The 60,948-nt window shown below is 45.6% G+C and overlaps 1 pseudogene; it reads left to right on the top strand.

Moving 5' to 3' along the window:
• The first annotated feature begins 10,312 nt into the window (after positions 1-10,312).
• Positions 10,313-48,158, top strand: LOC131483183 (TBC1 domain family member 12-like; annotated as a pseudogene).
• The last annotated feature ends 12,790 nt before the right edge of the window (positions 48,159-60,948 follow it).

Genomic DNA, 60,948 nt, shown 5'->3' with positions numbered 1-60,948 from the left:
GTAGACATGTTTATTAACAAACTTCACTTATTGACCATCAAAAAAAAAAAAAAAAAAAAAAAAGAAAGGAAAACCTGTGAGTCAATCTCAAATTTTTTGCAAAACATGAATTTAACTTTTTAAAGATTTATTTTTAATTAGAAAGTCAGATATATAGAGAGGAGTAAAAACAGAGACAAAGATCTTCTGTCCGGAGAGGTAAGGAAAGATGGCAGACCGTGAAGAGCTGGTATAAGGTGGAGTACAGAGAGAGAAGGACTGATCCAGGAGAAGAACAAACCAGGAGACACAGAATTGCAGGGAGAGGAGTGGGAAGGTCACTGGACTTCACTGAAGTAAGAAGATCCACACAGCTTGGAGGAACAGCCAGAAAAAGAAAAAACAGGAAAGGCAACACGTTACGTGAAACTTGGTGAGTTGCGACCCGAGGCACGGGGAAGGCCGGCGGAGTCTCAGCCGATACAGGCAAGACAAAGTCAGCTAGAAAAATAAGTACCCATACCAGCGGGAGCCACAGACCACTGGAGTGCTGGAGACCTTAGAGGTGGCTGCAGGATTGAACATAAGGCCATCAACTCGTGCAGAGGTAGAGGACAAGCAGGAGGTTCCCAGCAGCGTGCCTCCCAACAGGACAGCACCTTTGAGAAAGTGCAGAGGCGACTGGAGCCCCACTCCAGGGCGGGGCCACAGAACTTCCAAACCCAGCTCAGGGCTATGAGACTCAGGCGCAACTCCCTGTTGTGCTCAGCAAAAGCCCCAGAGGCGGGGAGCCACTCGACAGATGTTGCCAACTTAGGCAGAGGTGCAGGCAAGCAGAGACACAGCAGCGCACCTCCCAACAGGGGAACACCTTTGTGAAAGGGTAACAGGAAGAGGAACCGGACACTGAGGCCAGGCTGCAGAACTTCCCTACCCAGCCCGGGGCTGTGGATTCCGAGCAGCAAGTGGCTGGAGACTCAGGCGGAATTCCCCGCTGTGCTCAGCTCCAGTCCCAGAGGCAGGCGCCATTCAGAAGAGTCTGCTGACCTGGGTGGAGGCATAGGCAAGCAAGGCATAGCAGTGTGTTTCCCCACAAGGGAGCACATTTGTGAGAGTGTATTAGGGAGTGGAACTGCACGCTCTACATCTACCCAGAGCAAAGTCAAGAAGCCCAACTTTACAAAGTCTCTTATCTATACTCTATCCCCATGGGCACATGCAAGACAACACCTAACCAACTAGCTGCAATGGAACCAGATTGCAAACACATAAACCCAGTGGCAAACGAAACAACCCAACCCCCACCACACCATCGCCTGCTGTCCCCAATAGAGCAAGAAGAATTACGCTTCTGCCAACGTTCCATGCAGCAGTAGCTGGATTACACATGCTTTAGGCTACAGCACTGAAGGCAGCAGCTGTGGACAAGCAAGTCAGAGGCTAAAATCTCAAAATGATAAGAAATAACAACACAATGAGAAGAACTATCAGAAAAAGTAATGACTCAGAAGAAAGATCAAGCACTCCCTCCCAATACAACCAAAAACTAATCTCAATCTCTGAGATGCAACATGAAAACATGGAGGAATTACCAGATAAGGAATTTAAGAAAATAATGATAAAATTCATCAGAGATAGCAAGAAGCATTGGGAAGAGTCCAAGGAATTAAAAAACCATGTCACTGCAGAAATAACTCAAGTCAAAAAGGGAATCCTTGATCTAGAGCACAAAATTGAGAGCCTAACCAACAGAATAAACACAGCAGAGAGCAGAATATCAGAAATGGAAGACAACCAGAATGAAAGGCAGCAGCTCATCAAACAGTTGGAGGCAAACCTGAACAAAGCCAACAGGTCCATACAGGAAATGAAAGACAACCTCAAAAAGTCAAATATTAGAATAATGGGCCTTCCCGAAGGAGTGGAAAAAGAGATAGGCTTGCAACGGGAGCTCAATGAGATAATACAGGAGAACTTCACTGGAAATATAAGTCCAGCACAAATCCAGGAAGGACAAAGAACCCCCAGAAGATTCAACCCAAAGAGATCATCACCCAGACATGTGGTCCTCAAGCTCCCCTCAAGCTAATACAAGGAAACTATTCTAAGACAAGTAAGAAGAAAGGATAAGATTTCTTTCAGAGGAAGGCAAATCAGAATCATGGCCGACCTCTCTGTAGGAACACTCCAAGCAAGGAGAGAATGGGGTAAAACATTTCAAATTCTGAAACAAAACAACTGCCAACCAAGAATAATGTACCCAGTGAAGCTTTCATTTGAGAATGAAATTAAATTCTTCAACAGTAAAGAGAAACTCGAGCCATACGCCAGCACGAAACCAGCTCTAGAAAATCTCCTTAGGAAGACGATAAACCCAGAAAAAATGGGAAGGTCTCCCCACTAAAATCCATACGAGGAAAGTCAACAAATCAGAGATACTAACAGACGCAAAAGCCCACTTGCACGCATACACACGCTCATGGCAGCTCAAAATCACAACCTCTTAATATTATCCCTAAACACAAATGGCCTAAATTCATCAATCAAAAGACACAGACTAGCATAATGGATCAACAAACAGAACCCAAGCATATGTCACCTACAAGAGAAACATCTAACCAAAAAAGATGCTAAGAAACTGAAAGGGAAGGGATGGAAAAAGATATTTCACGCCAATAGATGAGAAAAAAAAAGGCTGGAGGAGCTGTTCTAATCTCAGATGACTTAGACTTCAACGTGACAAACATCAAAAGAGACAGAGATAGACACTTCATATTGCTGAAGGAAACCTTCCAGCAAGAAATGATTGCCACTATACACATCTACGCATCAAACACAGGTGCTCCCAGCTACGTGAAGCAATTGCTGATGGACTTAAGAGGGGACATAGACACACACACAATAATCGTGGGAGACCTCAACACCTCTTTAACACCAATAGGCACTTTAACGAAACAGAAACTTAACAGAGAAACAATAGAACTCACACAGACTATAGAATTAATGGACTTGGTAGACATTTAAAGAATCCTCCACCCCACGGACACAGATATACATTTTTTTCAGCAGTGCATGGCACCTTTTCCAGAATCGACCACATGATAGGGCAAAAAGCAAGCCTCACTAACTTCAAAAAACTCAGAATCATACCATGCAACTTCTCAGACCACAAAGGAGTAAAACTGGAAATCAATATATCAAAATGCTACAGGAAGTACGTAAATAATTGGAGGCTGAACATTATGGTACTAAAGGAACAATGGGTCAGAGAAGAAATAAAGGACGAGATAAAAAAAATCATGCAAACCAACGAAAACTCAAATACAACATTCCAAAACGTATGGAACACCGCCAAGCAGTGTTGCATGGTAAATTCATAGCAACCGGCGCCTAAGAAAGATACCAATTACAAGAGTTAAACACGCTCCTCCAGATACTAGAGGAACAGCAACAAAATGACTCTACAACCAAAAGGAAACAAGAAATCATCAAAACAAGGGAGAAGATAAACCAAACTGAAATTAAAAAAAAAACTATTGACAAAATCAATGACTCAAAAAAGCTGTTTTTTTTTTTTTTTGAGAAAATAACCAAAATAGACACCCCGCTGGCTCAACTGACAAAGGAAAAACAAGACAAAACAAGAATTAATAGCATTAAGGACGAAAAAGGCAACATAGCAACTGACACTGCAACCATTAAGAACATAATTAGAAATTACTACAAACAACTGTACTCCAACAAATCAGAAAACCACCAGGAAATGGAAAGGTTCTTAGACTCCCACCACTTACCAAGACTTAGCCTAGAGGAAACAAAAGACCTGAACAAACCTATAACTGAGGCAGAGATCGAATCAGTGATTAAAGATCTCCCAACAAAGAAAAGCTCAGGTCCAGACAGTTTCACTATAGAATTCTACAAAACATTCCAAGGAGAGCTGACCCCAATCCTCCACAAACTCTTCAAAACAACAGAAAAGGAAGCAACCCTTCCAAACTTATTCCATGAAGCTAACATATCCTTAATCCCAAAACCAGATGGAAAACCAACAAAGAAAAAAACTACAGACCTATCTCTTTGATGAACATTGATGCTAAGATTCTCAACAAAATCATAGCCAATAGAATCGAAAAAAAAACACATCAGACACATCATTCATCCGGACCAAATAGGATTCATCCCTGGAATGCAGGGATGGTTCAACAGTCAGAAACAAATAAATGTAATACACTACATCCAAAAACTGAACAACAAAAATCAAATAATACTATCAATTGATGCAGAAAAAGCCTTCGACAAAATCCAACACCACTTCATATTAAAAACCCTAACCAGGGTAGGTATAGAAGGAATAATACACAACATAATCAAAGCAATATATGAAAAACCCAACGTCAGCATTACACTGAATGGAGAAAAAATGGAATCTTTCCTACTGAGATCTGGAACAGGACAAGGATGTCTGCTGTCACCACTGCTATTCAACATAGTCCTAGAGGTACTTGCTGAGGCCATAAGACAAGACAAAGAAATCAAAGGAATCCAAATTGGAAATGAAGAAGTCAAGCTTTCACTATATGCAGATGACATGATCCCATACATAGAAGAACCAAGAGACTCAATACAGAGACTTCTTGAACATAAGTGAGAGTTTGGTAGAGTGGCAGGATACAAAATTAATGAACGAAAATCAACAGCCATAGTGTATGCAAATAGCCACAAGATGGAAAAAGATCGAACCAGCAAGATACCATTCAAAATAAAAGAGAAAAGTATCAAGTATCTAGGAATAAACCTCACCAAAAATGTAGGAGACCTTTTTGAAGAAAATGACAAAATACTTTAAAAAGAAATTGAACATGATCTCAAAAGATGGAGTAACATTCCATGCTCCTGGATAGGTAAAATCAAAATTGTCAAGATATCCATACTACCAAAAGCAACATACACATTCAACGCAATCCCAGTAAAAGTACCCAAAACATTCTTCATGGAACTGGAAACAATGATCCAAAGGTTCATCTGGAAACACAAAAAACCATGAATAGCTAGAACCATCCTGAAAAATAGGAAGTTAACAGGGGGGATCACAGTCTCGGACCTCTGGACATACTATAGAACGGTGGTTATCAAAACAGCCTGGACCTGGCCCAAAGATAGTGAGGAGGATCAATGGAACAGAATAGAAACAGCAGATGGGAACCCACGCAGCTACAGCCAAATAGTCTTTGACAAAAAGACAGATGACAATCCAAGCAAATGGGAAGGTCTGTTCAATAAATGCTGTTGGGACAACTGGTTGATAGCCTGCAGAAATTGGAAGATAGACCCATATCTCTCACCATACACTAAGATCAAATCTAAATGGATAAAAGACCTCAACCTACATCCAGAAACTTTCAAACGTTTGGAAGAAAATGTAGGAAACACCCTGTAAGAGCTAGATGTAGGCCCTGACTTTCTAAATAGAACACCAAATCAATAGCATCAAGACCAAAATAAACAAATAGGACCTCATCAAACTTAGAAGCCTCTGTACAGCAAGGGAAGCAATCAACAAAGTAAAAAAGCAACCCACAGAATGGAAGAAGATCTTTGCACACTATATAGGTGATGGGGGCTAATCTCCAGAATATACAAAGATCTCCAGAGAAGCCAAAACACGAAAAGAAACAAACCACTCAAGAAAATAGGCATGGGAAATGGGCAGACATTTCACAAAGGAACAAACCCAAATGGTTCAGGCATGATCGAGAGTAAGGGAAACCTGGTCAGGCTTTGCACAAGGTCGGTTGGCTAGTGCTGAGACAGAATAAGTTGGTCATCCATTTCTGTGAAGCTTCACAGTGAATTTCCTGGTGAATGGAGACTCTGAGGTAGACTATGTCTGAAAATAAACCTTGCAAGGATTTCCTCATTCTTGGATCTGTGAGATAAACAGCATGTCAGAATTATACAGGCACTTGAGCAGAACCCTCAAAATATGCTCCATATCAAGGACCCTGGGATGACCTTGAGTGTTCCCCATCACTGGGGCAGTTGGGAGGCTAGATGCGGTATCTCCCTTTGTCTCTTCCCTTCTCCCAGATAGAAGAAGAGAAAAAGAAGGTGTAAAAACAATGGTCTTACCACCTTCGCCTAATCCTCGACCCTTTCCTGATCAACAATGTAAGTATCATCAAAAATAAAATTAAATTTAAAAAGTTCGGACTGGGGAGTCTGTCTGGCAGGACACAGTTCAAATTCCCTATTATGGCGGGTGGGGGGCGCTCATGGTAGGCTGGGCTATGGCACTAACTAGCACACAAAAAATCAGGTCTGTCTGCAGTTCATGTGAGGAATTTATGGATCAGTTGGCTACCAATTTTCTCAAGGGCTGTGGGTGGTGATTGGCCAAGCTAGGTATGATCACAGAACTAACCCACACTTAAGGGTTGGGAATAGGCTAGGCTGGTCCACACTGCAGTACCCACAGATGATCCAAGAATAGAGTGTAGGATGGACAGGAACACAACATTCACTAGCAAACACAAAGGACGAGATGAAGAGGGGCAGACTATTCTGTTTAGTGGCTTAGAATCTGATGACATGCATGAGGTCTGGGAAAGGACCTGGTGGGGGATCAGGGGCACTCTATCCTGGATTGAAACACATACTGGTGAGCACATACCTGCACTTGTTGAAAGGTATGTGGGCTGACTTAGGTGGTGAACTTAGCAGGGCCTGGCTAAGCCATAGCACATTGGAAGGTGCCTGAGCCAGGATGTGGTGTGGGCCAGGTTGCACTAGGCTACCACACTCTCCAGTTTGACTGGGAGCCAGGGATGAGGGCAGGCTGGGCAGACATATGCTGCAGTACCCACTACCAGGAGTTGAGGATGTTAGTGGGGTGGGCAGGCCGGGCTTCAGAATCCAATGACAATGATGAGAACAAATCTTGGTATGCATAAGATTTGTGGCTGGGAGCAGGTCTGGCAGAGGAGATGAGGGGTCTCCAAGCTAGGCTGCAGTTCCCACTGGTCCTTGCAAGAGCTAGGAATAGGGGTGAATGAGGCTGAACCACAGCTACAAAATCCCTCGTCATGTGTGTAGGTTGGGTCTGGGAGTGTGCCAGACTAAGCTAGGCTCCAACACCTGCTGGGGTTTATGAGTGCCAGTGTGTGGGATGGGCTGAGCTAGTTTGTGGCACCCCTGATCCACATAAGAGCCAGGTCTAGGGGTGGGCCAGGCAGTGTTGGCTGTATTCACATGAGAGCCAGAACAAGTGTATGTGGCAAGGCTGCAGTGAATCTTTTGACTTGAAGTGGCCCAAATTTGGCTAAGCCAAATGCCCATTGGTATGCTCGAGAACCCAGCCTGGGAGCTGGTCTGACAGGAGGTTGGGGAACTCCCCTGTTATGACAGAGTTCTAGCTGGTAAGCACCAGAACCAAAGCTGTAGGCAGTCCATGCGAGGCTGAGTTGCATTACCCACCAACATACAAGTGGGTCAGGTTTATGGGGGGGGGCAGTTTGGGGGTCTGTAACACCCACTGGCAAGAGTGAGGGTCAGGATGAGGTGCTTGCCAGACTGGGTTGCAATGCAACACGTAAGTGCTAGGACTGGTGCTGTCTGGGCTGGACTAGGCTGCAGCACCACCCAGTATGGATTGGGACTAGGGCAGAGAGGACAAAACCAGGCTGCAACACCTGCCACTGAATGACCAGAGGACATGGGCCATGCTAGTTTGGGTTGCAGTACCCATCAACACACACAAGACCCTAGACCAGGAGCAAACCTGCTGGAAATGCTGGGAGATCTAGGACTGGGGTGAAGCAGACTGGGCAAGGCTGTGAAAACCATCAGCCTGCCTGTGAGCTGGGGTTGGGGGAGGCCCAGGCTAGTCACCACCATGCATCCGATGGTGCTTGCAAGGGCCAGAGTAAGCGCCAACACACTGGTCTTTGTCACAGCATCCAATAGCAACTGCCAGTACTGGATACAAGTCATGTCAGACTGGATCACAGAACTCCCTGAAATGTATAAGATTTGGATTGAGTTCCCTTTTCCCCACAGCCCACTCCACCCTACTCCACTGCTGGTGGGGTTGCAGGTTGGTACAGCCTCTATGGAAATCAGTATGGAGAGCACTCAAACAACAAAATCTGCATACCATATGATCCAGCAATAGCACTCCTAGGAATATATCCAAAACACCCATTTCATGGGAAACCAACATGCACCTCTATGTTCATAGCAGCACAATCAGTAATTGCAAAAACATAGAAGCAACCGAAATGCTCATCAACAGAAGACTGGATAAGAAAGTTATGATTCATTTACTCCATGAAATACTACTCAGGTATTAAAAAAAAAACGCATTTCTTTGTGGCCAAATGGGCCCAAATGGAAACCATAATGCTAAGGGAAATGAACCAATCCCAAAGGGTTAAATACCACATGTTTGCTTTAATATAAGATGATATGATATCAATATGGAAAACAGTACCTGTAAAATGCAATATTATCTCAACCTCAAACAGCCTATTTCACATGCAATAAGATATTGTGATGTAACCAATGAACCAACAATCAATGTGAGCCAGACTGCTTATGAACTGCATCAAAGAACTGTAAAATCTAATATACTTTTAACACCCTATGTTATTCTGTAATGGGGTGGGAGATCAGAGAAATCTTCCATCTTCTTAGACTGTGTAAGGAAGACGTGAAATATAACCTACCAGGATCATAACTGGTAACTGATAGACAACAGACTCGAATCAGTATTAGACAATAGTTAAACTACAAAGACATATAGGGGGAATTGAGAGCAATCCTGACAACCTCTTAACCGGAGATCATATGCACAGAGCAGTGGGGGACCCGAGAGCGGAGCAGGTGGACAAGAGAAGGCTTGTATCCCAACCCTGAAGACTCCCGGATTCTCACCAAGGAGTATCAGTATGAGCACCAAAGACTACATCCCAACTGCCAAGGAGACCATGGGGAATTGGAATGCCTTCGGAAGCCAATAACTCCGAGGTCATCCACTCACACTTGGATCTACCACACGGGATGAAGGAAGTCCAAATCCTTCCTTGCAGGATCCAAGGTCCTCAGAACAACATCCAGGAGTCCTGAGCTGTCTGCAGATACAGAAGAACAGTAAACTTACTTGGGGACTAGGGAGGGGAGTTTTCTCGGGTCCTTGTTTGGTTCCTACTTTGGATAGGCATGGAGGGAAATGACAGCCAGCTCATTTGGGTCTGCAGGGGATGTCAAGTTCTATGTAAGAAGATGAGAGTAGAACATGTTGGACAACTCTCACAGGAAGCTGTCTGGGTGAGTGGATGCACTAGAGTGGACTCTGTCAACCAACAGACCTTGGAAGGATTTCCTCAACCTTGGAGCAGTGAAGCCAAAAACAGCATTGTGGAACTATCAAAATCACCCCAGCAACACCATTGGAACATTCTTTTCCACACTGATAACAGACCATTGTGCCTTTACTTTCGCATGATCACTTGGAAATGAAGACATAAAGTGAAAACAAAAAGTGGAGTAAGTTAATTTTATTTTAAGATGCTTGCTCCATCACACACAAAAAAAGCATTAAACGTAGCAAGACCCTCTTCTTTAACTGCATGCTTAATGCACATAGGCCACGTTGGCTTTCAACCAACGTGATGACCCGATTTTTGAAGGGAGAGAGGCAAGATCCGGCTTCAGCTCGAATCTGGAAATCTGATACTTAGGGTTTACAGGTTTTTGTCCATCCTGGAAATGCTGCAAGTCCCCAGTTTGTGGGTGTGGGGCGGCCGTTTTCTCCTACTGACCTGGGGTTGGTGATGTCCTTTCTAAATTCACCCTAAAGCGGCCACTAGACAGCGTCCACCAGATGGCGCTGCTCGGGCCCCAAAGGCCCAGGAGGCCAAGGTCCTTACCCATGCTCCTCAGATCCTAGCCCAGGAAACTAGCCTAGAAAGCCTGCGAAAACCAGGACATGATCTCTCAGTGTGAGCACCTCGTTGTGAGGAATGTACAGAGCCGTCAAGCGGCCCACCCTGCCTGAGTTCAAGTTCCAGGTGAGATGCTGGTACCCCAAAACCTGTCGAGAAGCACCCAGGGAGAGGCAGAGCAGGGCTTGGGTGCTGACACATGACAGGCTTCTCCTACCTGTTGTTTTACTAAGGAACAAGGCTCTCCCATTGTCATGCAGTCTGAAGGAAGGTCAAACTCCTTGGGGGACACTTTTGATCCACCCCGGTATGTGTCCAGGGAACCTCGAGTGCCACGGGGGCCAGCAGCCCGCCATGGCCCACAACACTTTACTCTCATGGTTACCACGATGGGGCAGGGAGAGGAGGCATTGCGGCCACCCCCGCAGCGCAGCTCTTTTGCCCAGGGCACCCTGGAATACAGCAGCACACTCAGCGCCCACTGCCCGCTGATCCCGCACCTGGCCAGTGAGGGGCAGGCGAGGACCCAACGCACAGTTTTTGGCAAGAAAACATCAGCAGCACCAGGGGCAACATGCCCTGAGTGCTGTGGATGCCTCTGTGCTTGGCGAGGCTCCTGCCAGACATCCGGTCTGTGTGCACTGCTGGGGACTCCACAGCCAGGAAGCCCCGTAGCCCATTCCTGCCACCACCCGCACCCATAGTCTGTTCGGCATCCAAAGAATGGAGGCAGTGCAGACTCTCTCATCCCAAAGCACACAAGAGCATCTGCAGTGGCGCCCTCGCCCTCAGTGCAGCCGTGTTCCTGCTGCCCACGGCCATAACCAAGTGCGTTAGTCACTCTGCAGGACAGTGACAGTGGCCTGCCCGCCTCCACTCCTCCTCACCAAGGGCAGCTTCACGAATTGCAGACCCCACGCTGAATGCAGTGATGATCACCACGGAGTCGTCAGGCATGTGCTGCCATGCCTGTGGAACACCCCGGCTGGTGTGCCCCGCTGCTATGTGGCCGGAACAGGGCAGGAACTAACCCAGAAAAAAGCATTATGATGGGCAACTCAAAGCCCAAGGCCATCTCCCCTTGTGCCTGAAGTTCGATGCCCGCAGCCAGAGCCCCACCAGCTGTCTCTCTTACAGCCGCCTATCTGAGCCGGTGCCCTGTGGTTATGGGGCAGGTGCCGCTCCTTGGCTGGGCACTTGTGCAATGGAGATGCCAAGGGCCGAGGGTCAAGATGTGGTGGCCGTTGGTGTCGTTGGCCATGGTGGAGTCTCTGTGGTGGTTCCGTCTTGACGGCCTGGAAAGTGCTAGTGAGTTTATCCTTGTGATGCCAGGGGAGGCCAGAGGCCTACAACAAAGCAACAGGGTGGCCTTGTGGGCCTGCAGTGGACCTGCCTCCTGTTCCCGGGCCTGCTGCAATAGCAGGGCTGGTGGCTTGTCAATGAGGAGGCAGGGAAGCAGGGATTCAGGCACCAGGCCTGGAGGGCAGGGTTGTGGATCTGCACCTGGAGCTGACAACAATCAGCTGCCCAGGACCACCGCCAAGCCTCCTCTAGTCCCTGACTCAACCCGGTGGGTCTCCCCTTTGTGATGGACAGAATTCACCAAAGGCTTAAACTACTGTGCCACAGCACTAGTGCCTGAGTCAGATCCCACATGTTCCTGAGTTCTGTCATCACCGCTAGTCTGAAAACATTGGTTCTGGTGAGCAAATACTACACTGAAATTGCTTATGCTACCAATGTCATCCTTTTACATCTGAATAACCATCTTTCCCCTACATCCCGCTGAGTGAAGAAATTATCCACCCCCCCTTATTGTATGTTTTTGGCACCTTTGTTGAAGATGAGTTAGCAATGCATGTGTTGTCTTGAGTCTGGCCTTTCTCTTCAGTTCTGGTGGTTTATGTGTCTGTGTATTGGCTGATATCATACTGTATTATTAACTGTTGCTCTGTAATACTTTTTTTTTTCTTTTTTAGCCACATTTTATTTTAATGGAATAAAAACACATGATATCTGTAATGAATGTGTCAGCTCTAGGAAGAACAATGATAGGGATGATCAGTATATAACTTTTCTTATCTACACAAATCAAGTTTGATTTGTCAAAGACTATGTATGACTTAAGTTAGATAGCTCTGGCATCAGGTAATACATTGTAAAGTCAGAGTGTAATGACTCCTGTATTGTCCTTGCTTCAGGTTCCTTTGGGTGTTCAAGGCATTTTTGCCTTCCATATGAGTTTAGAGGCTGTTTCCCCGGTTATAATGCTACCAGCCATTATGGAATCTGTTAGCACTGACAGCATCTCTGATCTCTTACTTACTGCCCTCAAATTTTCTGCCCTTGACTCCGTTGCCTAGCTCATCCCACAGTGAACAGCAAGGATGTCCACGGGAGGAAACCACAACTGACCAATTCTAGAAGGTCTCAAAGAGATCGGTGAAGGCTGGGGAGATGGCAAATGGAGAATTACACACTTCTTTATTGTTTTTTGTAACACAAATAAGAAGTGTCAGAATTTCGTGCAACGGTATCCGTGGGGTTGTACTACAGAAACAAATATCATCTATCATGCTGGAAGTCAGAAAATGGCATTTGGAATTCTGGTCTATGAGGCTGACTCGCAGGGTAGAAATGTGGGTAACAGAAATATTTTATCTGCTAGCATCAAGTATAACGAGATACTTTCAATTTTATGCTTGCTAGGCACAAGTTTACTAGTGTTGAATCGTCTGTCTTTGGGCGAGGGAATGGAATCCATTTCTGGTTCCTTACCTGTCCTGTGCTCAGTACTTAGGCTTCATTGTGAATGAATGAGAAGTAAATTTTCAGCTACCTTGAATATTCTAAGTATGCCCTCATGTGAGTGATACCCAATTCAGAGGTATAATGTTAGGTATGATACTGATTATGTAAAATTCAAAGTTAAAGAACTTAATATCATTATCAGAGAGTGATGTTGTTTGCACCTTGATTAAGGAGGGGTAGGAGAATATAGTTACTAAGACACATCACATTCACTGTACCAAAGAAAGGAAAGAGTATTAGACAGAGATTAGTCTCCATATGCTGATGGAGATGGGGGTGGAATGCAATCCTCTCTAAACTTGGCTGAAAGTGGTCTACTCGCCTGCCACTGTCCCACTAAAAAATACTAGAAAGTGAAGAAACCAAGACCCAGGGTCCGGTTTCGTTCCATGGTGGTCAGGAGTTATACACGGTGTGATATCTTTTTTTTTCCCCTGAAGCTGTTTTATGGCCTAGTATATGGTCTATCCTAGAATAAGCTTCATGCAATAATGACAAGAATGCGTGTCCTGCAACTGTGCGGAGAGACATCATGTAGGTATTCGTTAGGCCCACTTTGCCCATTGTGTGGATCAGGTGTGTTGCTTCTTTGTAAATTGTCTGTCTAGTCAGGCTGTCCACTGATGAAGATGGAGTGTTGAATTCCTGCAAAGTTAATCTATTGGAGTCTGTGTCTTCCCTTTAGATCAACTAAAATTGTTTTAAATACCCAGATGTCCTGACACCAGGTTCATATACACTTTCTCTAGTCATTTATTTTTTCAAAGTATCTATTTTATTTCTTCTTATTATCTATTATTTATTTTCCATAATAAACTTTTTTTGGTATAAGGTTCCTCCCTTCCTTTCACTTTGCTCTCTTTCTGCCATTTTCCCCAAAATTATCACAGTAGTACAGTTCCTTAGTAAGGGCTACAAGTTTGACTTCATGTATTTAATTGTGTCATGGCATGCTAGGTATAGACAAAGGAGTAAATCAAATACCAAATATACTGTAAAGGTATATTTTAATGTTTCATTGGGAGTCCTACTTTTATTTGTGATTGAGAAGTAGAATATATCTTTACTTGCTGGTATGCTGGTCTCCATTATGCAAATCACTGAAGAGGATATCTGTATGCACTGGTTACTCATATTTATATATTTTGTTTAGCCAAATTGTTCATATTATTTGCATGAAGGAGAATATATGGTACATACCCTTTTGTACTTATTTCACTAGGCATAATTCTGTCCAGTTGTGACCATTTTGTTACAAATGGTAGGATTTGATTTCGTTTATGGCTGTGTAGTATTCCACAGAGCAGGTACACTAGTTTTTTATCCATTCATTTGTTGACAGGCATCTTGGTTGTTTCCTTATCTTTGTTATTGTGAACTGTTCTGCTCTAACAAAAGGGTTGTAGGTTGCGTTCCCATATGCAGATTACATTTCTTTTGGATATATTTCTGGAAGTGGGATAACTTGGCTGTATGGTCAATTCTCTATTATCCCCATTATCTGCATCACACTCTCCATAGTGATTCTGAAGAGGCTGCACTAGTCAGCACTCACACCAACAGGGAATCAGGTGCCTTGTTTCTCGCATCCTCGGCAGCAATTACTGTTAGTAGATGTCTGCATACAGGCAGTACTCAATGGAGTTAGTTGGAACCTCAATGTGGATTTAATTTACATTTTCTCTAAAATCTATAAAGACTGAACATTTTTTCATATCTCTAACAACCATTTTAAATTTTCTCCTTATGGAAAATATCTGCTCATGTCTTTTTTCCCTTGCTCATATTGTTTGTTTTGTTATTATTGAGGTTCTGAAGCATTTTTATATCACAGGTATTAGTCTCCTGTTACTAATAGCTTTTAAACATTTTTCCATTCTCTTGTTTGTCTCCTTCCATCCTTGACCATTTCCTTTGCAGCACAGAATGTTGTCCCATTCATTAGTTTGTGCTTTTGGTGTATTTTCTGAAAGTCATTTTCCTGGACCTGACATGATAGCCTAGCTGCTAAAATCCTCACCCTGCATAAGCCAGCATGCCAGAGGAGCACCAGGTCATGTCCCAGCTGTTCCACTTCCGTTACAGCTCCCAGCTGGAGGGCTTGGAAAAGAGAGGAGGACGGCCGAAAGCTTTGGGTCCCTGCATGAGAGACCCAGAAGGGGCCCCTTGTTCCTGGCTTTTGACCAGTTCAGCTCTGGCTGTTGAGGCCATTTGGGTAGAAGGACTTTCTTTCTGTCTCTCCTTGTCTCTATAAATCTGACTTTCCATAACAATAAATACATTTTATTAAAAAATAATTTTCCTACACTATATATTGTTGAGTGTACCCTCTGTTTCCTCTAATAAATGAATGGTTTCTGGGTATAGATTTTGCTCTTTGATCCCTTCAGAGCCCATTTTTCCATAAAATGAAATGTGGAGATCTTGCCTCTTACTTTTATGAAGTGTATATTCAATCATCCCAACATATTTGTAGAAGAGATGAACCTTTCTCCCTTGATTACTCTCAGTTCTCATGTGGGCTGTATGTTTGTGGTCTCACTTCTTAGGTTGGTGTTCATCCTCACTGATCTCTGTATATGTACCAGCATCAAAATCATTTGACTGCTGCTCCCCTATATTACATGTTGAAATGTGGAATCATGATTCCTCCATTTCTGATTCTATTGTGTAATACATCTTCAGAGAAACAGTGCAATGTCTCAGTGACTAATTCCTAGCTATATATGCTCTATGATTCCAAATGGAGATCAATCATGCCACAGCAACTCTACTTCCCAATCAGTTCTCTGGATGAGGCCTGGGAAAGTAAGAGGGTGATGCTAGCCTTGGAACTTGACAGATGGACAAAACAAAAGAAGACCAGGGATACTGGCTTAGAATTAAATAAGATGCACAGAGGAGCACTAGTTAGAGGTGGAAAATGGAGCACAGAAGCCTGCTGGCCGCTGGGGCCTCCTGCTGGGACTCATTTAAGGGAACTGGTCTCTTAGCATCCAAGACAGCTGCGCTCACCAGACAGAGGTGATTGGGGGCAAGAGAGGCATCCTTGGCTCAGTTGGCATGGAACGGCCTCACCTGGAAGTGTCCAATGCAGCCAGCTCCAAGGTAGACATGCAGGGCATAGCAAGAGGCCCCAGCGTTGGGTTCCCTGGCCAACCCTGTCCACAGCTCTGAACAGCACCAGGGCTACAAGGCACACAGGAAGAGGCATCTGGGGCTGCGGGTGGTCCTGCATGTGGGCATGTGCACATGCATGTGCCATGTCACTGAGAGTTTCTCCGAGGAGAAGGAGGCTTGCAAGGCAATGAGGCAAGCCACTTCCCAGCCATGCTGTGGGGAGTTGCTTTCTGATCTGTCCCCACCCCAATGTCTGTGTGTAGAATCAGGGATGTGGAGGTGTGGCATGGGGGAGGAATGGGAGTAGTGCGATCATTTTTCTAACTGATGGGCACCAAGTTTTGCCTTAGATGGAGCAGGTACCCTAGGGGCCATGATCTCCAATAGGGCTCTGGCACTTACAGGTGCCTGGTTTTGGATGGGCGCTGTAGACACCAGCAGCCAGCAGGAACGTTTGCCCAAGCTTATCTTTCCTCACTTCAAGTTGCATGGATTCCCTCAAGCTCTTCCGTTAGTTCTGCAAACTGGGGACTTCTTCAACATTTTCTCCTTTCTCTCTTCTTCCTCTTCTTCTACTCCTTCTTTTCCTTTTAAAAACAATTTTGTTATGTTTTTGAAGGGCAGATTCACAGAGGAGAAAGAGAATCAAACAGGATCTTCTGTCTGCTGGTTCAGTACCCCAGTGTCTGGAGTTGAGCCAATCTGAAGCCAGGAGCCAGGGGCTTCTCTGAGTGCCCCATGTGCGTGCAGGGTCCCATGAGCCTTGGCCGTGCTCAACTGCTTTCCCAGGCAAACAAGCAGGGAGCCTGATGTCATGTGGAGCAGCCAGGACTCGAACCAGAACTCTGGCTCCATAGGATCCCAGGATTCTGGCAGGGGCATAGAAGGTGAGGATTGAGCCACCAGGCTATAGCCCTGGGCCCACCTCTTCCATCTTTGGCATGCCCCACCTATTTTGGGTCATCCCTATGGAGCTTCTAACCAGTGAGGAAGGCCTTCTGCGAAGGAGTGGGCTTTCACTTGTCTAGTTCCTTGGTCTAGTGTGTGTCATGACTCAGGGGAACTGGCAGATCCTGAGGAGTTGCGGGTATCAAGCCTTTTGGGACACGTGAGAATTAAAGTGAGTTTTTAAAATGTTTCTTGAAGGTTGGCCTGGAGGAAAATAGCAAATTGCAGAGACCCGGAAATTGTAGTAGTGACCTTTCCAAGAGGATGGCTTAAAGATCAAGGGAGCTCCCAATATAGTTTCCTTTCACAAGGAGCTTTAATGACTGGGGCTTGACTGGGGCAAGCTCCATGAGCCAGGAACACAATTGAGGTCTTGCCGAAGAGCAGTAGGAAGCCAATTTTAAGAGCCTCCCAGGCTCTGTTGGTGGGAAGCCGGCTAGCTTCAGGAGGCAGAACTGGGCAACTCAGCCAGGAATGCTGATGGAGGGATGCAGGTATCTCAAGAAGCAGCCTGAAGGCCTTCTCCGGAATGGAGAGAGGTCTTTTTCTATAAGATGTCTCTGGCTGAATTGAAAGGAAAAGCTAGAGAAAGAGAGAGACATGGAAAAAGAGAGAGATCTTCCACCTGCTGGCTGTTTCACTCCCTAGAGGGCCACAACAGCCAGAGCTGAGACTATCTGAAGCCAGGCACCTCTGCTGGGTCTCCCCCATTGGTACAGAGTTCCAAGGGTTTGTGTCAACCTCCACTGTTTTTCCAGGCAATCAGCAGGCTACTGCATCATAAGTGGTGCACCCAGGAGAAAACTTGATGTCCAGAAGGGCCCCCTCTGCTTGCCATTAAAGTAAGAGCTGGCTGAATCACTGCACTCAGCCATCTTTTCTCTCTAAATTCCCAGTACTGCTCTGTGGCCAGCTCCAAGGCAAGCCATGGAGGGGCAAACCTGTGGGACAGCAGTCAAGTTGCAGCTTGGAACACCTTGAACCCCGTTCGGTAGGCTTGGGCTTCCACTCTTTGCTGCCCTTCTGAAGTCACTTTTCAGCTCATGCACACCATGGTGGGCAGCCTGTAATGACTCAAGAATCTGGGTTCTTGACAACCCCAGTGCAAACCTAGATGGATTTTGGACTCCTGGATTCCACATATGTCAGCACTGGAGGCATGAATCAGTGTAGAGAAGGTAGTCTGTGTCTTTCTGTGTCTGCCTCACAAAGCAAAATACATTTGACCATTCAATCTTCTTCTGTGTTTTATTTCCAACTCAAGTGAAGGGCCTGGCATGATGACTCCATTGACTAATCCTTCCCTTGCAAGCACTGCAATCCTATATGGGTATCATTTTATGACCTGGTTGCTCCACCAACTCTCTGCTTGCAGCTTGGAAAGGAAGCAGGGATAGTTCCAAGTCCTAGGCAGCCTGTAACCATGTGGGTGAATTGGAACAAGCTCCTGGCTCCTGAGTTTGGATCAGTTCAGATCTTGCCATTGTGGTTATTTGGGGAGTGAACCAGCAGATTTAAGATTTCATTACCTCTCCATCTCTGTAAATATGTTGTAAAATAACAGTTGATAAATCCTACCAAATAAGTGCCTTTAACCACCTTGTAATTTTTAAATCAATCAACAAAGTAAAATTTAGGAGAGCTGGCCATGTGTCTGGCATGCCATATGGATAGACGATTGAGTTCCCAGCTGTCCCACTTCCCATCAAGCTCTCAGGTCATGTTCTGGGAAAACCTGGAAATGATTCAAGTCCTTGGGTTCCTGTACCCACATGGGGAACAAGGAAGAAGCACCTGGATTCAGTGTGGCTCAGCCCTGGCCCCGCAGCCATCTAGTGAGTGAACTAACAGATGGAAGGTGTCTTGGTAATCCTGATTTTCAAATAAAGCAATCTTTAAAAATAAATAAATGAATAAGTGTAAAACCAATGATCTAGAAATTGCTTGCTGTTAGGGAGTCTCTGTTTTGATCATTGGGAGCTGGTCAAAGTCTGAGAGCAAGTAGTTGATCTGTGCTATAGACAAATGTTCTCATAAGAATTTGTCAAGAGGGGCTGCACAAAGTGGAATACTGAGCTCATGGTCCACCTGCAGGTGTTGGCATTTCCTATGGAAAGCAAGTCTTGTCCTAGCTGTTCCACTTGCGTTCCAGACCTCTGGTTGTGGCCATGGAAGGCAGTCGAGGATCACCCCAAATCTAAGGATGCTGCACCTGTGTGAGAGAGCTGGAAGAAGTCCGTCTTCAGATGAGCTCATCTGAAGTGAAGCTCATTTGGGAAGTGAACCAGTGCACAGAAGATCTTTCTGCCTCTGTTTCTGTCTCTGTCCATGCTCTGGAAATCTGCCTCACAAAAAGATTATAGTCTGTCCAAACCCAAACCTTCAACTGCAGGTGCAGGGCTCTGTGTCCAGGCGGGGAGAGCTTGCAGACAAGAGTGAATGATGCCCATGAAGGATCAGGACCTGCATCTCCCATGGGGAGGTGGCTGAAGATGTATCAAGTCTGTAAGGGTCATGACTCAAAACTCTGCAGTGAACAGGAGAGGCAGCCAAGCTGACTGACCCCTTCGGATGCACATGTCCTCTGAGGTATGTAAATGGGTTCACAAAGATGTCCTGGAGCCAATGCTGTGGTGAAGCCTCTGGAGGCCAGGATGCCATCCCCTAGGGGCTACAGAGTCAATCCTCAGCTGTGCCACTTGCTATACAGCTAGCTCCCTGCTGTCCCCCCCACCCCCGGTAAAGCAGCAGTGTGCAGTGCTGAGCCTAGGGCCAGAGGGCCAGAGGGCCAGAGGGCCAGAGAGCAGGGCTTGAACCCCAGCTAGGGGTGGGGTGGAAAAGTGAGCAGGGGGACTTGCTGGGCATTGGGGCCTCCTGTTGGGACCCATCCAAGGCCACAGGATGCTTGGTGTTCATGATAGACCTGCTGGCCAGACACAGCATAATCCAGGCCCCACTGCCAGAGTTCTAGGTGGGCTAGGGTCTTGGAAGGTCCTTAGCAGCACATGCCCCATGCAGGCTGCGTGGACAATGGTGACAAGGCAGTTGGGAGCCCGAAAATCAGCTTTGGTCTGACAGGGGCCAGAGCTCCACACCCACCAGGAGGAGGCAGCAGCTGCAGGTGTCCATGCATACAGCAAACACACATGTGCCGCATCACTGAAGTCATCTCCCAGAAGGAGGTGCGCCAGGCACCGGTTGCCATGTAATGAGGCCAGCCACTTCCCTGCCCTGATGGGTGAAGCCTCCTTGTGGTCCACGGGGTAGGTCCCCTTCTCCAAGTGTCTGTGTAGGTAGGTTAGCGGATGTGGAGGGGGTGCCACCGTGGACAGACAGGGGAGGCGCCATGATTTTCTTCCCTAGGCGGCACTGTACCAGGTTTTGGATGGGCCCTGCAGGGACACTGCTGCTGGCTGGAAGCCTTGCCCAAAGCTTTCTTCCCTCACCTCACCTGTATTCCCTTCAACTCTTCCATGAGCTCTGCCAGCTTCTGTCTCCTTTATCTTTGATTTGATTCTCTCTGTCTTTCTCCAGGATTGATTTCTTTTCATTGAAGGGCTGATTGACAGAGATGGAGATACAGAGATGATCTTGTGTCTGCTGGTTCACTACCTGAGGGGCCACAATGGCTGGAGTTGAGCTGATCTGAAGCCAGGATCTAAGAGCTGCACTGGAGTGTCCAATGTGGCTGCAGGCTCCCAAGTACCTGGACCACCCTCAACTGTGTTCCCAGGCCACAAGCAGGGAGCTGGATGGGAAGTGAAACAGTTATATTCAAACTAGCATGTTTGAGAACCTATGGGATCCCAGGGTCCTGGCATGTGTACAGGGCCAGGATTGAGCCACTCGGCCATGGTGCCGGGCCCCACCTCCTTTGTCTTTGGCCTGTGTGAATCCTGAGGGCAAAATCTGGGGGAAGCTGGCCCTGAATCTTTCTCAGGTCTTCCCACTGAGGAAAGCCCTCTGCAAAGAAGGAGTGGGGCTTCACTTGTGCAGTTCCTTCCCCTTGGCTGTGTCATGACTCAGGGGGGACTGATCTCTACGGAGGCGTTGGGGGATCAGGCCTTTCCAGCCTGGTCAGAATTGGTTGGAGTTTTCCTGATGGACCTTGAAGGTTGGTTCTAGAGTAAAAAGAGGTCATTCAGGAGACCTGGAGCACATAGTAGTTCATTCCACAAGGAGCTCAAAATGATGGCTGGTGTTGTTGTCAGTAGATGCTACAGTCCACTCCAATCTGGCCCATCCCTTTTTCCCAAATTGCGTGCACCAGTGGGTGGTGTTTCCTAGTCTATCTGACTCTGAAGACCCCACGCTTGAGCACAGGCCTGACAATTTTCTATATTGGCTGGTGTTCAGCCTAGTTGTGAAGAGTAATGGGGTTTACCCTTCCAGGACTGCCACCTGACCTTGCTCTTGTATTTGCCAATGGGTGCTGCCATCACATGTGGTTTGCTACCTCCCTATCCTTAGCAGCAGCCATAACCCGATTAGGGATTCCCCATCCTTGCACACACCCAGCTCCATCCCCTTTGTATGCCATTGGATGATGCAGCCAAGCCCCAACAAATGCACACCTATCCCCCATGCTCTTGTAGCAATGCTAGTGTCCAGGGTGGCACAACAGGCACTTGCTCCAAGTTTCTCCAGGTCTTTATAGAAACAATTATAAGAATTGAAAAGATAACTATGCTGACATGCTGGTATAGTAAACACACTTGGCATTAATCAGGCCAAGAATGCTCTTCTGCCTATAGCTGCTTTGGTCCCAAAAGCATTATACTTGTGTAGATACAATGCAACCTAGGTTGTTACATACAGCTGGGCTTTTCTGTTTTTTAAAAGGTTATATTTAAAAATTATTTGAGAAGGAGAGACAGAAGAATAGTGCATTTTTTTTACTATGTAGGAAGGAATCTTTAAGAAATTCAATTGTTGATATCTTTTTTTTCTTCTTTTTTTATTAATTATTTTGCATTATGTGACAGTTTCATAGGCTCTGGGGTTCCTCCCCACCCCTCCCCATGCCCCTCCCCCACGGTGGACCCCCCCACCCCGTTGCAGCATTACAGTTCAAATTCAATCAAGATTTTTCCCTTGCAAACAGATGCTAAGCACATAGTCCAGCTGCTCATTGTCCAGATGGAATGTACAGCTTCTTGGGGAGACTATTTAGCTGTGATCAACCCCTAGTGATTTTAATATTTCTCTAGATATGAATCACTGCCAGTCTCGCCACTCCCGTTTTGATGATGTCGTTGTAGAGTTCACTGGCTGACACTGTCCATCATAGAGTCTTCATTCGCCCGGTTTTCGCTGCCAACATATATCTGAGGTGGTTGATTGGCCCATTCTGTCATCTGTCTTTTCTTGGCTAGGGTTCTGAGTCCAGCTGTTCATTGCCACAATCAGCTTGTAGGTGCAATTCCTGTGCTGGTTTGTTTTCGGACTGGAGTTGCTCTGGAACCCGTGGGTGCTGCAGACTAGGTTGGTTCTGCCCAGCACTTACTCGGCACTTGCGTCAGCCAGTGAGGGCTGTGGCCTAGTCGGGGCGACCCACAACAACCCCCAACAGGCCCGCCCCCAATCCTGGTCCGCCTGTGTATATAGCAGACTAGTCCAGTCTTTCCCACATCCCATCTAGCTCTTGCACTTGTCCCTGTGTTTCAAAGCTTAGTTCTGACTAAGCAGCTCGGCCATCCAGCCCCCCACAGATGCTGTTGAGTTCCTCTCTGTCTAGCCACCCCAGCCCCCCTCCAAGTTATCATGTCCTCCCGCGGTAGCAGTGACCCAGGAGGGGGGAACGCATTGTTTCCCTCCTGGGTCATTCACTGTCCCGGTTTATGCATTTTTCGGGTGGTTCCAAGATTTGACTTGACAGAATCAGTCCCCCGAGCCAGCTTCCGCCAGCCAGTGCAGAGGCCAAGTCCTTACACCCCTCATCCATTCTAATCTATGCTTGTCCCAGTATGGGATAATTTGCTCAGTCTGACTTTTCCCTGGTCTAGTTCCCATGCGGCACACAGGTGTTGCAGCTCTACCTAGTGTGGTCTGTCCCCAAACCAGCCCACACTCTCCAGTGGGAGCAGCTGCCCGGTGAGGGGACCAGCCCCTAAATTCCGATGCCGGCTCTGCCCCTCCTGGTTCTCACGTGTGCTGGTTGGGCGCTGCAGTCAAATCCAGTACCGGTAAACTCGCCCTGACATTCCACATTGTACGCTGGTTTTGTCGCAACCAAACCTGGCCCAACCCACACTCCGTTTGGTGTCTGGATATGCCAGTGGACAACATGCACCGATTCAGCCTGGTCTGCCCCTGTCCCGTGCCAAATGTATGCCCATGGGAAATTTTCCATGGCCTATTCTGGGCTGTTTCCTATTGTGCTTCTTGCGCTGACCTGGAGGGTCTGTATCTTGCCAGAGGAGTTGCCCAGCCACCTTCCTCTGAGCCTCTCCCTTTGCCAAGTTATGCACATACCAGGGGGGTTTTGAGCCAGCTCTTCTCAGTTTACCTCCTGTCCAAGCAGGAACAGTGGCTTAACCTGGCTGGCTTTCACCCCATTCAGGTTCTTGTTATGGATGCTTCAGCCCAGCTGTGGTTCGTCTATACCCACGTACAGTTCACAAGTGGCTCAGTGGGGGGTCGAGACCTAGCCTAGCCAGTCTCATGTTTATCCTGGTTATCCAGGACACCAGACGGTGTCGGGGTCCGGCACAGTCAGGTGCATCCAATCCCAGCCCACACTAGTGCCTTGGGAGACTACAACTAGGTTAGGACACAGCCCCCATTCCCGCACACGTTCCCCTTGGAGGGAGCCTCAACCTAGTCAGGGTATCTGCTTGGCTCCCAGACTGGGCCTGTTACTAGCCATAGATCATATGCCTGCCAGTGGTTGCTCTGACTCAGCTTGTGGCAGTCCCTCATTTGTGCTATCCTCAGCCTTATACATTGTGGCTTCGCATCCTGGATTCAAGCAGAGTAGCAAATTGGCCTGACCTGTATTCTATTACCATCCAACGAGGGTGGTGGGTGTGTTGTCCTAGAGATTCAAGCCTCTGTTCCTGGGCACTGCGAGGAATCCTGTCTACCCTATACCAAAGTTGGGCCTATTGATGGGTGTCCCCAAAAAGCTTTCCATATCGAAAAAATCTCTGAGCTCGCCACTGGGCGGCCAGCACCCTTGGCGCACTGGCCGCCCAGAACAGAGGACTTGCCCTCAGCCTCTCTGCTGTGGGTTTGGCGAATGGAATTCACCCGAGGTACCCACTCCCAACTAGCGGGAGCAGGGCGGAGCTCGGACTTCAGTCCAGCTCTGAGGCGGCCCCCATGGCTGCTAACCTGGGGGCTCCGTTGCCCCTTATGGGTCCAAGGGGGTGGATATCTTTTTAAATGAAGGAACTACATTCAGGTTTTCCCAGCTTGTCACTTCAAGCTATTACTGAATATACCAAGAAAAATTCTTAACCTAAGCAAATAATAGTTTGAACACACGTTTAAAAGATGTGTATTTTGCATAGCATAATACAGTATACCTGTGTTTTAATTTATTTATGAGAGCTTTCACGATATGTATGTAAGGACAAGTTAATCATAAAATATCAAATATGGTATAAACTAACATTACCTGATAGAGAGAAGTGGTACATGGAAATGTAGTTACCCATTGGATGTCTGTTACAACTAAAATAAATCCCAGTGAGTTACTCACAATGTCAGCATCTAAAACCATGGCAAAATCAGATGAACACGTGTTTTTAAAAATTAATTTACTCCTTTGGTAATTTGAAGAATAGTTTGCATCTTCTGTATCATTCTTCCAAAGTCTAAATTTCTGAAAGTGTCATACAAATCCCCTGTGGTTGGTATGGACAGTGGTACTTTCACTAACAAAGTGTATGTTAGGGCCTGGTGCACTATGGTAGTGGCTAAAGTCCTCACCTTGCATGTGCTGGGATCGCATATGGGGACCGGTTCTAATGCTGGCAACCCTGCTTCCTATTCAGCTCTCTGCTTGTGGCCTAGGAGAGCAGTAGAGGGTGGTTCAAAGCCTCGGAACCCTGCACTTGTGTTGGACACCACAAAGAGGCTTTGGGTTCCTGGCTTCAGATCAGCTCAGCAACAATAACTGCAGCCACCTGGGAAGTGAATCAGCGGATGGAACATCTTCCTCTCTGTTTCTCCTCCTGTCTGTATATCTGACGTTCTAATAAATAACAAAACAAGCCTTATAAAAAAGTGTATGATAACAGGGATTTGGGTTAAAAGTAGAGCCAGCACTGGAACCATGGTACTCCAGTATGGGATCCTGGCATCCCAGGTGGCATTATAACTGCTGTGGCAAACTCTTGCCCCTGGCAACCTCATTAACCACACAAAAAACAAACAAACAAACAACAACAATAAAACTGGACCCAACAGAGTCGCTCAATTAGCTAATCCTCCCACTTAAGCACTGAGATCCCATATGGGTGCTGCTTCATTTCCCAGCTGCTCCACTTCCCATCCAGCTCTGTGACTGTGGCCTGGGAAAGCAGTAAAGGATGGCCCAAAGCCTTTGGACACTGCACACATGTGGAAGACTCATAAGAAGCTAATGGCTCATGGCTTTAGATTGGTTTAGCTCTAGCTATTGCAGCCAGCTAGGAGTAATCCAGTTGCTGGAAGATTTTCCTCTGTTTCTCTCCTTCTCCTTCTGTAAATCTACCTTTCCAGTAAAAATAAATAAAATGCTATAATTACAGTGGAGAAACATATTCAGTTGACCAGCTTTAATATTTCATTCAAGCATTGTTCTTTAAAAGAATTTATTTCAAAGGCAATTAGTTGGAGAAGGAATGAAAAAGATTTCTTTGTGTGTGTAACTATATCTAAACTGATGGCTTTTAATATCTTGTACCAACAAAGAGGTCCTTTGTGAATGTGGGTAAGAAAGTCTCACTTTTTGCAGATACAAGAGGGTGATGTTGTCGCATCACTGAAATGTGTAATGCTGGACTCTGAATCGTAATGTGAAGCCACACCTGGGGTCTTGCCTGTGTCATGCAACAGGAGGCCCTGTGGCCTCAAGTTTGTCTCTCTGTTTCATTCTGCTGAAGGATTGGAATATCTTTCTGCATCAGTTCAATGATTTTGATTTCTGTGTGTCAGAAAATTAAACACTGAAGCCTATCACCAACAACACCACAACTCCAGAAAGCACAATGACCAGCAGGCAGACCAGGGTGCTTTTCCAATTTCCCTAGACTCTCTGTCCTGTCACTGCCAGTACTAGCCTATGAGTCAGTACAGGCCTTCGGTATGACAGACATAGTACTGAGATTATTGAGAACTCGAGGAGCCCTTAATTTCCATCTTCCTGTCTTTGCTCTGTCTTCAGCAGCAGAACAGGATGCTACCAATGTGCTATGGCACCTCGCTGCTTCCTCTTCCTTGTTCCTGTGTGTGGTGGTTCATCTCTATCAAACTCCTATAGAATGCCCCACAGGTACATGATGGCAGAGCCCAAGAGGCACTGTGTTTGTATCTTGACAGTCCCCAATCAAAAGACTGGTCTGACACAATGCCATAGGTTCCAACATGCAATCCTCATGCAAGGACACTCAGAGACCAAGGCACCATCTCTGAATGGTCATCAGATGGAGTGTACATGGATGGAAATACGCATAGAACCTTATATACATGCAGTGTATCCTATACCTAATCAAATGTGAGTGAAATGGAAGAAGAAATATAGGAGCATAAAAAGCCTTGGCAATCTGTGATATTGTCCTTAGTCAGGATCTCAAGCCCCAGAAAGGATTCAGGGCAAGGTTCATGAACTCAGAAGAATCATGCATTGCACATTGTGTCCTGCGGAATTTGCCTCCTTTTTTTACCTGACCTGTGTGGTTAGGGTAAAACACATGACAATGACCTCTAGGGTCAGATTTATTTTCAGCAATTAATTCCAGGAGTGTTTTTCATGCACTTGTGCCTGCTGTGGGGTTAGTTTAAAGCTAGACCATGTTCAGCCTGAGCCCCTAACACTGTCCCATTAAGACCTGTTATAACCTGATGGGCTGGGAAGTGTGCACCATGGGAGGAGCACCCAGCAGGGTGAATGTGCTCCCCTATGTGGCTGGCACCTATCCTGCCCTCAGTCCCAGGGAGAGCAGTTACAGCCATCTGCATAAAACGTAGGTGAAGCTATCACCTTCTGACACCATCCTCTATGACATCATCCTGTGTATTGCTAACAGGGAGGGTCATGTCAAGGATAAAGGCAGAGCAGGGAGAGCTCCTGGGTAGAGATCATATCCTGTTGGGAGAAGACCTGGGGAAGGGTTTACAAGGGAACACTGGATTCAGATGAGGGAATTCCAGAGCACAGCAGATGCAGATGAGGGAATTTACAGGGGTGCAAAGAGTGAAATGGTGTCTGTGGGAGGAAGTAAGGCTACTTAGGGCAGAGGATGGAGCAAGGGTGGGTCGAGCAAGGGCAATTGTGCGTTGATGTTCTGCAGAAGGTGAGAGTGGGCCAAAGGTGGGTGCAGGCAGGCAGAGGAGAGTATAGACAGGCTTAGGGTGGGCTGTGGGTCCTGTCCAACCAGGACATGATCACAACCACAGGGCGAGAGTGGACAGAGGGCATGCTCAGGGTGGGCTGAGGGAAGGTGAGAGAAAGTAAGGTCAGAAGAGGTTCTGTTGAATTGAGTACGGGTGAGCAAAAGTGAACTGATGGTTGGATGAGGATGTGCTAGGGAGGGTTAGGGTGAACAAGTATGGGTCAAGGACTGCCATGGGTGATGAAATGGGGATAACAGGATTGATGGTGGTGAGGCTGGCATGGAACAAGAGGTGGTGTCTCCCAGGTGCATGGGGAGATTGGTAAAGCCAGGGTCTGGTGGGTTACATTGTAAGCCATCTTAGTCAGTCTGGGACATTGGGGCTGGACAGTGAGAGTGTTGTAGGTTTTCCTTCACTACTTGGTGAGAATTTCGGCTCATTGAAGTATGTTCCTTCAAGGGTTAGTGAATGTACTTTTGCCATTCAGCAACTTGTGTACAACCTTTTGTTTATTCTTTGGTTCTCAAATTTTCCAGGACATTGTTCATGTTCCATTTCATGTCCTGACATTTTGCTGTTTCAATAGGATAATCTTGATTTTCTTCCTAGCATAGCTTCATTATTGAGTCTTATGATATTACAATTTTTCCATTTCAGAATCTTCACAGAGAAAGTTTGTAGGCTGATTCAAGGCAACATATTTCCACATTTCAGGAGAGTGCTCAACAGATGTTTTGCTATTGGAGGACTCTGATGCTGCTGTGAGGTGTCTTAAGATAGCCTTTGTCACCTCTTAAGACTGTCCTATGAAAGACAGACTGACCTTTGCATTGTAGGAAACAAATGTTGACTGCTCTCGGTACCCATGTTATGGTAAATTTTATATCATATTGTAAAATTTCTACAGGGAAGCAAAGTCATGTGCACACACTACATTATAAATACACACACAGAGACACACACAAATACATATACTCACACATACTGAAGCCTCAACCTCCAGTATTCCATTGCTGGGTGGGGCAGTAAGTGCTGCCTGCCTTGTCATAATATTGAGCAGAATCTGGTCTTCCAGTGAGTTTTTTGACATGTTTGTGAGTTTTGTTAAATCAAACTGCATTGTTTTTGTTATTGTTACTGAGTTTTCCGCCCATCTATGCTGACTGTTTTTTTTTTTTATTAAATAAAGCAAACATTTATTAAATTGTGATAAAAACATTCCATCAAATTACAAAACCTGAGTAAGAAAAACAAATGGCACATGCTCAACTGTAGTTGACATTCAAATAAAATTTGCATTCCCAAAATATTATACAGTAAGTAGAAAATACCAGCCAAAGTAATATTAGGATACTTTTACGTGCGGTCTCAACAAATTTGAACAGAAGCAAATTTTAACAAAGGTAAATTTTACAGTGAAACAAAGCAGTAGATTAAGGATCTTAACACGTTTATTTTACTGCTATTTGACACTATGATACAAAAATAAGAGGATTTACTTGACATTTTTAATAAATATCTCATGGGCTGTTGAGTGCCTTACTGGTGAAAAGATTTAACTGGCTAATCTCATCAATCCATTTTGTACATTTAGTAAGCATCAACTCTGCCCTACATAACTTTTAATACAATTCACAGCACACGAATGGTTATCATATTAAATACAGAATCAACTCGGACTTCTCAACAACGAGGAAATTAGTAAACCATCAAATGGACTGCTTACCATACACTTTGCTCATAACTAAATAACACACACAAAAAAAGATGGTTGATGTTACTGTTAAAATTATTGTACTTCTTTATAATTAGTTCTGATCTAAATATAGATTGCTGCAAGTCAGGTCCCATGGCAAGAGATGGTGAAAATTCTCTGTTATAGGCATGTAGGCATTTCATGGATGAACTGACTGGTTTTGGACCATTGCCTAAGTTGAGGCATAGAGAACATTCAATTGGAAAGGCAAAGCAGGGCCAGTGTAAGGTAAGCCACTGCCAATGACACTAACATCCAAAAGGAGCACTTGTTTGAGTCCTGGTTCCTCCACTTCTGACCCACCACCCTGCTAATGCACTTGGGAAAGCACCATAGGAGGTGAAGTTCTTGAGATCCTTCACCCTTGTGGGAGGCCCAGATGGAGTTTCTGGTTCCTGTTTCCAGGCAGACTCAACCACAGCTGGTGAGCCCATTTGGGAACTGCACCAGTGGGTAGAGTATCTCTCTCTCATTCTCTTTGTCTTTCTTTTTCTCTCTCTCTCGCTTGCTCTCTCTCCCCATCACCCCAAATATTTAAATAAATAAATAACTTTTTAAAAGAAAAGCAAACAACAAAACAACCTCAAATATGCAATTGGTTAAACACGACATTTTCCAGCCACTTGTGGAAACCATGGTCTGATTAACTCTCACCACGGACCTTGCATAAGAAATCTATGGAGTTCTTCTTGGAAAGAGACCATTGCCACTCAACCTGACCCAGGTGCCCAAGGAGCCGATGGCAGAAGCACACTAAGCGGTAATTCACAAAGCTCTAACATCAGGTCAATTAAGTCATCCCTCTTTACCCAGCCAAGCCTCCTGATCCACATGGAGGAAACATGGGAATGCAAACTTGGACTCATCCAGTACAGCCAGGTCACACATAAGAGTTCAGGAAAGGGTCCTTAACATTCCATATGGACTCTTGAATGACAGCTCCCTCAGACACATCAACAAGGGAACACTGGTAGATGGGCATCTCCAACAACACTGCAGCTCTCTGGGTTTGTTTTTAGAATCAGCACTAAGCTCCTCTTGCCCATCTTTAATGAAATGGAAGGCCTTTTTCTGAAGGGTTTGCTATGGTTTTTGTGGTGTAAGAAAGAAATACAGACCAAATCCTCCATCAAAGGTTATAAACTTTTGTTCATGGCAATCATGACAAGATCAGAGACCTAAGAATATGGGGTTTTTTTTGCTTTATATATTTTTATTGGACAGTTAGAAATACAGAGAGGAGGAGAGACAGACAGGAAGATCTTCCATCTGATAGTTCACCCAAAAGCAACCGCAATGGCTAGAACTGAGCCAATCCGAAGCCAACAGCCTCTTTCAGGTCTCCCATGCAGGTGCAGAGTCCTAAAGCTTTGGGCCTTCCTCAACTGCTTTTGCAGGCAGGAAGCTGGATGTGAAACAGGCCCAGCAGCACTAGAAACAGTGCCCATATGGGATCCTGGCATTTTCAAGGTGAGGACTTTAACCACTACATTATTGCTTCATGCCAAAGACTGTGCTTTTCCCCCCAATCCTTTGATGATATACCAGTTTCATCCAAAAACGCGAGTTGATACAGCAATGTGAGGAGTGGATGCTGCAATTAGATAAAATCATTATATTAACTATGACACCTGGTCTTTTGTCAATGCTGCATCTGTGGTCCTCAAATACAGCAAAGATCCATCAACTTGCAATTTGCAATTCTTTAGTTAGAACTCTGTACAGGCATTCAGAGACTTGGTAGTACAAATGAAATGGTGGTGTACATTAGGATATTTAAAGTTGGCTACTCACACAGCACTCAGCTCCTCACATGGAGTCATCCTGCGTGCTTCTGGATAATCAAGGTAGTCTTGATTATCTAAATGTTTAGGTTTATTGATTGATTTACAAATAAATTGCTGATTAAATGCTTCAAAAATTAAAAATTCCTTCTGAAAGAAAGAATACATCCACAGAGTGAAATATGCTGTGAAAGGGGTAAGAACGACATGTCTTGCCCAGTTAGCTCCCTTGTGAAACTTTCAACAACCTTTCTGATTACTTGGCATGTACCCTTACAGTAAACGTAGGTATTTGGCTAAGGTGTGTCCCAATACTCTGCTGAGTATATGCTGAGTATAATATCCAATTCCTTCCTTGAGTTTCAATGGGAAACATCTTGTTTTGTTTTTACATCAGTAACACTATCTTCCTATCGTAAGTGAAGTGGTTCCACCCTCACATGGATCTGTTCACAGATTTCAATGGTGGTAGCATCATATTTCTTCTCCACTCCTTTCAAACTAAAACAAAGTCCCCCAAAATTTAAAAAAATGCGTCCACTATTCAGACTTTCTGTATCAGTTTGAAAATGATGAAAGCCACAACACAACTTTATGTTTATGAAAGAAGAAAACAATTATGCAAACTTAGAGAAATTATTTCCCAGGAGGTCTTCTTTTTAAAGATTTATTTTATATTTTTATTGGGAGGTTAGATCTACAGAGAGGAAGAGAGAAAGATTTTCTGATAATTGATTACTTTCCAAGTAGCTGCAATGGCCAGAGTTATGACAATCCAAAGACAGGTGCCCGGATCCTCTTCCTGTCTCCCACATGGGTGCAGGACTCCAAGACTTCAACCCACCCTGAACTCTTTTCCCAGCCCACAAGCAGAGAGAGAAATGGCAAAAAGGCTTGTCAAAATAGGAACACTTGCCCATATGGATTTCTGGCACATGCAAGGTGAAGACTTGAGCTGCTAGACTACTGCACAGGAATTAGGGGTCTTCGTTGCTGTTTTTTTTTTGATTATTTATTATTTTTAATTCATTAATTACATTGTATTATGTGACACAGTTTCATAGGTACTTGGGTTCTCCACACCCCTCCCCAAACCCTCCCACCATGGTGGATTTCTCCACCTTGTTGCAAAACCACAGTTCAAGTTCAGTTGAGATTCCCCCATGGCAAGCATATACCACACATAGAGTCCAGCATCTTATTGTCCAGTCAAGTTCAACGGCTTCTTAGGTATACCCTTTCTAGTCTGAAGGCAGAGCCAGCAGTGTATCGTCCCAGACAATTAAAACCTCTAACATACCATCAACAAAAATTAACATCATTATGGAATTAATTGACATAGTAATGAGTAACCAATATGTAAAAAGTAAATGCGAGTTCCTAGCCACCTTCTGTGACCACCCCATTCACATTTCCATTTTAGTTTATATACTACATATAACATTCATAACATAACATGTTATACATAACATCATATCTTCTTAAATTAAGGCAAACATGTGGTATTTAACCTTTTGGGATTGGATCATTTCCCTTAGCATTATGGTTTCCAGTTTGGCCCATTTGGCCACAAAGAACTGTATTTTGTTTGTTTTAATAGCTGAGTAGTATTCCATAGAGTAGATGAACCATAGCTTTCTTATCCAATCCTCTGTTGATGGGCATTTTGGCTGATTCCATGTTTTTGCAATTATTGATTGTGGTGCTATGAACATAGGAGTGCATGTTGGTTTCTCATAAAACAAGTGTTCTGGATATATTCCTAGGAGTGCTATTGCTGGATCATACGGTATGTTGAATTTGAGTTGTTTGAATATTCTCCATACTGATTTCCATAGAGGCTGTACCAGCCTGCAGCCCCACCAGCAGTGGAATAGGGTTTCCTTTTCCCCGCAACCTCGCCAACAAGTGTTGTTGGTGCTTTTATTGATGTGGGCCAGTCTTACTGGCATTAGGTGGTACCTTATTGATGTTTTAATTTGGATTTCCCTTATTGCCAGGGAACTTGAGCATTTTTTCATATGCTTGTTTGCAATTTGGGTTTGTTCCTTTGTGAAGTGTTTGCCCATTTCCCGTGCCCATTTCTTGAGTGGCTTGTTTGTTTTGACATTTTGGTTGTTTCGTAGATCTTTGTATTTTCTGGAGATTAGACCTCTATCACCTTCGTAGTGCACAAAGATCTTCTCCCATTCTGTGGGTTGCTTTTTACTTTGTTGATTGTTTCTCTAGCTGTACAGAAGCTTCTTAGTTTGATGAGGTCCCAATTGTTTATTTTGGTCTCGATTTCTACTGCTTTTAGATTATTTTTTAGGAAGTGAGGGCCTGCCCCTAAGAGTTGCAGTGTGTTTCCTACATTTTCTTCCAAAAGTTTGAAGGATTCTGGATGTAGGTTTAGATCTTTTATCCATTTAGATCTGATCTTGGTGTATGGTGAGAGATGTGGATCTATCCTTTTTTTCTGCAGGCTATTAACGACTTGTTCCAACAGCATTTATTGAACAGACCTTCCCATTTGCCTGGATTGTTGTTTGTCTTTTTGTCAAAGATTATTTGGCTGTACCTGTTTGGGTTCCCGTCTGGTGTTTCTATTCTGCTCCATTGATCTTCCTCTCTATCTTTGCGCCAGCACCAGGCTGTTTTGATAACCACTGCCCTATAGTATGTCCAGAGGTCTGGAACTGTGATTCCCCCTGCCAACTTCCTGTTCTTCAGAGTGGTTCTAGCTATCCGTGGTTTTTTGTGTTTCCAGATGGACCTTTGGATCATTGTTTCCAGTTTCATGAAGAAAGTTTTTGGCAATTGGTTTGGGATTGCGTTGAATGTATATATTGTTTTGGCAGTATAGACATTTTAATGATATTGATTTTACCTATCCAGGAGCATGGGATGCTACTCCATCTTTTGAGGTCTTGTTCAATTTTTTTTTAAGTAATTTGTACTTTTCTTCAAATAGGTTTCTTACATATTTGGTTAGATTTATTCGCAGATACATCATACTTTTCTCTGTTATTTTGAATGGTATCTTGCTGGTTAGATCTTTTTCCAACTTGGGGCTGTTAGCATACACTATGGCTGTTGATTTTTCTTCATTAATTTTGTACCCTGCCACTCTACCAAACTCTCGTATAAGTTCTAGCAGTCTCTGTATTGAGTCTCTTGGCTGTTCTACATAAAGAATCATGTCATCTGCGTATAGGGAAAGCTTGACTTCTTCATTTCCCATTTGCATTAGCAGGGTGGATGCGGTGTCTGTTGTTATGTTGCCTTTTTCATCTTTGATGCTGTTAATTCTTGCCTTCTCTTGTTTTTTCTTTGTCAGTCGGGCCAGTGGGGTGTCTATCTTGTTTATCTTCTCAAAAAACCAGCTTTTTGATTCATTGATTTTGTGTATCATTTTTTTTATTTCTATCTCATTAATTTCCTCCCTTGTTTTGATGATTTCTTGTTTCTTATTGTGTGTGGGGCTCTTCTGCTGTTGTTTTTCCAATTCCTGGAAGTGTGTGTTTAGTTTCTGTATTTGGCGCCTCTCTTGGGCCTTGACATGAGCTCCAATTGCAATGAGTTTACCCCTTAGCACTGCTTTGGCAGTGTCCCACAAATTTTGGAATGTTGTGTCAGAGTTTTCATTGGTTTCCATAAGTTTTTTGATCTCATCTTTAATTTCTTCCCTGACCCATTTTTTGTTTAATAGCATATTGTTCAACCTCCAAGAGTTTCTGTATTTCCTTGGTTATTTTGAATTGCTGATTTCCAGTTTCATTCCATGGTGGTCTGAGAGGGTACATGGTATGATTCCTAACTTTTTGAAGTAATTAAGATTTGCTTTGTGTCCTATCATGTGGTCGATCCTGGAGAAGGTGCCATGCACTGCTGAAAAAAAATGTATAATCTGTGGCCTTAGGGTAAAAAATTCTATAAATATCTATCATGTCCAGTTGTTCTAATGTTTGTCTGAGCTCTGTTGTTTCTTTGTTGAGTTTTTGTTTTGTTGATCTGTCTATAGTTGTTTGTGGGGTGTTATGATCACCCATTATTATTGTGTGCATATCTATGTCTCCCCTTAAGTCCGTAAGTAATTGCTTCACGTAGCTAGGTGCATTGGAATTTGGTGCATATATGTTCACAATGGTAATTACTTCCTGATGGATCAGTCCCTTCACCAATATATAATGTCCTTCCCTGTCCTTTTTGATGTGTGTCAGATTGAAGTCCACATCATCTGAAATTAAGACAGCTACCCCAGCCTTTTTTTCTCGTCCATCAATGAAATATCTGTTTCCAACCTTTCACTTTCAGTTTCTTAGAATCTCTTCTGGTTAGATGTGTCTCTTGTAGGCAACAGATAGTTGGGTGCTGTTTGATAATCCATTCTGTTAATCTGTGCCTTTTGATTGGTGAGTTCAGGCCATTTGTGTTAAAAGTTAAAATTGAGAGGTTGTGATTTTGCCCTGCCATACTTGTTTTTGTGGGTGTTGATATCTGTGTAATTGCCCTTCCTTGTGTGGACTTTAGTGGGGAGACCTTCCTATTTGCCATCTTTGCTTATGATTCGCCTCCTTTTTTTCTGGAATTAGTGCATTTCTAAGGAGATTTTTTTGTAGAGCTGGTTTTGTGCTGGCATATTCTTCTAATTTCTCTTTGCTATGAAAGTATCTTATTTCGTTCTCAAATACGAATGAGATCTTTGCTGGGTACAATATTCTTGGGTGACAGTTATTCTGATTCAGGATTTGGAAGATCTTTGTCCATTCTCTTCTTGCTTGTAAGGTCTCTTCAGAGAAGTCAGCAGTGATTCTGATTGGTTTTCCCCTGTATGTGATCTTTTTCTGCTTCGTACTTGTCTCAAGAGTCTTTCTTTGTCTTCGTTGGAGTGGAACTTGAGTACCATATGTCTGGGTGAAGATCGCTTTGGGTCATATCTGCTGGGAGTCCTTTCACCGTCCTGGATTTGGGCTGGGTTCATGTTCCAAGTGTTTTGGAAGTTTTCCTGTATAATTTCGTCAAGCACCATTTGCATTCCTGACTCTTTTTCCGCTCCTTCAGGAAGGCCAATAATCCTAATATTCAATTTTATGAGGTTGTCTTTCATTTCTTGTATGGTCTTATTGGCTTTGTTCAGACTTGTCTCCAGCTGTTTAATGAGCTGTGTATGTTCGTTTTGTGTGTCTTCCGTTTCAGAGATCCTCTCTTCTGCTGTATTTATTCTGTTGGTTAGGCTCTCAATTTTGTGCTCTAAGTCAAGGATTTGACTTTTCATTTGTTGTATTTCTGAGGTTATGTGGTTCTTGAATTCCTTGAAGTCCTCCCAGTTCTTCTCATTGTCTCTGACAGATTTTAACATTATTTTTTTGAATTCCTTGTCTGGTAGATCTTCCATGTCTTCATCTCGCATCTCCGAAATAGACATTGGCTTTTGATCCTTTATTGGTGAGATGTTGGCTCTCTCATCTGGATCATTACCTTTTCTGGTATTTCTTCCCATTGTGTTAGTGTTTCCTTTTTGAGAGACCTAGGCACCAGCGTGTTAAGGGGTCTCCAAGCACTATCCCGTAGAGATCGGAGTCTGCAGGCATGGAGGAGCAGGGTGTGGGAATTTTCAAGGCACTTTTGGTGCGTCTCCAGAACACTGGACCTCAGGGCGCCACTTCCAGGGCCCGGTGGATTCAAAGCGCACTCTCAGTTCATCCCCTACAGGTATGCTAGCACAGGGCTTGGGGGAGTGAAGGCACTCTCTGTGCACGCACCCTGTGTGCGGGACCACAGGGCTTGGAGGATTCTAGGTGCTTTCTCGGTGTGTCCCCAGTGCCAGGGACTGCAGGGCGTGGAGGTTCCAGGTGCTCTCTAGGAACTTCTCCTGCACGCAGGTTCGCAGTGCCCTTCTGGTGCGTCTCCCAAACATTGGACTATAGGTTGTTGGGTGTTCCAGGTGCTCTCTGGAAGCACCTCCTGCTCAGGCCCGCCCACCCCAGCACTTGCAGGGGACCGACCACCCCAGCGCTTGCATGGGACCACACAGCCCAGAGGCGTGCTCGGGTTTCTCTGGGATAGCACCGCCCAGCTGAGAGCCAGACCGCAAAGGCACGGGGGAGTATTCAGTGTGCCTTTTGCCTTTCTCCTCAGTGCACAGGACCGCTTTGCGTCACCTCCCAGACACAGTTTTGGCAGTTTCAAGGCACTCGCCCTGTGTCCCCAGACGCTGGAATCTCAGGGGGGGGGGGAAGGGACGGGGAGATGAGCACCAAGGGTGTTCAGACTCTGTGCATGCCCCTGAGGGGCCAACTCCCAGAGCCTCGACCCACCACTGTCCCCACCCAACTCACTCAAACTTCAGGTTCTTGCAGTCTGCCTCTTCCTCTGGTGGGAACCCTTGCCGCGGGTGCGTCTCCTGGTGACTGCGTCCAGTGCAGGTCCTGGCGTGTCCCAATGGGACCTGGAGACTGCAACGGGTGCAGGTCCTGGAGGGACTTGGCGTCTAGGGTGGGCAGGTGCCAGCGGGTCCTGATGTCTGCGGGTCCTGATCACTGCTGGTCCTCACTGCCACAGCGTCTGTGGGTCCTGAGGTCTGCGGGTTGACTGCGGCTCTCAGCAGTTGTACTCAATGGTGACTCAGCAGGTCAGGAGCAGAAAGCCATCTTCCCTGCCCTTTGTTTTGTTTTGTTTTGTTTTTCCCTGGTTGCTCTTCCCAGTTGTGTGGATTTTTTTTGGCTCCACACTGCCCAGGGAACTTCACGTTATACTCCCTGTAGCTCTATGCTGCTGAATTATGCTTTTGTCGCTTTCTAGCCCTCTCTCTCTGTGAGCTCCCTCACAGCCTTCCCCCTATGTCGGCCGTCTTGCGAGTCTCTCTAGCGGTCTTTGTTTTAATGTTAGTTGAAGTGTTCTACCATATTTTTTAATTAATGATCTCTTTCTTTATTGTACTTTTCATAAAAGAATACATCCATAGCACTTCTATTCACTAGCCAAATGATCTTAGATAAAACTTACTTCCCCAGGTTTCCTTGGCGATTTGGCTAAATGAAGACAGAATAATCAAAGAATTGTTTTAAAGTATGCAGTGCCTTTCTGGGCTGGTGCCCCAAATGTGCTCCCTCATTGTGAGTTGTATGGCTGCGAACATCAGAAGACATGATGGTTTTCCATGGGGTAAAGCTTGCTTCAACTTTAGGAGCCAGGAAATACTTACAGGAGTGACAGATGCCTCCAAGATGAAGCATGATTCAAACTTTCCTGTTAGAGGCCCTACATAAATTAGTTCATGATAAAAGTGTGCAGAAAAACATAATGCTTCTTCCAAGGATGACATGACACACGAGGTGCTTCAGAAACTTTAATACTCTTTCATTTTAATGCATGTATATATCTTATTTGTTGGCTATATGAATAATAATAAAAATGGAAATGAAGCCTAACGTAAACAAAATTTTCCATGTTGTTATCAAAGTTTGGGATGGACAGATAAAATTAGCTATTTGTGATTAAGGAAGAATTTTAACTGTTCGAAAAACAGAAATGGCTAGGAGGACCATTTTCAATCTTGGAGCTCTTCAAGAATTTCCACAAAACACAGGAGAATACAAGGAGGATAACAAAACCAAAAGTCAAAATCATGAAAAACCAGATGCGGCCACTAGGAACAAAGCACAGAAAAGGGCCAGGGAACAAAGCAGGAGGGCAACTGAGTTGGAAGCACTCAGCAGACAGCCAGGTTCAGGGGTCTGGCAGGTAAGAGGCCACATCCACTGCACAGTGAAGCTCCTGTCTAGACTCCTGCCGCTGCACCTGGTTCCAAACCCTGCAACCTGGGAGAAACAGAAGGCTGTTTTAGCTGAGGCTAAAATTTGAATAGTGAAAGTGCTTGCTCCTGGCTGACACAATCCCAGATGCTGGGAGCATTTTTGGAAGCAAAATAGTGAGTGAGATGTTCCCTACTTCCCTCCTTTCAAATAAATCAGAAACATTATGCCACTTCTTGGATGTATATAAAGCATTAACCCTACTTCTTAGATGAATATAAGACTCTTTCTTCAAAAGAACAGGAGCAAATAAAAACCAGTGCAAACTTTAGAAGATGTGGGCCAGCTCTCGCCCAACGGGATACCCCACAAGTGGCAGGGGTGTATCTGGAAACATTGTGGCAGAATCCAGGATTCGAAAAGAAGAGTTGTTCCCTGATTGAGACTATGACACCTGCTTTGGCGGCAGCCAATTGGACCCCAGGATGGCTGTTGGGGAAGTGATTCCTAATTTGTCCCCGTGCCGTTGCTGGGGCCTGACTGCCAGGAGGAAAAGATGTTATGGGTCCAAAGTTGCTTTGGAGGAGGCTTCAACAGCTGTGGCGCCTCCCAGGAGGCTAAGAAAGAGGAGGTGCAGATGCTGCCTCTGCATCTCCTTTAGCGTTCCCTAGCAGCACCTGGTGCACAGCTGGAGCCAGGGGCTCTGCTACAGTCCGGTGCCATCGGACCAGGACTGCTGCAGTCCTACATTGAACCAGGATCAGGATCCAGATCAAGCATCCAGGCTCAGAGAGGCATGACCAACAGGGACACGGGATATCTGCCAGGCCAGGACTGTTGTGACCTGGAGCAAGCCCAGAGCCGTGCTGCTGTAGCCCCTATGATCACCTCCACCTGGAGAGCCCTGGTGACCAGATCGCGGACAGCACGGGCAGCCTGTCTGACTTGGCCATGCTGCTTGCAAGACACACTGCGGAGCTGCTGTGCAGACACTCCAGGACAACCTGTCCAGTGGCAGCAGCAGCAGCAGCAGCAGCAGCAGCAGGGACAACTTGGTGTTGTGGGCTGAGGAGCTGATTTACATTCCTTTAGCTGAGCACTCAGGAATCGGGCCTATGGCAGTAGCATCTGGCCTTTGCAGACTCATTGGCATCCTATTGTCCTGTTAATGGGCTTGAGGGGAAGAGGCTATAATATGGTAATAAAGAGGCTTAGGAGCAGACAGTTCCCACCACTTCTAACACCATCATGGTCTTCGTGTGTCCGTGCTTTTCGCTCGGACATTTGCCGTGCCTACTAGACCGGCTCAGCTAGCTGTGACAAATGGCGCCGTAACATGGGGCACAGCGCAAACGACGTCTGAGGGTCCGCTGGAACTACCAAGATAAGGAATTAAGGAATTAGGAATTAAGGAATTCTAAATCAAGAATTTGGAATTTGGGAATTTTGCAGGGGCATAACTGATTTAATCCCCAGACCTTCTCCCTGTGCTAGGGCATAAGGGACTATCTGAGGGACCCCTGGAACTCTGGAGGGACAAATTAATCTCATCCCCAGACCTTCGCCCTGTTCAGGGGCACGAGGGACACTCTGAGGGACCCCAGAAATCCAGAGGCAGGTTTAGGATTTAACTCTAGGGGGCATAATTAATTTCATCCCCAGACCTTCTCCCCATCTTGGGGCACGAGGGACAATCTGAGGGACCCCGGAAATCTAGAGGCAGGTTTTAAAAATTTTGCAGGGGCATAAGTAAAATTTATCATGGGGCAAGAACTCTCTAAAATGCAGGTAATTAAGGGAATCCAAGATCTGCTCTAGTCACTAGGCACCGACACTACGCTTAAGGCCTCGCAGAGTTTTTTTGAAACTGTCTGCGACGTATTCCCATGGTTTGCTTTCACTGTAGTCCTCCTTTTTCTCTGGCGCTTGCTAAATATTGCTTGGTCATCCCGTCGAGCAGTGGTGGAAGCCTGCTGTAAGAAATTGTCCGTTAAAAGTAGGAGACAGCTACAAAACAGGGTAAATAAGAGAAAGAGCCCCAGACAAGACAAGGTCTGGAGAAAGTGCGCGAAAAAGATTCACGGTCCTCTTCTGAGGAGGCTGAGGAGGAAAAGGATGGAAGTGAGTTTGCTGAGGATCTTCCACCTGTAGAGTTTGTGCCAAACAAAAGTCCCTCTTGGACCGGCACAGAGCTCTCTGTGCCGCCTGAGCCATTGGCGCCATCATGTCTGAGCACAGTTGTAAAAGGTTTAAATGAGCAACTTCAGCACCTCTCCCTTCAGTTGAGGCAGGAACAGAGTGGATGTACTGTTGGGGCTTGTACTGGACCCCCGCTTTCAACTTCTCTTTCAGCTGTGGAACGTGCGGTAAAGCAAGCACAGGAGCAGGGAGACACTGAGGCAGCTACCCTTGCTAAGCGCTTTACCTTTCCAGTAGTTGAGGTAGAGAATCAGCAGGGGCAGAGAATTAGACAGCATCTGGCACTGTCCTTTAAGGACATAAAGAGTCTGAGGGATGCTGTTGCCACATATGGCCCATCGACCCCCTTTACCATTTCCATGATTGAAGCCTTGGCACCTAACAGTTTGACTCTGGCTGATTGAAAACAGCTCTGTAAATCAACTCTGGATGGGGGCGATTTTCTAATATGGAAATCTGAGTTTTTTGAGCTTTGCCTTGACACAGCATGGCAAAACACCTAGGCAGGCTTTCCTGAGAGAAATCATGATATGTTGACAGGAGAGGGGAATTTTGCTAATGTACAGGATCAGATTAATTATGACCCAGGGGTTTATGTACAGACCGCTGCTGCTGCAGTGAGGGCCTGGAAGTCTTTATCACCTAAGGGCTCACTACATTTACATCTCTCTAAAATTGTCCAAGGCCAGGATGAGCTTTACCAGGCATTTGTAGATCGCCTACTGGTAACTGCAGATAGGGTATTTGGTGATGCAGATCAAGCCATGCCTTTTGTAAAGCAACTAGCATAAGAAAATGCCAACAAATGGTGCCAGGAAGCAATTAGACCTTGGAAGCATAAGCCCCTTAACACGTATCTTAAACTTTGTAAAGACATCGGGAAAGGACAGATAATGGGTGCAGTCATTGCAGAGGCATTGCATGATGGCACAACCGTGGGCTCGGGAGCTCGCCCAAAACAAGGATGTTTTAAATGTGGCCGGCTGGGGCATATCCGCCGGAACTGTCCACTCCAAGATTGTGCGCAGGCTGTTAATATGGACAGGCAGTCCCCAGGAGTTTGCCCTCGATTCCAACATGGGAAACATTGGGCAAATGAATGCAGGTCCAAGATAGACATCTCCAGGCAGCCATCTGTGCCGGGAAACGGGAGCAGAAGCCAGCCCTGGTCCCCGCAAGCACCAATCTATGGTGCAGCAATTCAGTTTATTCCTCAGGGACAAAGGCCATTCATGGCCTTACCCGAGGGAGCCCAGGCAGTGGAGGATGGACAACCATACCACCTCCTACATAGTATTGACACCCCAAATGGGGGTACAGGCTATTCCTACAAGAATTTATGGGCCACTACCCCCTGACACTGTAGGGTTTCTGCTGCGATGTAGCAGCACGGCCTTGAAAGGAGTTCATATTACCCCAGAAGTGATTAATGCAGACTATACAGGGGAAATTAAAGTTCTAGCCAGTGTTCATGCTGGAGTTCCAGTTTTACCCCAGGGGGCACAAATAACACAGTTAGTGCTGCTCCCCACAGTGAAGTCAGATAATGCTTGCAGGGCTGGACAGAAGAAAGCAGGGTTTGGTTCCAGTGGTGAAGCCTCTGTTTATTGAGTCGCTGATATGGCAGGCCGCCCTACTTTGGAGTTGAGTATAGAAGGAAAGAAATTTACTGGGCTTCTAGACACTGGTGCCGACACCACTCTTATTTCACAGAAATATTGGCCCCCAGGTTGGCCTGTTACACCCACCATGACCACTTTGCAAGGATTTTGGATTACCCAAAACCCCCTAACTAGCTCCAGGCCTCTAGCCTGGAGGGATAAGGAAGGAAATGGTGGTCATGTTACCCCCCCCTATGTAGTACCAGGTCTGCCAGTTAATCTGTGTGGGAGAGATGTTTTGCAACAAATGGGGGCAGTATTAGTATCTGGTCAGGAATTAGCTATGCAGCAGATGGAGAGGTATGGCTACATTCCTGGAAAAGGTATAGGAAGAAAGCTGCAAGGAATTACTCAACCAATCTCTGTGGAGCATAAGAAGGATAAGAAAGGACTAGGGCATTTTCCCTAGGGGCCATTGTGATGGCGGCTGAGGTTACTCCACAGAAGATTACATGGAAAAGTTCTCAACCCATTTGGATTGACCAATGGCCTCTTTCTACAGAAAAAATAGCCACCGTTAAGGAAATAGTTCAAGAACAGCTAGCTAGCTGGACATATTGTCCCTTCCACTTCACCTTGGAATACACCTATTTTCATGATTAAAAAGAAATCAGGGAAGTGGAGACTTTTACAGGATCTCAGAGCAGTGAATACTACCATGGAGATAATGGGATCACAGCAGCCAGGATTACCGCTGCCTTCTGCCATTCCAAAAGACTTTAATATTGTTGTGATCGATTTAAAGGATTGTTTTTTTCCATTCCCCTTCATCCAGAAGATTCGCCTCGTTTTGCTTTCAGTGTGCCTTCTGTTAATTTGCAGGAACCATTTGAACGGTACCAATGGAAATTTTTACCCCAAGGAATGGCTAATAGTCCTACTATGTGTCAGATTTATGTTGCTGCTGCCTTAAAACCGGTGCACGCCAGCTTTCCCTCTGTTATGGTTGTTCATTATATGGATGATATTTTGCTGGTAGCTCTATCTACTCATGTGTTGCAATCCTGTTTATGTAAGTTACAGCAAGAGTTAGAAAAAGCAGGATTAGCTATAGCCCCAGAAAAAATACAACTTGTTTCTCCATTTAATTATTTGGGATTTCAACTTTTTCAGAATTGTGTTAAACCCAAAAAAATTGCCATAGCCACAGAAAAGTTGCGAACTCTTAATGATTTTCAGAAATTGTTAGGGGATATAAATTGGATGAGACCCAGTTTGAAACTTACTAATGCAGATTTGAAACCTTTGTTTGATATCTTAAAAAGTGACTCCTCTCCGACATCCCCTAGGGTGCTGACTATGGAGGGATGTCACGCCCTTCACAAGGTTGAGATAGCTATTGAGCAATCCCATTTGACTAGGATTGATTACAGTACCCCACTTTTATTTATTGTTATAGCATCCTCATATATACCTACGGGAGTATTTCATCAGCAGGGTCCTATTTTGTGGGAACATTTGCATGTCTCTCCTGCTAAGACAATTGTGCCTTGCTATTTGGCCATAGCAGAGTTGATACAGAAGGCCACTAAGAGCAGCCTAAGACATTTTGGAAAGGTCCTCGATACCATTATCGTTCCATACACTCAGAAGCAGCTTTCGTGGTTGCAGAATATGGAAGAGACCTGGTCTATACTTTTGAGCACTTTAAATGTTAACTTTGACAACCACTATTCCAGGGACCCCATTGTACAGTTTTTTATTTTGCATCCTTTTGTTTTTCCACTTGTAACCTCTCTTCAACCATTGCCAGAAGCTTTAACTGTTTTCACTGATGGGTCGTCAAATGGCCAGGCAGCTTTTGTAGTAGATGGCCAGGTTACCACCATCCCCACGTCTTTTGTCTCTGCATAGGTTGTAGAATTGGTGGCCGTTCTTGCCGTCTTTCAAACATTTTCCATGCAGCCCTTTAATTTGTATTCTGACAGTGGATATGTTGCCCATTCCCTTCCTGTGCTGGAGATGTGGGCCAAATTTCTTCCCACTCTACAGCAGCATCTCTATTTGCTAAAATTCAGGCCTGTATTTGGACCCACAAAGATAAATTCTTTGTGACTCATACTTGAGCCCATACAGGTTTACCTGGGCCCTTGACTTCAGGAAATGCGGCTGCAGATTCAGCCACCAAATTGGTGGCCTCAGCTCTTGAAGAAGCTCTAAAGGCACATGCTAGATTTCACTTGAATTCTAACACGCTTCGTTTGCACTTTAGTCTAAGGAACAAGCCAGAACCATCGTGAAGCAATGCTCAGTGTGCCCTTAGTTTTTGCCTGTTCCTCATTATGGTGTTAATCCCCGAAGACTGTTGCCCAATCATGTCTGGCAGATGGATGTGACACACATCCCAGAGTTTGGGATACTGAAGTATGTGCATGTCACTATCGATACTTGTTCTGGATTTATTTTAGCTACTCCTCAAACAGGAGAACAAGTCAGACATACTCTAGCCCATTGCTATGCATGTTTTTCCTTCTTGGAAACTCCTAAATTTATCAAAACTGATAATGGTCCTTGCTATACTAGCAGCAAGTTTCGTGATTTTGCTGCCTCCCACCACATACAACTAATTACAGGTATTCCTTATAATCCTCAAGGACAAGGTATTGTGGAACGTGCCAACCGTACTATTAAGGATTACCTTATTAAAACCAAAAAGGGGGAATATAGCACTCCCCAAGATCATTTGAATCTTGCATTGTTTATTTTAAATTTTCTAACATTGCATGCTGAAGGACGGTCTGCTGCAGATCATCATTGGAATCCATCTCAGAAGCAGAAGGGTTATGTTATGTGGAAGGACCTCTTGACTGGTAAGTGGCAAGGCACATATCCCGTCCTCATTTGGGGGCAAGGATCAGTTTGTGTTTTCCCAGAAAATGAAAATGGTCGGAGGTGGATTCCTGAGAGGCTTGTCCGGCAAGCTTCTGATGCTGAGTCTTGTGAGACCTCGGATCCTGGCCAAGATTATGGCATTTGAATCAGAAGATCAACGGGACAAGCAAGTATATTAGGCCTTTATATATTAAATAAGTATATCAGTATTTTGTCGCTGTTCTGCAGCGTGTTCCCTGACTGATGGCAAAGCCGGAAGTTTATCGGTGGCTTTGGACTTTTTTCTCTGAGGGCCATGTGGGATGGGGGAGGAAGTATTGAGCCTTCCTAATACCCATCCGTGCTTTGATTTGGAACTCCTTTTGTTTCGTTTATATTTTCCCCACCTTGTCTTGGATTCACCAGAGCATGTCTCTCCCAGGACAAATGCTTATCTTATTAGGTACTTACTTCCCCAACAGACTAGGGTGACATTTACATTTCTATTCCCCACCTGAAGCCTCAGCCCATTTCTGTCTCCAGCCATTACTAGGGGGAGGGCTTCAGACTGGTCTCTTTATCATTTGAAAGGGACCAAGTAAGTTGGCCAGTGACACCTTTCTGGCCTTTTGTCCCAAGGCCAGGTACCTTGGATACCAGGAATTTTCTTTGTTTTTGGAGAAACAGCTTTGAGAGGAAACTTTAAAAAATGCTTTTCCCACCATGAATACAGGTTTTTCTCTCTTGTTTTTCCTCCCGCCATTATGGCAGAGGATCTTGAGGACTCGCTCTTGTGAGTGAACCTTAGCTCATTGAATTTGAAGCTTCTGTTTGTTTGTTTGTGTTATCCCTATGATTCTCTCTTAAGTACAGGAGATGTCTCTGAAAGGAAGTTCCAGTGCACCCTGACAGCATGCTGGAATGGCAATTGCGATTCTGCTGTTTTCCTGCAGCTGACCTGAATCCTGCCTGTGCCTGTTGGAACTGACGGAGAGGCCTATGTTGGCCTGATAAGAATAAAAGACACGTTGGCATAACGGCGACCATCATAGCCAGTACATCAACAGCCGCCACCACCAGCTACCGTGGTGACTGTGAACAAGGTCACAGAACAGACTGCCAAAGTTATGGAACAACAGGACTTTACTGATGAACATGAGCGGGTGGGCATGCTTAAGCTGTGACTGCGGGGTGATTTGTTGGAAAAAAAATAGCAGATGCTGTTAGATTTGGTCTAGGCCTCCTGTACTCCATTGTATGCCTTTCTGTTGTATTGTATGCATTTCTGTTTTATCATCTGTGCAAGTGCTAAATGTTTTGCCAAGCCTGGGAACTGCTGTCTGCTCATTTCTACTGAGCTAAGTTACTCCTAAGATCATGGCCTCTTGTCTCCCATTGTGCCTTTTATGTATGATTCACCTGTGAAGTGCTTTGTTTTCCCAAGCCCAGGAATTGCTGTTTGCTCATTGCTACTGAGCTGATATTCACTCCTAGCCATGGAACAGGGTTGCCAGCCTCTCCAAGTATGGTTTGAGCAGCTGCAGCAGACAAAGCGTTGAATGGCAGCCAGTGACGGGTAAGATGGACCGGGAATGGACCCACCTAAGACAGGGCCTCCGTCATGCTATGGAGATTCCTGATGACGGGTAAGGCTGATAACCTGAGAGTCCACAACCTAAGACAGGTGCATTCAAGTCTGCTTTAATACAGAAGGGGGAATATGTTGTGGGCTGAGGAACTGATTTACATTCCTTTAGCTGAGCACTCAGGAATCGGGCCTATGGCAGTAGCATCTGGCCTTTGCAGACTCATTGGCGTCCTATTGTCTTGTTAATGGGCTTGGGGAGAAGAGGCTATAATATGGTAATAAAGAGGCTTAGGAGCAGACAGCTCCCACCACTTCTAACACCATCATGGTCTTCGTGTGTCCCTGCTTTTCGCTCGGACATTTGCCGTGCCTACTAGGCCGGCTCAGCTAGCTGTGACAACTTGGGGCAGCCGAGATTCAGTGATTGGCATCTTACGGAGGGCGTGCCCCCAGCCACCTCAGCAGAGAAGGCTAGTGGGGGTTTGGGCACTGAGTGCGCCTTGGCTGGTCTGACGTTTGCTCGAATACCCAGGACACTTAGGAGGTGAGCAGCTGCCAGAGCGCCCTTGACCATCTGCCTCCTGCAGCTCGCCATCTCAGAGCAGAAATTGGCGGGTAAGGCCAACCTGACACAAAGCAACAGGAGCTTCTCTGATTTCTGCTTCTCTGATTTCATCACCAGAAACCTTTCCCCAAAAAGGAATAAGGAACTCTAATCAGTTAGCTATTGTGCTTCTGGTTGATAATTATTTGGTTACATCCTTCCCAGAGAAAATCTTCAGGAAACTTCCAAAATCACTCAGCACAAATAGGAAGCAAGGACAGACAGGACCTGTAAAGAAGTCCCTAAGAATTTTGCTTGTGAACGCTTTCTAACCTATCCTGATTCCAGCCAAATCTGTGGGAGAAGTTTTAGGTCACCGTCAAGAATGAGAGGAGATGGTGGCTGAGGCTAAAAACACAAGTGCATAAAAGAAAATGACTCATTAAAGAGCGATTTAAACAGGAGGATAATTATGCAAATGCAATGGTGATTTTGATGAGTGAAACGTGCCCAGTTGTGAAGTAACCCATTCACACCAGAGCGCCATAATTGTTATGTCAGAAGTTGCCCCCCTTGTGGTTGTGGGAAAATATGGAGTCTAGCTGTAAAAATGAACTAAATATCAGTCATGAACTCAATGAAACCTTCATTTCAAGAGCAAAAGAAGGGTGGAGGGGCTGGCGCGATGGATCAGTAACTAACTCCTTGCCTAGCAAGCGCTGGGATCAGGTATGAGCGCCAGTTCTGGTCCCGAGAGCTCCACTTCCCATCCAGCTCCCTGCTTGTGGCCTGGGAAAGCAGTAGAGGATGGACCAAAACCTTAGGATACTGCACCTGCATATAAGACCCAGAAGAAGCTTCTAGCTCCCGGCTTTGAATCAATTCAACTCTAGCCATTGTGGCCAATTTATGAGTGAAACAGTGCATGGAAGATCTTTTTGTTTCTGCTTCTCTCTGTCTACTTGCCTTTACAATAAAAATAAATGAATCTTTAAAAATAAGAAAGAATAAGTTTCAGTGAAATATGTTCTGAGAATGGGATACAGAAGGTGTGTTTATTGCTGATGGAGAGGCCAGTCTGGAATTAGATAGGTTGTATCCAGTACATTTCCATGTCTACATCTTTCAGAAGGGTGGTCCGAATCATGACATTTTACATGGTATCTTACGGGCATTGACATTACAGAGCTGATGTTGGCTATGTCCAAGGGCTGTCCTTCATCGCAGCAGCACTCATTTTCACTTAGGAAGAAACAGATGTCTTCATTGCATTTACAAATCTTCCTAATTAGGAAATTTGGGGAAAGATGGCTGACTGCAGAGAGCTGGTGTAGGGTGGAGTAGGGAAAGAGGGGAACCGATCCAGCAGAGAAACAGGCCAGGAAACACAAAATTGTAGGAGAAGAGTGGGAAGGTCACTGGAGCTCACTAAAGCAAGAAGATCTACACAGAGTGAAAGAACAGCCACAAAAAGTGGGAAAGAAAATACAGCACGCTGTGAGAAACTTGATGAGTCACGATCCCAGGCAGGGGGAAGGCAGCAGAGTCTCAACCGTCCCAGGGAAAACAGAGGCGGCTGGAAGGATAGGCGCCCACACCAACAGGGGCACCAGTCCACTGGAGGGCAGGAGCCCCGAGAGGAGGCTACTGGACTGATCATAGGGGGCATCATCCCCTGCAGAAGTGGAGGACAAGCAGGGGAGATTTCGCAGAAGCAGGCCTCCCAACTGCTCAGCAGCTTTGAGAGAGTGCAGAGGGAACTGGAGCAGCGCTGTGGGACCGGGACTCAGAAACCCCCATATCAGCTCCGAACAGTGGACTGGCTGCTAGAGAATCCAGTGGATCCTATTGCTGGGCTCAACCTGAGCTCCAGAGGCTGGGCAACACTCGGCAGAACCTCATGACCTGAGCAGAAGAGCAAAATAGTAGGGGCACGGCTGCGTGCCCCTCACAGCTCTGTGCCTCTCAGGGCTCCGCTTCCACCTTTGAGAAAGTGCAACTGAGAAAGTAGCTTCCTATAGGGGCCAGGGCTGTGAATTCAAAGCAGAGAACAGCCACTGCCTCAGGCAGAATCCCCTGCTGGGCTCAGCTGGAGACGCCAAACCAGAGCGAGCTCAGTGGATTCAGCCAGACAGATTCTCCCAGCAGGAGCCTGCTCAGAAAAACCTGCCTGCCTGGTGGCAGGAGGCAGTGTTGTGCCTTTCAGCAGAGCAGCACTTCTGAGTGGGAATTCCAGAGAGCAGAGTTCAGCGCTGAGGCCCGGAGAAATTTCCAACCCAGCCCGGGGTTGGGGATTTCAAGCTTTGAGCAGCAGAGGCCTCTGCTGTGCTAAACTCAAGCCCTGAAGGAAAGTCTCAGCTCAGCACTGAGGCAGAAACCCCCGCTGTGCTAGGCTTGTGACCCAGAGCCGAGGTGCGGCTTGGCTCAGCAGAGTGAATCTCAGTGGGGCAACCCCTTTGAGTGGGACCTGCAGGGGGAGGGGCCTGGCACTAGGGCTGGCCCACAAAGCTTCCTGACCCAGCTTGGGGCTGTGATCTACAGACCCGGAACAGCAAGTAGCTGGTGAATCAGGCAGCACGCCCTGCTGGGCTGAGCCAGTGACCCCAAACCATAGCCGGCTCAGTGGAATCGACCAGACAGGTTCTCTCAGTGGGAGCCTGCTCAGAAAAGCCTGCCTGCTTGGTGGCGGTAGGCAGTGTTGCGCCTTTCAGCGGAGTAACAAATATGAGTGGGAATTCTAGAGAGCAGAGTTCAATGCTGTGGCCCGCAGAAATTTCCAACCCAGCCCGGGGTTGGGGATTTCAAGCTTCGAGCAGCAGAGGCCCTTGCGGTGGTAACCTCAAGCCCTGAAGGAGTGTATTGGCTCGGCACTGAGGCGGAAATCCCTGCTGTGCCAGGCTTGTGACCCAGAGCCGTGGTGCAGCTCGGCAGAGTGGATCTCACTGGGGCAACCCCATTGAGTGGGAGCTGCAGGGGGAGGGGCCTGGCACTAGGGCTGGCCCACAAAGCCTCCTGACACAGCTCAGGGCTGTAGATTACAAACTCTGAGCAGCAAGCAGCTGGTGACTCAGGCAGCACCCCCTACTCTACTCAGCTGGAGCCTCAGAGGTGGTGGTGCCACCCAAGCGATCTGCTAAATCAAGAAGAAGCACAGGCAAGCAGGGCCACCGCAGTGCGCTTCCCAACAAGGCTAAACATTTGTGAGGGTTAGGCTGGGTGTAGAACCGCAAGCTATACAACTACCCAGAGCAAAGACAAGAAGCCCAAGGTTACAAATTCTATCATCTACACTCCACCCCTATTGGCACATATAGGACAACTCCTAATCAACTAGCTGCAACGGAGCCAGGTGGCAGAAATATAAACCCAGGCGCAAACGAAGCAACCCAAAAACAACCCCACCATCACCTGCTGTCCCCAATAGAGTAAGAAATATAACGCTTATGCCAGCACCCCTACAGCAGCAGGTAGATCACACTTCCTACAGATTACAGCACTGAGGGCAACGGCTGTGGACAAACAAGTCAGACGCTAAACTCCCAAAACAACAAGAAGCAAAAACACAATGAGGAGAAGTATCAGAAAAAGTATTGACCCAGAAGAAAGATCAAGCACTCATTCCCAATACAACCAAAAACTAATTCCAATATCTGAGATACAAGATGAAGACATAGAGGAAATACCAGATAAAGACTTTAAGAAACTAGTGATGAAATTCATCAGAGACAGCGAGAAGCGCTGGGAAGAGTCCAAGGTATTCGAAAACCATGTCACTGCAGAAATAAATCAAGTCACAAAGGGAATCCTCGATCTAGAACACAAAATTGAAAGCCTAACCAACAGAATGAACACAGCAGAGGACAGAATATCAGAATTGGAAGACAATCAGAATGAAAAGCAGCAGCTCATCAAACAGTTGGAGACAAATCTAGAGAAAGCCAATAGGTCCATACAGGAAATGAAAGACAAGCTCAAAAAATCAAATATTAGAATAATAGGCCTACCTGAAGGAGTGGAAAAGGAGACAGGCTTGCAACGGGTGCTCAATGAGATAATACAGGAGAACTTCCAGAATACTGGAAATATAAATCCAGCACAAATCCAGGAAAGACAAAGAACCCCGAGTAGATTCGATCCAAACAGATTGTCACCCAGACATTTGGTCCTCAAGCTACCTTCAAGTGAACATAAGGACACTATTCTAAGACAAGTAAGAAGAAAGGATAAGGGGCCTCGCCTCAAGCCTGGGAACACACAGTAGCTACCACGTACACGTGGGGAGCTGCTCCCAGATTTGCCGGAACCTCGATGGCTACCCCTTTTCTGGGTGAGTCCCGGGGGTCTGTGTAGCGGGTCTGGGCCTCCCCTACTGCTCGCCATGTGGCTTGAGCTGGGGGGAGGAGCCAGGAAGGGTGGGACTGGGGCCCAAGGACTTGAACTTCCGGCAGGCAGCTACCTTGCTGCCTGCCGGGGGGCCTTGGGATGGCCTCGCCTCAAGCCTGGGAACACACAGTAGCTACCACGTACACGTGGGGAGCTGCTCCCAGATTTGCCGGAACCTCGATGGCTACCCCTTTTCTGGGTGAGTCCCGGGGGTCTGTGTAGCGGGTCTGGGCCTCCCCTACTGCTCGCCATGTGGCTTGAGCTGGGGGGAGGAGCCAGGAAGGGTGGGACTGGGGCCCAAGGACTTGAACTTCCGGCAGGCAGCTACCTTGCTGCCTGCCGGGGGGCCTTGGGATGGCCTCGCCTCAAGCCTGGGAACACACAGTAGCTACCACGTACACGTGGGGAGCTGCTCCCAGATTTGCCGGAACCTCGATGGCTACCCCTTTTCTGGGTGAGTCCCGGGGGTCTGTGTAGCGGGTCTGGGCCTCCCCTACTGCTCGCCATGTGGCTTGAGCTGGGGGGAGGAGCCAGGAAGGGTGGGACTGGGGCCCAAGGACTTGAACTTCCGGCAGGCAGCTACCTTGCTGCCTGCCGGGGGGCCTTGGGATGGCCTCGCCTCAAGCCTGGGAACACACAGTAGCTACCACGTACACGTGGGGAGCTGCTCCCAGATTTGCCGGAACCTCGATGGCTACCCCTTTTCTGGGTGAGTCCCGGGGGTCTGTGTAGCGGGTCTGGGCCTCCCCTACTGCTCGCCATGTGGCTTGAGCTGGGGGGAGGAGCCAGGAAGGGTGGGACTGGGGCCCAAGGACTTGAACTTCCGGCAGGCAGCTACCTTGCTGCCTGCCGGGGGGCCTTGGGATGGCCTCGCCTCAAGCCTGGGAACACACAGTAGCTACCACGTACACGTGGGGAGCTGCTCCCAGATTTGCCGGAACCTCGATGGCTACCCCTTTTCTGGGTGAGTCCCGGGGGTCTGTGTAGCGGGTCTGGGCCTCCCCTACTGCTTGCCATGTGGCTTGAGCTGGGGGGAGGAGCCAGGAAGGGTGGGACTGGGGCCCAAGGACTTGAACTTCCGGCAGGCAGCTACCTTGCTGCCTGCCGGGGGGCCTTGGGATGGCCTCGCCTCAAGCCTGGGAACACACAGTAGCTACCACGTACACGTGGGGAGCTGCTCCAGGGCGGCCAGCACGCCATTTGGCGCCAGGCTCCGCCTGCTGGCCGCCCGGCCAGAGAGTTTTTGACTTTTGGTTCATTGACCTGCTGCCTGGGAGGCTCCCTCCTGAACCCACAGTGCTGGGGGCGTGAAGCACTGTGCTTGCTAGTAACCTGATCTCTGAACACCTCAAAGTCTCTTTATGGATCCCTTCAATCAAAATGGAGGAAACAGAATGCTGGCAATGAGGGAATCCCAAATGAACTTGAGGCTTGCAGCTAATGCTCCTCAGAACAACCACTGGCAGGTGTGTGATTTACGGCTAGGAACAGGCCCAATCTGGGAGGTAAGGGGACACCACAACTGGGATGAGGCTCCCACCAAGGAGTGTATGTGCTGGAATGGGGGCTGCGTTCTATCTAGGAAACAGTTGTAGTCACCCTAGGCACTAGTGTGGGCTGGGATTGGATGCACCAGGCCGGTTCAGAACCCAACACATCTGGTGTTATGGAGAACCAGGGTAGATGTGGGACTGACTAGGCTGGGTCTCACTCCTCTTCTGAGCCATGTGTGAGCTGTATGTGGGTATGGACGAGCCATGGCTGGGCTGAAACATCCAACATCAAGAACCAGAATGGGGTGAAAGCCAGCCAGGAAAAACCACTGTTCCTGCAAGGACAGGAGGTGAACTGAGTAGGGTTGGCTCAAGAACCCCCTGGCAAGCGCAAAATCTGGCATTGGGAGGGGTTCTGATGGAGGAGCCTGGGCAACTCCTCTGGCAGGACACAGTCCCTGCAGGTAAGCGCAAGAAGCATGATAGGAAACAGCCCAGAATAGGCCATGGAAAGTTTCCCACTGGCATACATTCGGCATGGGTCAGGAGCAGACCAGGCTGAATCAGTTCATGTCAACCACTGGCAAATCCGATCACCAGAACAGAGTGTGGGATGGGCTGGGTTTGGTTGCGACACAACCAGTACACATTATGGAATGCCAGGGCGTGGCTGCCTGTACTGGATGTGAATGCAGCACCCATCCAGCACATGTGAGATCCAGGAAGGAAGGGGCAGAGCTGGCGGGGGGATTAAGGGGCTGGTCCCCTCACCAGTCAGCTACTCCCACTGGAGAGTTTTGGCTGGGATAGAGACAGACCCGACCAAGCAAGGCTATAACACCTGTGCGCTGCATGTGGACTAGATCAGGGCCGCAGCATCAGCTGGCAGAAGCTGGCACTGGGGACTAATTCTGTCGAGTCAAATCTCAGGACCACCTAAAGAGTGCATAAACCGGGACAGAGAGACCTGGGAGGGAAAAGTGGGTTCCCCCTTCTTGGGTCACTATTCCCGTGGGAGGGCATGAAAACTAGGACGGGGGCTGGGATGGCTAGATAGAGAGGCACTCAACAACATCTGGGAGGGCTGGATGGTTGAGTTGGTTAGATAGAACTAAGCTTTAATACCCATTGACAAGTACCAGAGCCAAATGGGATGGGGGACAGACTGGCCTTCTGCTACACATACTGGCAAACCAGGGTAGGGGGCAGGCTTGGTGGGGGTTATTGTGGGTCGCCCTTACTAGGCTGCAGCTCCCACTGGGTGATGTAAGGGCCAAACCAGACTGGACTGCAACACCCATTGGTTCCAGTGCAACTCGGGACTGAAAACAGAACCAACCCAGCAATTGCAACCACCAGCTGATCGGGGTGATGGACTGTGCCGGGCCCTGTGCTTGCTAGAACATACAAGAAACTAATCTGGGAATACCGCAAAGTATCTTTGGAGATCTCCCCAATCGAACTGCTGGACTCAGAACTCTAACCAAGAAAAGACAGAAGACAGAACAGGACAATCATTCATCTCAGCTATATGTTGGCAGCAAATTATGGGGCAAACGGAGACTTTATGATGGACCATATCAATCAGTGGACGACCTCATCGAGCGAAACTGGCAGCAATTCATAACTGCAGAACTATTAACACCACTCGAGCACATATTTCAGAGCATGCCCCACATCCGGGACTTAGGGTGGGCGGGAAACCGGGTGGGGCTTCTCCCTCAATATCCCCCTTTACCTCAGATACGTGATGGAAACAATATGGACATAATAGCATTACCCACTTTCCTATCCCCCTAAACCTTTTTTTTTTCCTTTTTCCTTTAACTGTAATTAACTATGTAAAGATTGTCAACAACAATACAATAAAAAGAAAAAAAATTAATAATAAAAAAAAAAAAAAAAAAAAAAAAAAAAAAGAAGAAAGGATAAGATTACTTTCAGGGGAAGGAAAATCAGAATCACAGCCGACCTATCAGAAGAAACGCTCCAAGCAAGGAGAGAATGGGGTAAAACCTATCAAATCCTGAAACAAAACAACTGCCAACCAAGAATAATGTACCCAGCAAAGCTCTCATTTGTATTTGAGAATGAAATCAAATACTTCAGCAGTAAAGAGAAACTCGAAGAATACATCAACACGAAACCAGCTCTGCAAAATCTCCTCAGGAAGGTGCTAAACCCAGAAACAAAAAATGAAAACCAAAATCAAAGATGGCAAATGGGAAGACCTCCCCACTAAAATCCATGCAAGGAAAGTCAACCAATCAGAAACTCTAATACTCGCAAATACACACTTGCACACTTATACACACTCATGGAAGCCCAAAATCACACCTCTCAATATTGTCCCTAAACAAAAATGGCCTAAACTCACCAATCAAAAGGCATAGATTAACGGAATGGATCATCAAACAGCACCCACCTATATGTTGCCTACAAGAGACACATCTAACCAGAAAAGCCTCTAAGAAATTGAAAGTGAAGGGATGAAAAAAGACATTTCATGCCAATGGACGAGAAAAAAAGGCTGGCATAGCTGTCCTAATCTCAGATGATTTAGACATCAAGCTGACAGACATCAAAAAGGACAGAGAAGGACATTATATATTGATGAAGGGATTGATCCACCAGGAAGTAATTACAATCATGAACATATATGCACCAAATTCCAATGCACCTAGCTACGTGAAGCAATTACTTACAGACTTAAGGGGAGACATAGATATGCACACAATAATAGTGGGCAATCTTAACACTCTGCTAACAACTATAGACAGATCAACAAAACAAAAACTCAACAAAGAAACAACAGAGCTCAGACAAACATTAGAACAACTGGACTTAGTAGACATTTATAGAACTTTTTATCCTAAGACCACAGATTATACATTTTTTTCAGCAGTGCATTGCACCTTCTCCAGGATGGACCACATGATAGGACACAAAGCAAATCTAAATCACTTCAAAAAGATAGGAATCAAACTGTGTGCCTTCACAGACCACCACGGAATGAAATTGGAAATCAGCAACTCAAAATGCCCCAGGAAATACAGAAACTCTTGGAGGCTGAACAATATGCTATTAAACAAAAAATGGGTCAGGGAAGAAATTAAAGATGAGATCAAAAAATTTATGGAAACCAATGAAAACTCTGACACAACATTCCAAAATTTGTGGGACACTGCCAAAGCAGTGCTAAGGGGTAAACTCATCGCAATTGGAGCTTACGTCAAGGCCCAAAAGAGGCACCAATTACAGGAACTAAACACACACCTCCAGGAATTGGAAAATCAACAGCAGAAGAGCCCCACACACAATAGGAAGCAAGAAATCATCAAAACAAGGGAGGAAATTAATCAGATAGAAATAAAAAAATGATACACAAAATCAATGAATCAAAAAGCTGGTTTTTTGAGAAGATAAACAAGATAGACAACCCCACTGGCCCGACTGACAAACAAAAAACAAGAGAAAGCAAGAATTAACAGCATCAAAGATGAAAAAGGCAACATAACAACAGACACTGCAACCATTAAGGACATCATTAGAAATTACTACAAAGCACTGTACTCCAACAAATCAGAAGACCACCAAGAAATGGAAAAGTTCTTAGACTTCTACCACCTGCCAAAACTTAGCCCAGAGGCAGCAAAGGAACTGAACAAACCCATAACTGAAGCAGAGATTGAATCAGTGATTAAAGACCTCCCAACAAAGAAAAGCCAAGGCCCAGACAGTTTCACTACAGATTTCTTCAAAACATTCCGAAAGAACTAACCCCAATTCTCTACAAACTCTTCAAAACAATAGAAAAGGAAGCAACCCTTCCAAACTCTTCTATGAAGCCAACATTACCTTAATCCCAAAACCAGACAGAGAACTAACAGAGAAGGAAAACTACAGACCTATCTCTTTGATGAACATTGATGCTAAGATTCTCAACAAAATCCTAACCAACAGAATTCAAAAACACATCAGACAGATCATTCATCCACATCAAGTAGGATTCATCCCTGGAATGCAGGGGTGGTTCAACATTTTGAAATCCATAAATGTGATACACCACATCCAAAAACTGAAAAACAAGAATCACATGATAGTATCAATAGATGCAGAAAAAGCTTTCGACAAAATCCAACACAATTTCCTGCTAAAAACCCTAACCAAGGTAGGCATAGAAGGAAAAATCCACAACATAATCAAAGCAATATATGAAAAACCCAACGTCAGCATCATACTGAATGGAGGAAAACTGGAACCTTTCACACTGAGATCTGGGACAAGACTAGAATGTCTGCTATCTCCACTGCTATTCAATGAAGTTCTAGAGGTACTTGCTGAGGCCATAAGACAAGAAAAAGAAATCAGAGGAATCCAAATAGGAAACGAAGAAGTCAAGCTCTCACTATGCGCAGATAACATGATTCTTTATGTAGAACAGCGAAGAGACTCAATACAGAGACTGCTAGAACTTATACGAGAGTTTGGTAGAGTGGCAGGGTACAAAATTAATGAAGAAAAATCAACAGCCATAGTGTATGCAAACAGCCCCAAGTTGGAAAAAGATCTAACCAGCAAAATACCATTCAAAATAACAGAGAAAAGTATGAAATATCTGGGAATAAATCTAACCAAAATGTAGAAGACCTACTTGAAGAAAACTACAAACCACTTAAAAAAGAAATTGAACAAGATCTAGAAAGATGGAGTAACATCCCATGCTCCTGGATAGGTAAAATCAATATCATTAAAATGTCTATACTGCCAAAACAATATATACATTCAACGCAATCCCAAACCAATTGCCAAAAACTTTCTTCATGGAACTGGAAACAATGATCCAAAGGTCCATCTGGAAACACAAAAACACATGGATAGCTAGAACCGCTCTGAAGAACAGGAAGTTGGCAGGGGGAATCACAGTTCCAGACCTCTGGACATACTATAGGGCAGTGGTTGTCAAAACAGCCTGGTACTGGCACAAAGATAGAGAGGAAGATCAGTGGAACAGAATAGAAACACCAGAAGGGAACCCACACAGATACAGCCAAATAATCTTTGACAAAAACCAGATGACAATCCAGGCAAATGTGAAGGTCTCTTTAATAAATGCTGTTGGGACAACTGGTTAATAGCCTGCAGAAACAAAAAGATAGACCCACATCTCTCACCATACACTAAGATCAAATGTAAATGGATAAAAGATCTAAACCTACATCCAGAAACCTTCAAACTTTTGGAAGAAAATGTTGGAAATACTCTGCAAGATCTAGGGGTATGTCCTGACTTATTAAAAAGGACTCCAAAAGCAGTAGAAATCAAGACCAGAATAAACAAATGGGACCACATCAGACTAAGAAGCTTCTGTACAGCTAGAGAAACAATCAACAAAGTAAAAAAGCAGCCCACAGAATGGGAGAAGGTCTTTGCGCACTACGTAGGTGATAGAGGGCTGATCTCTAGAATATACAAAAAACTACAAAACAGCCAAAACACCAAAACAAACAAGCCACTCAAGAAATGGGCACAGGAAATGGGCAGACATTTCACAAAGGAACAATCCCAAACGGCAAATAAACATATGAAAAAATGCTCAAGTTCCCTGGCAATAAGGGAAATCCAAATTAAAACATCAATGAGGTACCACCTAACGCCAGTAAGACTGGCCCACATCAATAAAAGCACCAACAACACTTGTTGGCGAGGTTGCGGGAAAAGGAAACCCTATTCCACTGCTGGTGGGGCTGCAGGCTGGTACAGCCTCTATGGAAATCAGTATGGAGAACATTCAAACAACTCAAAATCAACATACCGTATGATCCAGCAATAGCACTCCTAGGAATATATCCAGAACACTTGTTTTATGAGAAACCAACATGCACTCCTATGTTCATAGCAGCACAATCAGTAATTGCAAAAACATGGAAGCAACCAAAATGCCCATCAGCAAAGGACTGGATAAGAAAGCTATGGTTCATCTACTCCATGGAATACTACTGAGCTATTAAAAAAAAACAAAATGAAGTTCTTTGTGGCCAAATGGGCCAAACTGGAAACCATAATGCTAAGGGAAATGAGCGAATCCCAAAGGGTTAGATACCACACGTTTGCCTTAATTTAATATGATATGATGTTATGCATAACATATTAGGTTATGGATGTTATGTCATATGTAGTATATAAACTAAAACGGAAATGTGAATGGGGTGGTCTCAGAATGTGGTTAAGAACTCGCTTTTATTTTTAACATATTGGCTGCTCAATACTATGTCAATTAATTCTATACCAATGTTACTTTTTGCTGATAATATGTTAGTGCTTTTATTTGATCGGGATGATTCTCTGCTAGCTCTGCCCTCAGACCATAGAGGGTCTCCCCAATAAGTAGTTGGACTTGACTGGAGTATAAGATGCTGGACTCTATGCCTGGCATATGCTTGCTAAGAGGGAATCTCAACTGAACTTGAACTATTGTTATGCAGCAGGGTGGTGGAACCCACCATGGGGGGGAGGGTGTGGAGAAGTGGGGGGAGAATCCCAGTTTCTATGAAATTACAACACAATGTAATTAATGAATAAATTTAATAATAAAAAAAATCTTTCCAATTAGCCATGCCAGTTAGCCTTTTTTCATGGGGATCACAGCACAACATTGAAATGTTTTGCTACATTGGAAGTATTCTTTGAAGAACATCTCTGCTAATTATTTCTTCATTTTAATCTTACAGTCTTACACCAGATATGTACTTGATAGAATAGATCTGGACACTGCCCACCAAACCCTTCCCACTTGGTCTGGCTGTTGAGTGTGGAATGTATTTAGCAGAGATAGGGAGCAGGTTTTGTCTGAGACTGGATTAGGAATCTGAGATACTCTTGTACAATGAACTTTATTCACATAGCCCAGTTTCTTTTATTTTTACAGATGATATATTTGTTTTTGCTGGAAAGGCAGATTTTACAGAAAGGAGAGAGAGAAAGATCTTCCATCAACTGGTTCACTCCTCAGGAGTAACCTGAATAGCAAGATCTATGGTGCAGGGTCCCAAGGCTTTGGGCCGTCCTCCAGTGTTTTCCCAGGTCACAAGCAGGAAGCTGGATGGGAAGTGGAGCAGCTGGGATCAGAACAATCACCCATATGGGATCCCAGCACATGCAAGGTGAGGACTTTAGCCACTACGCTATCGGTTTTGGCCCTATAGCATCATTCCTAACAAAGCTGATAGAAGATTTCACATACATATAAAAAAGAGTTCCACTATAGTACTGCAATTCTGAAGCAGAATTGCACCAAAAATGGGCTCAGATCTTTGCTTCTATAATGAGGGATATTAAAGAAGGATACAAGAACAATAGTCCTGCTGGGAAAAGTTAATCTTTAAAATTATAAGACTGATGATGGCACAGGTGCCACAATGGCACTTGGAGGTCACAGCAGGACTCTTACATACTGCTTTCTCTTCCAAGAATATGATCGTATAGATATTGTCTCCAGCTCAAACTCTTTGAAGGCATCATAGGCAAAGGATGAGTAACTACGGTTGTTAGGAAAGTCATGGTAATTGTATTTCATTCACAGGTTGGGGCAATTTTGGGTTACTGGGAACAAGGGAATTTTGGAGGGAGACTGCTATTTGTTTAGGCAT

Source organism: Ochotona princeps, chromosome 24 (assembly GCF_030435755.1).
Source record: "Ochotona princeps isolate mOchPri1 chromosome 24, mOchPri1.hap1, whole genome shotgun sequence".
Taxonomy (NCBI): domain Eukaryota; kingdom Metazoa; phylum Chordata; class Mammalia; order Lagomorpha; family Ochotonidae; genus Ochotona; species Ochotona princeps.
This window is presented reverse-complemented; position numbering and strand designations above follow the sequence as displayed.